The following is a 72089-nucleotide window of genomic DNA, read 5'->3' as shown; positions in this document are numbered from 1 at the left end:
TAAAACCCAGAATGAGGTAGTAAATAAATGTAAATAGGGTTCTTCGAGAGTCGGCCTCCAAAACCCTAAACCTGCACGCTCTCTCCTCTCCCAAGGAGATTTGAGGGCGCGACTCTCTCATTTGCTTTAACCGTACCCTCATATTTGGGGACAAAACACCACAACAACAACTCCACAACACTACTGACTCAACATATAAACCAACATATGTCGCACAACTGCAAACAAATTCATCTACCAAGCCTATATCAAAAACTGATTTGAAACCAATTAAATTCATTCAGGGCGAGCCAACCATCGAATTCACCATGGAGGAACTTAACGAATTCACCAAAGAGGAAGGACTACACCAGTACATTATTCTCAAGTTTTCTTATGGAAAACCAGATTTACAGGAGCTGCGCAAGGTTATTCCGAAACAACTCGATATTAAAGGTCATTGTAGCATTGGACAGCTTGAGTTTCGTCATCTTTTGATCAGGTTTGATTTATATGAAGACTTTGTTCAAGTTTTATCTAGAACTTTTGGTTATATCAAAGTCAATGGTGAAGAGTATTTGTTTAGAACTTTTCTATGGACTATATGGTTTAATCCTAAGGAAGAAACATCAACAACGGTGGCATGGATATCTTTTCCAAATCTCCCGCCAATTTTTTTTTTGCCAAAAAATCAATTTTATCAATTGCTTTAGCTGCTGGAAAGCCAATTGCAGTGGACAAAGCCACTCAAGATCGGGCCAGGCCAAGTACGGCTAGAGTAAAGGTAATTCTAGACTTACTGGATAAGCACGCAAAATGAATAAAGTCATTCTTTGTGGACAAAAATTCAGGTAAAGTTATTGAACATTATCAAGAATTTGTTTACGATAATCTCCTGAAGTATTGTACACATTGTAAACGTCAAGGGCATAATGAAAATAGTTGTCGTTTGATGTTTGACAAGACTGGTGATAAAACCCAGAATGAGGCAGTAAATAAATGTATGGATGTGAAGCAATATCAGGGTGATGCAAGGGAGATTATAAATGCTAAATTGTAGAAAAAAAATGTTAATTTAGCTATTGATGTAGCTGAAAAATTTGCAACTTTGATCGATGCATTTCAAGAGAATTCTGGGCAACAACTAATGGTTGAAAACAGTGGTGCTAGAGCTGGTTCGATTGGGACGAATAAGTAACGTGAGAAAGACTTAGTTGTAGCTAGCCCTCCTACTGATGCTCTTATTTCTACTAGTGATACACAAAAAAATGTAGGCATGAGTGGAAAAGTGTCAACTACTGCTGGTGAAAATGCGACGGACGGGCAGGTGCGAACTCCAGTTTCGAATGAAACTGTTGAGACTTTAGGTGGGACTAGAAATACCCAAATTGCTGAAAAAAATAACCAGCAAGTTGACAATGATTGGGCTGTAGTTACACATCGAAAATCACCTGGAATTAGGATTAATTAACATACAGCTTCTTAACAAAGTTTGTCACATAATCCTTTTCAAGCTATTGCTCAAAGTGATAATTTGGTACCAGCTGGGATTTTAGCTACTACAGATGGGGTGCAAGAAAGATAATCAGGGCAGAAATTAATGCCCAAAGCAATTGATAATGCAGGGGTAAGATCAAGAGTTAAAGTCAATGAATTGCAAGTTGATTCGGGGCTGAAAATAAATGCTACATGTGAGATTCGGTACGCTAATTAGGCGTGTTGTTGAAAACGAACACTCTTTTGGTGAGACTAATGCAACTGTTTTTGACGATGCATGGGATCTTGACTACGAGGCGTCGAATATGGGAAATAATCAACACAAAGATAATTCAACTTCGACGGAGATAAGCAAGGAGGAACCTGGACAACTAAATAATAATTTAATTCAGGTAATTGATGAGGTTTCGTCCAAGTCTAAGACATGGGCAGAACAGGTTGAAGATGAAGAATATCAAATTAGTGGTAGTGAAAGAGAAAGCTTACAGGAGAATAGCTCACCAATTTCGGGCAGTAATCTCAACCATAATGCACCAAGTTTTGTGCCTAAGAGTAGTAGAAAAATTGCAACTCAGGTGACTACTCCAGTTGGTAGGAATCAGCAACATAAAGGATATGGTGTTACACCTCTAGCTAAGCAAATTTGCACAACCAGTACCATATCTCCTGGGCATATGGGGCAGCAAGCAACATCACCTACAACTTATGATATTGACTTAGGCGATGACTATGACATGTCCGATGGGGATGATGAGGATGCTATGCTGGACATATGCTTTGATAAGGTGGCTAAGGATGGAGATCTCTCACCTAGGCAACAAAGAAGTTGAAGCAGCAAAAGGAAGGCAACACAATTGGGATGGTAAGGTGACTGAGGAATTTGTTCCAAGGCACCTACCGATGCGACTAGCAAAGCATCATCGACAACATCAACAACTTTAAAAAGATCCAATAAATCCAAGAAGTGATGAACTATCAAGTATTGTTGGACAAATTTGAAGAAAAAGACAAGAGGAAAATCCTTCAGGTTGACGGGCAAGCTATCTTTTTTAGTTCATACATATATAACATGAAGTTTGAGATTGATAACTCAACTTTATTCATGTCTTTTATATTTTTACATTACTTAAGCATCCTCATTTGTAATATCATCATAGAGTGTATTATAAACTCTGTGATGATCATAGAATACCTAGTTTTCTCTAGCTCTTATTTTCTTCATGCTTGTTAATTAGTAGAGGTTCATTACCTCATTAGGATTAGTAAGGTAAGGCCTAGCCCCCTTTGCTTGTACTCTTCTCTTTGAGGTTCACTTTTATTTATTAAAAAAAAAAAAAACTATTAAAAAAAAAGCCTTAGCTGGTTGAAAGTGTTACTTATAAGCTAAGGTGTAGTTTGGTTACATCAATCCATTATATTCCGGTACAAGATTTGATTTATATTTGGTTATTGGTATCAATAAAAACAAGGCAGGGCCAGCTCAAAATTTGGTGAACTAAAGCCAAACTGCAATACGAGGTCTTAATTTATTTTGTGTCCTTTATTTCAATGGTAAATGTAGATGACCCAAAAAGATCTTATATTCAGAGTTAATGTAAAAATCTAAATAATTTTTTTTTTCAACACCAATAACAATCATAATTTCAAAAATTTACTTTTTTATACTCGTTCCATCCCAACATACTTGTTATATTTCGTTTCTAAAGAGTCAAATCGTATACATTTTGATCAACATTTTTAAGATGTATTTTTTAATCATATTAATATAAGAAAATTGCAACTTACAGTACTTTTTGTATAGTTTTTTTAATATCTAACTTTTAATATACTGAATTAATCAAATCCAATTTATCTTCGAATATTAATGAAATTGACTCTTGAGAAGTGAAAGATACCAATTATTTTGGAATGGAGTGAATAAATATTTCATAGTTTCTACACTATACTTTTTTTATTATAATTTTAAAAATAACATATATATATATATATGTACTATAATTAAAAATGGGGCCCTCAAAATTTGGGGGCCTAAATCAATAGCCTTATAAAATTTATACTTTCGTGAAACTTTTAAAAACGAACATTTTAAAAAGATCTTTTTTTTTAAAAGTCTTTTCAAAAAAAGTATTTTTGGCTAAAAGCGTTTGTGTTTGGCCAATTAATTTGAAAAGTACTTTTTGAGCGAAGAATTAGTGTTTGGCCAAACTTTTAAAAAGTGCTTCTATGTATATTTTTCTCAAAAGTACTTTTCAAAAAGTCTTTTGGGCAAAAAAATTTTTTTTAGCTTCAAAAAAGCTGTTACATACTCCCCAAAAGTACTTATTTTCTCCTAAAAAAACTTAGCTTTAAACACCTCACTTATTTTAAAATAAGTACTTATTGATAAAATAAGTACTTTTGGGGGAAAAATAAGCTTGGCCAAACAGGCTATTAGAGGCCATACCCTCCAGCAGACCCTGAAACGAGGATAAAATTTATACAAAAATTGTTAGATTATCTGTCCCATATAGAAGGCGAAAAAATCTATCTTATAATCTCATATAGAAAACGGGAAAATATAAGATGTCCACTTCGCGTTTTAACATTTTCAAAATATTGTTGTTTGAAGTCAAACCGTCACCTAATAAGTAACCAAATAATAATATTAATTACTAAATTTTAAGCAGTGTATTACTATGGAAATTTATAAGGCTGTTTCATTATTGTACATTAGTCAAACATACATAGGAACCTTTACTTAATTTTTTTTTTTTTCATACATAGGAACATACATAGAAAGTTTTTGATAGGTTACTAATTAGATGGCCTTGACGATAGGCCCTTCAAGATCCATCGCACGGAAAAATATTTTAAAATTTCTAAAAGCAGTAATATTTAAAATCAACTATGAGTTGAATTACTAATAAAAAATTTCAACAATATAAAAAAAAAAAAAAAAAAGACGAATTTTGACAACATCATGAGAAAAGATACAGGATAGAAGTAGGTAAAAGATGTCATGGAAAGAAATGGGTGCACATTCATGTGAGATTTCTACGTTACAAGAAACCGACTAGAAATTATGAGAGTGAAATAAGAGATAATTATGTCATTATTTTGCTAGACCAAGAGTTCATGAGTCAATTAAGTTAAATGATGTTAGCCTCTAGTCCCCTCCACCCCACCCCCACGCCCACGCAACCTTTCATGTCATTTTGCTCATTGGTTGTAAAATTGTCATGCATTTTAATAAGCACTACATCTGGAAAGCTATATCATCTAACACGTACCCCATGAAATATAATAAACTAATCAATTTAGTCGTTGGCATGTCAATTATGTATAAGTCGAAGTATAGACTGGACACTTGTTGTTTGATAGATAAAATAATATTAAAATATTGCAATTCAACTTATGATTAGAAAACATGGCCAAGTTGGAAGATTATGCATTAAGCTAGCACATGAGTTGCATTTGTCTTATTAGTAGTGGTCCTTATAAAGTATCCTCTCTGTTCCAAAAAATTGATACTTTTCGCTATTTAAGAGTCAAATTTCTTAATTTTGACCGAGTATTTGAATATAAAATCTTTAATTTTTTGAAATAAAATTTACATATTTGAAAATTACGTAAAAAGTCTTATATAAGTCACTATATAAAATGTTTAAAAGACATATGAAAAAATTACAGTCAAGAACAACTCGATTCACTCTCGAAAAGTGAAAAGTGCCAATTTTTTTGGGATGGAGGGAGTACTATCAACCTCAAACAGTCTTGATTTTTCTGCATAATAATTATCAGGCTACCAGTTAATGGTTACTATAAAAATTTATATGTAATTATTTTTTTAATGACTTAATTGTATTTCGTTTACTCCATCAGTATATATGTAGGACATAAACTTGTTTTTAATTTACCCCTTCAATTTAACCAGGTATATAAGCATTAGAAAGGAAGTCATTTAACATGAAACTAGATGTGATAAATGGGCGGGTTGGATTGAATTTAGATGTATTGAAAATGGGTTTAAAGAATGGGTCACAATTCAACCGATCCATATCTTATGTACGGATTGAATGCGATTTTACTATGAGGGGGTTGAATAGGTTAAAAAAACTTGAGTTAAAATTGCCCCCACTACATGAAACTATGACATTTCAAGAGGCATATCGTCTAAATTTAACATTAGAGTGTAACAATCGCAGGAAACAACGCATGTAACAGAGATTTGTATGGTCTGTATTCAATCCCAAAAATATGATTAATTATTTTGTATCAACCCTCTTCTTTGTCCTATCCATTTTTTTTATATATAGTAATAATGTTGCAATCATTGTTTCACTTTAACTGTCTCTTTCATTGACAAAACCAACATGTAATATGAGCCCGTTTGGATTGGCTTATAAGTTGGCTTTAATTTTTTTTTTTTGTTTGAGGTGTTTGGTACAAATTTTTAAAAATCATTTTGTCTTAAAATAAGTTAAAAAAATAATTAGACCCATTTAACTTAGTTTATCTAAAGCGAACATAAAAAAGTTCGAAAACGAAACTTTATAAGCCAAAAAAAATAAGTTAGGCTACCCCAACTTATTTTTTTGGCGAGGAACATATTTCGCAAAACGCTCTTTTTAAAGCTATAAGCCAATCCAAACGGGCTCTATGTCCTTAATTTTTCCATACACCATCAAGACTTAATTAGTTGAGATAGTTCCATATCTTAACCAAACACACCTAGGACAAGTGTCCAATGTAAAAAATTTGAAAATATAACCAATGATAATTAATACTAAGAAATTTAAGAAAGAATAACGAATAATTAATCAATGATTTGACCGATTACTGATCATTAGCGTGTCTGCGCAGTCTAGATTGAGTTCACAGTGTGTGTACTGTGAAAAAGCAAGAACGACGAAATGTCCATGGATCACTACTTAACACGTAAAGACTCATATATGGAGAAAGACGTTACTATAGTGCAACATTTTTTTATTTTTTTTTGGAAATTCTAATTAATTAAGTGTGGATCTTGAATCCGATGTTGATTGAATAATTCCACTTTGCAACGACAAAAATGGAGTCTCGCACAGGTCGAAGAGTAAAGCAATGAGGATTCCACTTTGAAAAGGGAAAGGACAATTCCCAACGAATGATCTAATCTCAAGATGCAAGCTTCTCGGTGTCTAAGTGTCATGTCGCGAGGGCTTGTGCTCGTTGAAAACATTCTTTTTTTAAAGTCTTTCCTTGCAATAAATCAAAGATAAGAGGCGAGGCTCAGTCTCAAGATTTATTTGCAAAATTGCAATTGGATGCCCAGTATGCGCGGGTAAGTCATGTATATATAAAATATTTTTTCTTGGGTGACCTCGTTAAAATAAGTAGTAGTACGAAGTAAAGAAGAACCACACCAAATTAAGTCCTAGAAGATTTGATGTTACTCATCACCTTCTTTGAGCAACAAATTGATAATATATGATGATAGCCTAAGAACGAAGAGTAAGCTAATCATATATTCTAAAAAAAAGGGTTTGAATTATATTTCTTGTCCAGGATATTGTTTGGTGATAACAGCGTTTATATTTTCTAGCAATATTGTCACCTACATCACCAACTAGAAGGTTTCGTTTATTCCTTAAACATTTAAGATCATGATAACATGAATAATGATAATAGTTCCGGTCATGATAAGTAAATAAATTAATTAAGCAGTAACTTTTTTCTTATAAGATTTATCAAGAAAACTCCATGTTGGTTCTTGTCAAAGGCAGTCGACAAAGACAAAAGTTGACGACCACAGTAGCATGTCACTGCATAATTAAGAAAAATGAAATCCTGTTTGACTTTTCTAATTAATGCACGGTGCATTTTCAACCAAAAGCTAATTTATCAGTTCAAATCAAGAGTAAAGAAGTCAATGAATGTGCAAAGATTAGCTGTCAAACACTTTTAAGTGAAACAATTACTCCTCCGGTCATGTTTTCTTTTTTCACGCCTTAAGAAAATATTAATTAAATTGATAACATGATTAAATTAGCCTTTTTTTATTTGATCTCCATTTAATATTATTCTGTATTTTATCATATTAATCTCTCTACATTTATTGAGTAAGGATATAGGTTGAAACTAATAATTAATTATATCTTGATTTTATAAAATAACAACTATTTTGAATCATTTATTATATTTATATTTTTACTAAGGACAACAAGCAAAATGAACAGAAGGGAATAGGTGATAACACCACATCTATATATCATGAGGCTGCCAAGATCTAATAATGACCAGTTGTTAAACACTAATTAAGTGAAACAGTTTGAACAAAAGCTGTTGAATCTGACTGAGCTCGTATTTCGGCTTTTACCTCAGCTCCTGTATATGTATCGTGCAATGTAAAGTAAAGAAAGAATTCTAGTAAATATGTCAAGATCTCGAAGGATAAGTTTTAATTGGGAAAATGGAAAATCTATCTTAGACCATTTTCCAACTAAAACTTACTTGGATATTAGCTTCAGTACTCTATTTTCCTAAACTTATAATTATGTGCAGTGGCGGAGCCAGAATCTCCATTAAAGGGGTTTAAATTATAAAAAGGTAAAGACACGAAAAAGTCAAAGGGGGTTCAACATCTACGATATATATATAAAAATAATTTTAACTATGTATAAATAGTATAATTTTTCGCCGAAGGGGTTCGTCAGTCCTTCTTGGCTCTGCCCCTGATTATGTACTTGAAAGAACGTAAGAAAAAAACCAATAAAATAAATTATAAAATGAAAGGGAAAAAACAGCTAAAGACCCTCTTTGGAGCTTAAAGAATAACAGCTTGAAAGTTAAATAAACAATTAATGGTCCAACACGAAATAAATAAAAGCATGCATATCTGTCTTTTCTCATGCAACATGGAATCTTTTACTTTAAAAAACATATCATAGGAGGAAGCCGTCATATAATATGTGACACTAAAAACATATTCAATTGTTAATAATTATGGATCCGTCATATAATATGTGACACTAAAAACATATTCAATTGTTAATAATTATGGACCCGTCATATAATATGTGACACTGAAAACATATTCAATTGTTAATAATTATGGATGATCATATATACATATGTATAAGAAAAATCCTAAAATAAGAAGGTGGAAAAATATAGAAGTCTCCATTGACTCTGAGACAACCAAGATGTGGACTTTCAATTCTCTGTATGTGCAACTTCTCAATGGTTGGCAAACTAAGGTGGAAAATCATGCAGGCTCTTTTCTTGCTCAATTTTTTAATCCTCCTTAATTTAAAAAAGAAGACAAAAGGCACCTATCCAACAAAATATGGCAATACAATTTTGACAATTTTTGTTTTGTTTCGTATTCGCATCCCTTCTCTTTTCAGATACTTCAAAGTGTGTTATTTTTGGCTTGAAGAGGAAGTTAACATAAGTAATTAAACTTCATTTATATTTTATGCTTGACTGATCTCTTATTTATAATTTATTTTCTTATCTAAATGAGGCCTTAATTTTTAACGTGAGAATTTTTTGTCTCTTGAAAATAAATTCTTATTAATTCTTATATTTTGTCTGGATCCTTTTTTATTATGTATATATATATATTAAATGTTGCGCTGCATAATTGTATCAATTGCGGTAGAAATGTCCGCTTCCTTGAAGAAAGTCATACACTCCCATCAGTTTTCAAGTAGATAGAAATTAAGACTAGTGACATGAGTTATCACTTATTGGCCTTTGTAAGTCAATGATTATAGGTTATTCTCGACTTTCTAGTAAGAGTCCACTCAGTTATTGCTAATTTGCTATATATACTCTGCCTAGACAAATGATTTGACTGATGAAGCAACTCCAAGGTAGTATTTTCATGTAGATATGTATTTAATTTTACAATGTTGAATAAAATCTCAACATTAGCAAATTACAACTTGCAATTTCCTATTGCAAGAACAAATGTTTTAATGTCAGTCATTTGCGCGATTGTCCTTCAAAGGCACTGGTTTTAAGTTTTGTCCCTCAAATTGGTGGTCTTTAATTTTTGCCCTTCGTCTACTATCCCAAAGTCCTAGGTTCAAACTCCGGCTTAATAAAATTATATAAAAATAAAAAAAATTCTCAAGGCAGAGTTTCGTAGCAAAATCAGGCCTATTCGGGCAAAAATTAAGCCTTAAGGCAGAGTTTTGCAAAATTTTAACTGAATAAAAAAAATACCTTCAGGTATAAGGCAAAACTCTACCCTAAACTGTCCCTTAAGGCAGAGTTTCAAACTGTGCCTTAAGGCAAAACTCTGCCTGATCAGGTAGAGATTGAGGCAAAACTCTGCCTTGCGAATTTAAACTCTACCTTGTGACTTTTTTTTTATTTTTTAAGTAAGCAAAACTTCGACTCCGAAACCAAAAGATTTTTAGCGAATGACAAAAATTAAAGACCATCAATTTGAGGGATAATAAAAATTAAAGACAAGTGCCTTTGAGGGCATTCCGCACAAAAAAAGGTTTTAATATTGCAGTTGTCAAAAGTAAGTAATATGATGTACGGATGAACCTGTCATTTAAAACGATACTCCCAAGGGCGAATATAATATATAAAAGTAACCAGTGAAATTAAAATTAATGGATAGTAACTAATAGTCATCATTCTAGTGGGACATAACTACAGAATATCCTCTTCACATTGCACTTATTTGCACATTTTTACTTATATTTCCACTAAGTTGGAGAACTAGACTTGTTTACCATTTTTTATTTTTTTTATATAATAAAAACAAAGGAAATAAATATCTTTCTTTATATAAAAGATCAACAACAATAACAATATCATACCCAGTTGAATTTCACAATGTGAGATCTGAGGAGGGTAAAGTGTACGCGACCAGCTTACCCACCGGAAGGTAGGGAGGTTTGTTTGCGAAAGACCTCGCCTAAAAGAAAACAAGGAAAAAAAAAGGGAAAAGAGTCGGGGGATACGGACAAGCAAATCAAAACAATGCGAAAATGAGAAATAAGCAAGAACAAGGAAGTCATGATAAAACAACAAAGATAGACAAGACCTAACACATAGAAGCAGGGTAAAAATACTCCTAATACTAGAAAAGAAACCTCGCGGCCCCCCACTAGCCCTCCACCCTGATACTCGACCTCCACCTCTCCTATCACCGGTCATGTCCTCGATGTACGAAGTAGCCGCCGCTGCCCCGCCGAATCACCTCTCTGCGCCTTCTTCACACCTCCTCTCTTCGTGCCCACCACCGCCATCCTCTCACACCTCCTCACCGGCGCATATCAGACACAGATTCCGCTACGTACGGCCGAACCATTCTAACCTCCTTCCCGCATCTTATCCATCACAGGGCCACACCCACCTTATCCCGAATCACTCATTCCGAATCCTATCTCTCTCCCGTATGCCCGCACATCATCTCGCATCCGCATCTCGCCTACCTTCATCTTCTCGGGATACGAGCTTTCTTAACTGGGTCGCATTCCGTCCTATACAATATAGTCGGTCTAACCACCGCTTTCTAGAACCTTCCTTTTAGAAAGCAGCACCTTTATCGCACAACACCCCCGACGCGAGCTTTCATTTCATTCATCCCGTCCAATACGACGCGTGGACATCGTCGTCAATTTCGCCGGTCCCCGGATGATCGACCCTAGGTACTTGAAACTTTCTTTCTTCGGGATGACACGAGTATCCGGTTGCGCGTCCTCGTCCCCTACCCGTCTCCCATCACCGAACTCGCACTCTGCGCAGATCTTTGTCTTTGTCTGCCGACTTGAAACCCTTCGACTCCAGAGTCTGTCGCCAAATCTCTAGTCTGGCGTTAACACCGCTCTGCGACTTGTTAATAAACATAATGTCATCTGCAAACAACATGCACAACGGTACCTCTCCTTGAATGTGGCTTGTCAGAGCGTCCATTGCCACAGCAAACAGAAACGGGCTAAGCGCGGACCCGTGGTGTAGGCCCATCGTGACTAGATCCATCTCCTAATTTCTTTTTCTTTTTCTTTTTCCCTTTTTCCCCTTTTCATCCTCCTATTTTCTTGTGTTCCCAACAAACAGGACAAGTAATTATCTGTGGAGGCAAAGTTAAATACCGAAAGTAGATGGGTTGTGTGTACAAATAAAGGAAGACCTAGGAAAAAAGGTCAATTGCGTCTTAACTAGGATTCGCTGTTGGGAAGACGACATAAGTTGCGTGTGTTTTTTTATTTCTATATAAAATGAAGACTTTGGGGTCCATAACCCACATGTGTGTTTTATATGCCCTGATGAGACAGTGAGCCTGACCAAAAAATGGCTGGAAAATTCAATATAGATTCGTGTGGCCTTTACAATAGTCGAAACGTGGCCTTTCTGTTGCTTATAAATATGGATCTCTGAAATGTGGACCCAAAAGCCCAGGCGGCTATCTTTATTTTTTAAAAAATGGGGGTAGTGAAGAGTAAATTACACCCTCATTAACAATGTAAAAGTTCATATAATTAACAAACTAAGCTACTAAAATTCTCATACGGCTATCTTGTTGTGGACTTTTGCTTTATTGTTTTCTTTTTTGTGTAAAAATTTCATTGGGTTGTTTGTTTTAACCGCTATTTAATATATGCTCATCTGTTTATATTTTATTTTCACATGTAACACTTTGGACATGCGGTGTCTAAAGTTAAGTCTGATAAAGTCAAACTTCAGCCTTTTTTTTTTTTTTGTAATAAAGTCAAACTTCAGCCATCTTTTCTTTTCAAGTTATAGTGAAGTTCATACATTTACGCCCTGAACTTCAGGACAATTTTTGCCCGATATGATTGAAGTCCAGTCATTATTGCATGAACTTTGGACAGAGTATTTATTTTTTGTTGGTGCTCTAATGGTGGTTCTTCTTCCTCCTCAAATGAGTTGTGAGTAAATAACTTTTAACTTGGGTATTGGATCTGCGTTGGTGCTCTAATGGTGATTGGACAGTGGTAACAGAACATTCCTCAAAACAGAACTACATAATCTTCTCATTGCTAAATGCAGGTCTGCACAACACAAAGTAGTCAACGCAATATATCTTTGTGCGTAAGCATAAACATGGATATATACGCCAATGTCTTCTACCATAGACCCAAAAAAAAAAAAAAACCCTAGAAGTGTAGCCAAACTATTCCAATACCTTCAAAAACTGCTTGAGCAACTTCATTTCCCCGTTGTTGAATACTTTATCCTTGTTATCAAGAAAAAGAAAGATAAACATCATTAATATATGCATGTGCGGAAAAAATGCAGAACCTAAGTCAAGTACTAAATGGAAGGTTGGATCCTCACTTGGTAGAACATAATTCAAGGTTCATACAGAGGGACAAACAACTAATTTACAGTAGTTTCTCATTTCCAATGAACAATGGGAAACTAAACTACTAACTGTTCTCATTACTAATAACATCAATATTAAGAGAAGAAATAAGTTATAGACACTGAAATCCCCTTAGACTCGGGGAGGAACTAACAGGTTCGTAGCACATCATCTACAAACTTATAGTAAAAACAACAATAACATACCCAGTATAAATAATCCCAATAGGTGGGGTCTGGGGAGGGTAGAGTGTACGCAGACTTTACCCCTACAAACTTATAGTAAGGAAGAAGCAAAAAGATAACGACATAAATCTGTTGTGGCACCTCATGGAAAAAATACTCAGAATGTGTCACGACCCAACCCCGTAGGCCGTGACTAGTGCCCGAGTTGGGCACTCAAACACGCTCATCGAACCCGAATCACACACAGCTGGCTTATGCCGATACAAATATCAAACGATACTTCAAACACATCTCAAACTCAAACACATATATATACATATATCGAAAGCGATAAGGCTATCAGGTAGCTCGGCCGGCCCAAAACATATAATATACAAACACACACACGGGGGTAAGCACACAACCCACATATACATCTACGGGCCTCTAAACAAACCAACGAGAATCATATGACGGGACGGGGCCCCGCCGTGCCCGAACACACACACACGTATATATGCAACGAACGAGTATATACCAAGATATAAGGCTCGGGATAAAGGAGCACTCCACACGACGGGATAGGTCTCCTAAAAGCGGCGGGTCGCCAAGCGGTCGTACGTACTGCCTGCGGCATGAAACGCGGCTCCCCGAAGAAAGGGGGTCGATACGGAATATGTGCGGGTATGCAAAGCGAGAAAATACGGTAAATAAATCGGTCACACTCGAAACGAGAGTACCGAAAGTAAGTACATTTCCAAAATGCCAAATGTTTATTTTCAAAATAGAAAGCATGCAAAAGGGCACGAAAATATGGTCGCCCGCACATCGATGGCGCCATAACACGGCATAACACCGAAGGTTTCAAATCTCCCGTACAACCCCGAACGCAACACATCATCACAACACGTCATAAGCCATATCACGGCGTAACTTCGCCACGGAACCGGGCCACATGGCGAGGTCTCGGGAGGCCGTAACACGGCATAACACCGAATGTATCATAGTGCGCACGACAACATAACCGGCCGGGAACCGGCAGAACGAGGTACCAACAAGCGCACGAGCAGAGTCGTGAGTAACCATATGCGTAAAATCGTTATCATAGGTTCAAAAAGTAAGTAAAATAACCATACTTGGGGATCGGGAAAATCGTCATACCAAACTCTCTCAAACGTCATCAGAAAAGTGCAAAAGAAGGTCGCGGGACCCACGGACGAGCGTCAACCGAGCCGGGCCCGCCTATGGAAATCATACTCGTCACACGTCATACAACCTCCCACGACGATATCGAGGCAATCCGAGCCCTTAGTCGAAAGTTATGAGCGTTCGTAGTTTCAACATCGTTTAAGAATAAAACTCTTTTGAAAACCAAATTTTTATGCAACTTTAAAATCAATTTTTTTCCAACAACATCAAAACCAATATTTTCCCACATCAACATACGAGTACCAAAAGACAAACGCGAATCATAGACATGCTCGGATTGTGAGAATGGAATTTCCTCGAGGCTAGTATCGTAGCCTATATTCAACTAAGACATGCCAAAAGAAAGAAGAGTTAAGCTCTACATACCTCGCTTGCACACAACGGTAATCCAAATCAAACTTATATCTCGAATTCTCCAAGATCTACATAACATCAATAAATACCAACGTCAACCAAGCATTTAGAAGTTCATTTCCAACTAACACATAATCCTACGGAAATTTGGGCAGCACTTCCTTTATAAATAGACCAACCCAGAATTCAACTCGGCCAAATTCAACAACACAACAACACCAACAATCATTCCAATAATATCCATAATCAATTCAAACATATTTGAACACTAAAGATTCTTCTCCACACATTCCAACAACATTCCAATTATGCTTACCACAACTACATACTACAAACTAATATGTAATCAAACTAACGCATATTCAATTATCAATCCAAAACCATTCAAACAACATTCGAGAACTCTTTAAATAATTCATACAATATTTCCAACAACCCAACAAATACTCCAATCCACCCGAAATGGTCCCCAAACCCGAGAACCTCAACTCTAACACATTTCTCGGTTTCAAATCATAATTTACTCCAACAATCCATGCTTTAATCATGTCATTTCCATAAACATAAAAATTACACTAAATACACAAAATCTTCCAAAACAGACCACAACACTTACAATACCAATTCGAATCATTAAACTCTTATTTCCAACATAGAATCTACATAACAACAACAACCAAAACTCTAAGAAAGATTGATTCATTTCTTGCACACATGAAGGGCCTTATTCGGCCAACATAACAACATACACACTTCATGATTTTTATTCATTTCAACACACCACAATAACCAAACACACTACATAGAAGTCACGCACCACTTTTAACAACACACACACACATGCACGGCCAATTTCCATACTCATGGCCTCAACTTCAATCACCAAATTTCCATGAATTTCATCCATATGAACACACAACAACACCCATAAACCTTCCATAACTCATAAAACATAATTAGGATTTACCTTTCTTCACAAATCCTCAACTTGTCCAAAGTTGGCCAAGGATGAAAACGAACAATCCAACGCTTGAAACAACAACTCCACGTTATCAAGCACCCTCCAATTAGTAGATTTGCTTAGAAGAAATAATTTTGGAAGGCTTAATCTTGGTCTTGATTTTTTTGGAACTATGGCCGAATGGGAGGTTTTTTTGCTCTCAAAGGTTCTTGATTTTTCTAGGTGATGAAAATGATGAAGAAATGGTCCCTTTGAGTCATCCTTTTATTACAACTAATGGCCAACCATGTGGCCATGGCCCATCCACCAAGAGTGGCCGGCCACATATTCTTTGTTCCCAATAATTTCCAACTTTCAAGACTTCCCTTTTGGTCCCAAATTTTTCAAAATGTTCCCATGCCAATAATATCATACACACTTAGGTCTCACGACAAAATCGGAGGTCAAACGTCTCGACTTCGTATCCCGGAATGGTCTTAACCCTAACTTTTCGTAGTTAACCCGAGTCGTCCCGTCGTTCAAAATACGGGATGTAACAGAATGCCAGGAACTTATAGTACTTTTGATGAAATCCTGTAAAGGAAATTAAAATCTCTGTAACATATATATTGACAAGTTCATTCCTCATCTTGTGTTCCACAACCAACTTGAGAATCTGACTTCTATGAACGTTGAAAACATTATTGGCCACACATATCCATGTATGGAATTGAACTACCACCATATTCTGCTTGCAATTTAATACTCTAACGGTCTTTATGCAAACAAGTGGATAGTAATAGGACCTAATGACACCACGCTTCGTGAAACCCAAACAACAATAAACCCAAACAAGGAGAGGATCAAATGACCGACAGTTTTAGATTACCAAAACTATAAGGGCGAAATGCATCGGATGCTTAACATTTAAAGGAAACTGGGGGAATAAAGGTCCAAATTTCAAACGACTTGTTAACTGTATATTCAAATACCCAAACCATACAGGTTTACCTGTTGCATTTTGATCATAAGTGCATCGATCTTTACTTGGATCCTTTAGCCAACTTGTATATCCATGTGTGCACGCTCCTCTTCTAGTTTCCTTTGCAACTTAGAAGCCACTTGTTCTTCTAATTTTCTATGCAACTCAGCAGCCATTTATTCACGTTTTTCTTGCAATTTTCTTTCCATTTCCGCTTGCATCTCTTGGTGCATACTTTCTACCGCAACAACTCTTTTCTGCAGGCTTCTTTCCGTACCCTTTCCACAAACATAGCCAATTCGATCACCAAGTACAGTGTTTAAAACCTCATCTGCACTCATTAGATGCTCATTTTCTTCAGATTGTTGTTGAGCCACAATTTCCTGGAGCTGGCCCTGCAATTATGCATAACAGTTTATACTATAAAATAGGAAGCATATAACAAAATAATATTTTTCATATAGCATAATTCATCCTAAGTAGTGATCCTCCAAGAATCACAAGAGCTTGCAACACAACACACATGTTCTAGCATACCACTAGCTTTAAATTTATCCTAAAATAAATATGTAAAGCTATTGAAAGTAAATAAAACGTGTGACACAGAAGTCTATATAACATAGAAAGTAAGTTGTTACCTTAACCTTCAACCACATCGCTTCTCCATGTTTTGTAATTATTGCCAGCCAATTACCATCTCTGAACGAGATGTTGCTCCACATAATCAAGCCACAATAATTAACAATATCATATATCCCACAATGTCATCTGGAATGACAATGGGAATATTACTTCTGTGCTTAGTTTTCATGTCCTCATGTAAAGATTTGTATCTTCCTCTGCCTTTCTTAGATTTGTTGTGCGAAACTGTGAAGCAAAAGAATCCACATGAACCCTTGTTAATTAACTGTTGTCACTACTATTACCACTAAATAGGATCACTTTAAGCATTTCAAATACCCTTCCTTTATACCACTTCAATCAACTATCTTGATGCCAAAAAAGCAGACGATAAGATATATCTTAAATGTTAGCCAAAAAATGAAGGATTTTTATCTTTGTTTCCCAGGAAGTATTGCTCAGTTGTAAACCGGCCACAAAAGTTTTCTCACGTCTTCGTATTGCTCCAAGAAATGCCAACTGAAATCATAATTCAATTTCAATAGAGAACTGAAATGCCAACTGATTAAAATCATAATTCAATTTCAAGTTTAACCAGTAGTAAGCCAAACAGTAATAGCTCTTAGGTTCCTTCAATCAATTGGCCTCAGGAACCACTGATTCTATTCTAACCTTCCAAGGACCCGTTTGGCCTTATAAACTTTTCTCTCTTTTACGAAATAGTGAATAATTTTTCACTTTATTTGAAAATTAGTATTTGGCCATGAAAATTCCAAATCTAACTTGAAGCTATTATTTCAAATTTGAAAAACAACTTATAACATGTTTCCTAACTCGCTTTTCAGTTTTGATGTTGTATTTCAAATTTAAAAAGTACATCCAAAATAACATTATTCCAAATATACTTAGCAAAAAAATATAACCAAACACAACTCCATCTTTAACTCCAACTCCATAAATTCCAAATAAAGTGAAAAACATTTGGAATCTATGGCCAAACGCCTACTAAGAAATTAAACAGTAAGAACAAGTTACAAGTCTTCTATGGGTTTATAGTGGTGGCTTCAATTTCTGATTTTTCAAGCTCTAATGTAGCATTGAATCCGAATTCATTTCCCGGAACAAACGATGATTTTAGTTCATCTGCACTTTGAGTAGTACTAATCTTGTTATCCTTCACTGTTAAATTCTCCTTCTTCACATAATCAGCAAGTGTTGAAGTAACAATTTCTCGTATTACAAATTTCGTAACTCGTTCTTCACCAAGTATCTGCAACATAAAATCCCTAGGAACCTTTGATGTTTTCCCTCCTTTTGCCCTACGGAATCCTGGTACAGGTGGCGCTGATTTTGCTAAATTCGCCAAAACTTTTTCGAAAACTATTTTCGTGTCTTCCTCTGTTACATCTACTCTTACTCGTATCTTGTCAGCATCTTGGGATTCAACTGATATTTTTGCATTTTTAACGGTTATTAAAGACTCATCATCAGCAATATCTGCCTCGAAACTTGAACCAGCTGCACATATTGGTTTGACCAAATATCTTAGGCTTCTTTGCGAGAATATACAGTGGTTTGATAATCCCTGATTAGTAATTGTTGTTGCAGGGTAAATGGCCACGTGGCTGGACAACACGTTCTTGGGAACAGTGCTGATGATACTATGTTGAGATTTGATAAACAGCTGGCGGGAGGGTGATGCCGCCATTGCAGTGGTCATCGTCATTGCCATGGTGAGAGCCTTTAACTTCTACAGTATTTTTCTTGCAAATGTGAGAAGGAAACCAAAAATTCAAAGATAAGATGATGTAGGGCGTTTGATTTTGGACCGGCCGAAAATCGCGTGACCCCTTTGATAAAATTGCACAAACTGTCCTTCAAATGGGCTGATGTTTAATTTTTAACGGGTCATTCGCATAAATACAAACTGTCCTTCAAATGGGCTGATCTTTAATTTTTAACCGGTCATTCGCACAAATGGCCTATTTCGGGGGCGGTCTTTAATTTTTGTGCCTTAAATTGCTGGTCTTTAATTTTTTTTCCTTAAACACTTTAAGTGGCTGAAAATATCGTGAGATTCAGGGTTCAAACCCCAGTAGAGTATTAAAACAAAAAAAAAGGCAAGGCATGATTTCATAGCAAATGATGTCTATACGGGCAAAAATTATGTCTTAAAAAAGCATAACTTCTGCAGTCTCATAGGAGAGTAAAAAAAAAAAAAACGTAAGACAAGATTTCTTTACAAACTATGCCTCTTTGGGTTAAAATTATGCCTTAAGCCATATTTCTGTAGAAATTAAGTTATTCTACAGAACTATACCTTAAGGCATAGTTTCTATATATAAGGCATAACTTTACCCTTTGTAGAAGTTATCCCATAAGGCATAGTTTCTATTACCCCTTGTTTGGCATAATTCTGTAGGATACTACAGAAGTTATCATAAATATTGCCTTGCGACATTGTTTTTTTTTTGTTTCTTTGTTTTTTTTTGCTTTTAACTCTGCTGGGGTTTGAAGACGAATCTCTAGTTTCATAAACGCGCGAATAATGGTACTTTGGGCCACAAATTTTCATTAAATGAGAAGTAAGGACAAAAATCAAAGCCCACCGCTTTGAGGGAGATTAAAGACCAGTCCATATGAAGGGCAATCCGTGCAAATTTTGATTTTTAACCTTTGCCAATTGAACCTATGCTTAGTTGGGGACGAAACGACATAAATTGTTCTTTAACTATGATGGTAGGTTAAAAATAGTCCCTTAACTATACACATAAGAGTTTTGGTCCTTTAAGTTTGCCACGAGTTAATAAAAATGGTCCCTAATAAAAATGGTCCCTTAAGTATGCACTTAATAGTTTTGGTCTTTTAAGTTTGCCAAAAGTTAACACTCTAAGTTTCTGGCAAAATATCCATCAAAACACTGTTTGTTAGATTTGATGGAAGCTATGAAAAAAAAGGGACATAAGCGAGACATTTAGAGGTACACATTACTAAAAAAAAAGCCAAATGCCTCGAGATAAAATGGATAGACGACTGTCAGTTATACGAAAAAAATCTAGGAAAAACCAACACACTTGATAATGTCAGAAAATAGTTCCCCGGAACGCAAAAACCGACGGTTTCTCTCAGTTAAAATTGAGGGAGTCCACTAGACTTGATTTTTATTGAAAATTCATGTATAAAACTAAATACTTCCATTGTAGTGGTTTTTTTTAACAAAAATAGTTTTCGCGCATTTTTGCCCAAAAATAACCGACGGACGTCTGCTCATTTTTGAGAAAAATAAAATTTAAAATTTAAAAAAGTATTGACTTTCTAATAGTGTCCCTCTATTTTATCCGACAATTGTTAACTTGTAGCAAACTTAAAGGATCAAAACTGTTAATTACATAATTAAGGGACTATTTGGAACCCACCTTCATAAGGAACCATTTATGTCGTTTTCTCCTTAGTTGGGCATAAGTTTCATGGTTTTAAGGTCAACGTCATGCGGGTCGTAATTCTATTACTCTCTTTGTTTTACTTTGTTTGTCTGGTTTTAACTTGACACAGATCTTAAAAAAGCATAGAAGACTTTTGAACATGTACCAAAAATATCCTTTAGTCTTGTATTCCCTTCGTTCATTTTGACTTATGTTGTATTGACTTGGCACACCCCTTAAGGAGCCATAAATAGAATGACAAATTCATTATGTCACCCCTAATTATGACCAAGTCATGTAATGAATGTAATCGATCAAAAATATTTTAAATGTTGTGTAGCCACTAATATTTCTTGAAGTTTTTCAAGCTGGACAAATAAAAATGGACAAGTAATTTTAGTATACAGGATAACTAAAAATAGACAGAGAGAGTAGAATTAAACATGTCATGTGGAAAGTTGGAATTAAGGTGTTGCCAAAAAAGAAAATATACGTTCTTTTTGAAACTGACAAAAAAGGCAGTAAGACAAATAAATTGAAACGGAAGAAATATGATGCAAAAATATAAATTTATGCCTGCAAAAAAAACAAAAGTTAAAGACCAAAGACAAGATAGGGACAGAGGTTCAAATGACCCGAGCCAAGGAAAGCCCATATTTCTTGTTATGACAAATATACCCTTAGGAAACTAATTAAATACCGTCCAGAGTCCAGACCATTTAAACCTTCAATTCCAACTCCATTTTCGCAAACCTTCCCCTTCCTCCAGATTCTTCCTTTTCCGATCATATCTCTCCACTACTCTCAGCATTGTTCTAGAAGCTTCGTCGTGCTCTCTAGTTACACTTGTTGCTTTTTCGTGGACTCTGTTTTACGTGCGTTTCACAAGTATGATGGATCTTGAGTCGGATAAACAACAAGTATTGTGTAGGTGGACAACTAGGTAAAAGATAATTAAACTATGATAAAAATTGAGTGTAATGGAGAGAGATGCGATTAATACACATGTGGAGTAATTGAGTTGTGTTTGTATTGTGTTGAGCCCTAGCTTTGGCTTTTAAAGGAACAAGTTAATGTAGCAAATTTAGTCATTGTTCGTTACTAATTCAGGATTGTCGTAGGTGGACAACTAGGTATAAGATTAATAAAATTATGATAAAAAATGGAAAGAGATGATGTTTAATGATAATTGAGTTGTGTTTGTATTGTGTTGAGCCCTAGCCTTGGCTTTCAAAAAAGAAAGTGAGTTCAAATGTAGCAGATTTAGTCATTTTTCGTTAGCAATTCTGTAATTTCTTGAGATAATGGAGTATGGACGTGATTCTGTTGGACCTAATATTCAAAGAAAATACTTACATAAGCTTTTTCAGTACAATAATGCATGAAATCTGTCTCTTAAATAAACTATTATCACCTAATCAGGGTTGATTACTATGCTCTCACCGGAGGAAAGTTAGGGTTCAAATATAACAGATTTAGTTGTTGTTCGTTACCGATTCTATTATTCTGAGATAATGGAGTATGGATGTGATGCTGTCGAACCTGATATTTAAGGAAAATACTTAGCTGTGCTTTTTCAGTAATAATGCATGGAATATGTCTCTTAAATAAACTTTTATCACCTAATCAGGGTCGATTACTATGCTCTCACCGGAGGAAAGTTAGGGTTCAAATATAACAGATTTAGTTGTTGTTCGTTACCGATTCTATTATTCTGAGATAATGGAGTATGGATGTGATGCTGTCGAACTTGATATTTAAGGAAAATACTTAGCTGTGCTTTTTCAATAATAATGCATGGAATATGTCTCTTAAATAAACTTTTATCACCTAATCAGGGTCGATTACTATGCTTTCACCGGAGGAAATTGGGGTTCAAATATAAAACATTTAGTTGTAGTTCGTTACAAATTCTGTAATTTCTGACATAATGGAGTGTGGATCAGTGTTGGTGATTCTGTCGGATCTGATGTTTAAGGAAAATACTTACATTTGTTTGTGTCGAAACATGATGCTTCAAATATGTCTTCTACATTAATTTTTATCACCTAATCATGGTTGATTAGTATGCTTTCTCTTTATAATTTGCGTTGTAAGTATTTTCTGATATTGAATCTGTGAACAAACTAGTTCTGTCGTGCTTTCCACTAAAAATTATACTCCCCTGTTATGACCATTCTTCCTTATGCTAAAGCAAATGTTATTTCATGTTCATGTATGCTAAAATTTCTTTTGATTCACTTCGTTCATGTTTTGTCATTATAAATGGTGCTTTTAAGGTTTACATTTCCAGGGTTTATAGTTGTCATCATCGTCCGTAATGTCTTGCCATTTTTCTAATAACAGTGTGCTGCTTATTGCTTTAGTTAATCTTCAGCCTTTGGTTTTAACTCAACATCTCTACTTCTTTCTAATGGCGGTATGTCAGCGGGGTTATTTTTTCTTCTGTTCCTTTTCCCTGTAATTTGTAGATACTATAGCTTACATTGTAGTTTTCCAGATTGACAGGATTCTTAAAGATGAAGCTACTGAAGAAAAGGGTGAGGGAGCTAAAATGGTAAGTCTCATGTAGGAAATAAATATAGCTAGTTGTTTAGAAAAGGCTATCTTGTATGTACTTTCTATCCCAATTTATATGACACATTTCCCCACAAAATGTTTGTTGCAATTTAACAAATAGTATTATTTTATGGAAACTTTCTCAACTTTCAAGAACTTAATATTATTCACGTTTAAAGTTTGATGTGCTATTAACTCTGTCAAACTGAATTTTCAACCATCTTTTTTATAAATTAATAATTCATTTTAATGGTTGACCAAAAAACATGTCCGTATTATTCAAGAAGAATACCAACGAGTAGAAAACCTACAGAAAGAGATGGTTTTCTACGAACGACCCCCAATCTTCTATACATAAACGAACCTTATGGGTGCACAAAAGAAAGGGATAAAGTACTACTCAACAGAACATAACTCATCTCGATTACCCTAAAAAGCTCTTCTATTTCTTTCGCTCCAAAGAACCCCCATAAGAACTAGCGGCGCAGACTTTCTTATCCTGCATTTTCTCCTACTATCATAACTTCAGCTGGCCATTACCTCTTTCACCGTTCCTGCCATCACCTAAAATACCAAACCATGTACAAGTCTCTTACCGTAATCTCGATGCCACCGGAGAATGAATGAGGAGGTGGTCGACATCTTCACCCGGATCCTTGCACATAAAGCACCAGTTGACTTAAGTAAAGTTCTTCTTTCTCAGATTCTCAGCCATCAAGATTGGCTGTCTAGCTACTAACCAAATGAAAAAACACATCTTTATCATACCTATGTGATCCAAGTCGACCTATGTGGAAAGACAACCTCCTACCTATTCAGAAGCTTTTTATAATAGGACTTGACAGAGTATTTGTCCAGTAAAATACGCCATGTAATATGAAAATGTGGGAGATAGTAATGAAAAAATTATTATAACTTTCTACCTTCTCTGCGAAAGAAAACATGAATTATGTAGCTAAACACTATTTTTTGTCCTCTTTACTGGAAGAATTGACTGTCTTTAATATTAGGCATCCTTCATGGGGCTAATGGCAATTGCTGACTTGGTTAAGACCACCTTAGTACCTAAGGGAATGGTAAGCTCATTCTTAGAGTATGTAGCATTCAGCTTTGCTTGAAATGATGTCGCATTGTTGTTTGATACTGTAACGACCCGCTAGGTCGTTTTGAGCAATGATACTCTTTTTCTCTAAAAGAATCTTTCCGTCAAGGTGTGCCCACTAGGTGCTTGGATAACTCTTACTCCCTCTGTCCCAATTTATGTGTCAATATTTGATTGCAGGAGTTTAAGAAAGAAAGACTATTGAAACTTGTGGTCTAAAACAAGTCACAGACATTTGTATGGCTATAAATTATCTCATTAAGGGTAAAATTATATGTCTAAAGTTAAATAGTTTCCATATAAGAAAGTATGGCATTCTATTTGGGACCGACTAAAAAGGAAGTATGACACATAAATAGGGACAGAGAGAGTATTTGTTTAAAGAAATGAGAATGAAGCTTGTTTACCTATTACACTGTGTATGTACTTTGGAGTTGGTGAATAGTATGTTTTCCTTAGGAGGTTCTTTCTTGGCATCGAGCAAATCTTTGAAGAGTTTGTCAAAACCTTTTATGTATAGTTGGCGAGAGTAGTTGTTGTCTAAGTTTATCATCTTGACAAATGTAAGGAATATGTTTGGGTTAGCTTTAGAACTTGGCATTCAGAAGGAGACGTAGAGCTTAGAATGTAGCTCCCTTGCCAGTTAGAACTTATGTGGTTACTTTGGAGGGAAAGGACTAAGAGAGCTTTTGAAGGGGTGGAGTACGGCTATGTACAGCTTGGGACATGTCTTTTATTTGTAAATAGCTTTCGGTGCACCCATGAGCTTCCTATTAGTGTAGAGGTTTATGACCGGAGGTCATTGGTCGAGAACCATATTATTGGTTAGGTCCTCTATTTTTTGGTATACTGCTAGGTTACAGGGTTTCTCCCATAACTTCAACAAACTATTGCTCCATAAAAAAAAATGCAAAAAGGGTTAGCTGGACCTTCTGTTACAATGGTCAGTTGACCTTTGTCTCAAAATCAGCCATACGACTCTTTTGTAGGATTCTAGATGGGGATATTTTCTGTCGTCCTTTTTACCTACCTCCTTGTAATAGTTCAACTGCTGGTCCTAATACTACCAAGCCAGGCTCTTCTTGATTTTTTAGTTTTTTCCTTTTCCTCATCAAATTCCTTGGAATATAAATCATTTCTTTTCTGCATGTTTATTTTGGATAAAAAAATTGGGGTTGGCCAACCAAAACGTATTGAAAATGCTAAGATCTTGGTGGCAAACATAACAATGGATACCGATAAAGTTAAAATCTATGGTGCACGTGTCTGAGTTGATTCAATGGCCATGGTTGCTGAGCCAGAAGCAGCTGAAAAAGATAAAATGAGAGAGAAGGTGCAAAAGATCATCTCTCATGGAACAAACTGCTTTGTTAACCAATAGCTGATTTACAATTTCCCAGAGGAACTATTTGCCGATGCAGGGATACTTGCTATTGAGCATGCCGCTTTTGATGGTATTGAGCGCCTGGCTTTGGTAACTGGTGCAGAGATTGCATCTACCTTTGATAATCCAGAGTCTGTCAAGCTGGGCCATTGCAAACTCATAGAAGAAATAATGATTAGTAAGGAGAAGTTGATCCACTTTTCTGGGGTCAAACTGGGTCAGGCGTGTACAATTGTCTTGAGAGGTGCAAGGTATGTTTTAGCGTCTTAACTCTTTCTTTGTCTTCAACTGCCATTTGTTTGGAGGAAAGGGGTAAGTGAGGGGTCTCGAGAATGGCATCATTTTTTTCTTCTACTTAGTATTTGTTTGATTTTCGTGAAGGTTGTAAGCTACTTGAAATCCATTTGGGGTTTAACTATAATGCCTCAAGTGATTTTTGTTCCTTGGGGAGTGAAGATTTAGTAAAGGTGTTTGTTAAAATGAAATTCTCTTTGGTCACCGAGATGGCCCATGCATGTGCTGATGAAAATATCATCTTTAGTGGTTTGAAAGTGAAGTCTATTTAATTCTGTGCTATGTTTTCATATGAACGCCTTCACTTATTCTTTTGGCAGCCCTCATGTCCTTGGGAAGTGAATATTTAGTAAAGTTGTGTGTTAAAATCATATTCTCTTTGGTCACTGCGATGGCCCCATGCATGTGCTGATGAAAATCTCATCTTTAGTGGTTTGAAAGTGAAATCTGTTTGATTCTGTGCTATGTTTTCATATGAACGCCTTCTCTTATTTTTGTGGAAGCCCTTATGTACTGGATGAAGTCGAAAGATCTCTACATGATGCCTTGTGTGTACTGTCTCAAACAATAAATGACAGCAGGGTTCTACTTGGAGGCGGATGGCCCGAGATGGTGATGGCAAAGGCAATGGATGAACTGGCTAAAAAGACTCCTGGTAAAATATCTCATGCAATTGAGGCTTTCTCTCGGGCACTTTTGGCAATTCCGACCATCATTGGCGACAATCTTTGGTTGGCACGTACGTGTCAGCCGGTTGGCACGTTGTTGAGTCGATTGCCCGCCTTCGTGCAGAACATCAAAATGAGAAAGGCAATGCTGGGATAGATGTCATCACTGGACAGGTGAGTAAACCCACTCAAAATGTCGGGATAATTAATTATGCTATCTTGCGATGAGGTCAGAACACACTGTGTTCATAAAATCAGCTTTCTGAATTGTTTAGCTTGCTTGAATATGCCTTGCTTTTCTGCATCAAAGTCAATGCAACACTGGTAATAGACTCTAGCAGGAACGCTGGTGACATTGCCTGAACTGAATATGTGACCGTTTCATGCTTTTAATGGACATGGTCCTCATAATTAGGCATCGCTGTTTAAATGTTTTCTGATTAACATCGTGCAATTTGATGAGGAAAATATAAGGTGTGCCCTACGAATGCATTTTGCGCTGAGAAAAACAATAGCTTATGTTCTTTAGTTTTTCTGTTTTTTCAGGGAAAACCTGAAGTAACCAAAAAAGAAACATGATTTATCTTGGTATTAAATATGATTTAAACAAAAAAAAAATGCTCCCCTCTTTCAGCAGATTTCAGCTAAGGGATACTCATTTCATCTATTGTCCTTGACAGCTTGAGTGTTGGTCTTTGCATTTACATGTTCTTTTGTTGGTTAATCCACTTGGGGTTTAACTGAATCTTTCTTTAAGAATAGAAACAAAAAGAACTCTTTTGGGTTTTGATTGAGACATCTAATACTGAAACAACTAATGTCTCTGGTGCCAAATTCTGACATCATTTTAAAGATCCTTGTTTAGAAGTAGGGAATGGAAAGATAGTAAAATTTAGTGGAAAGATAGTCAAATTTAGTATAAAGACCATAATGGAGAAGAAAGTGGAGAAAAACAGAACTTCTCTTTCTTTTGCTCAGTGTTGCAATTAAGAACTGGATTCGAATTGCTAGATAGGAAAAATAATGAAAGCAAGGAAAGAATTTGCAGAAAAAGAAAATTTTACTTCTCACTTCATAATCCTCCACTACCATTAAGGTGGGAATATAGAGATGTTGCCGAGCTGTGCAAAATGAGCTGGTATAACTAACTTAGTCCCTTCTTGTAAATAAAAGAACTACTATTGCCAAAAGTGCAAATAGTGGAAATGCGATCATAAAAGAGCTGGGGTCAAAACATAATAAAACGAATAGGTTAACAGTTGTATTGTAACAAGTCTCCCTGGAAAAAATCTTCCTTGTCCTCAAGGAAGGAAGGTGGGGAATCTAATCCTGAGAGTGTGAGCATCCTCCCAAGTAGCTTGAGCCTCAGGCATCTGTTCCCATTGTATAAGGAGCTGAGCAATGGCCTTGTTGCCCTTCTGAATCAGCCTCCTATCTAAAACTTTCTAAGGGTTGGGACAAAATGGACTAGCAATATCCAGAACTGGAGGATGAGCAATGACATCAGGAACAGCATGACATGGTTTCAATATGGACACATGAAAGGTGGGTTGCATCAACAAACCAGCAAGCAAGGTAAGTCTATAAGCAACTAATCCCACCTTATGTTCAACCAAATAAGGGCCATAGTACCTTGTAGACAACTTGCTGAAGTGTTATTGAGACATAGTGATCTACCTATATGGCTGAATTTTGACATAAACCCAATCACTCACTTTGAATTCCCTGTCAGTTCTGTGTTTATTAGTTTGATCAGTCATCCTTTGTTGTGCCTTTGCCAAATGAAACTTCAACAGTTGCAATTTGAATTCCCTAGTTAAGAGACTCCTATCAACCTCTTCCACCACAGACTCACCAGCCAAATAAGGCAAGTGCAAAGGAGGTGGTTGGCCATACAAGGCCTCATAGGGTGTTGTATGAATAGAGGAGTGGAAAGTGGTATTATACCACCACTCAGCAGAAGCAAGAAATAGAGACCAATCAGCAGGAGAATCAGAACAGTAACACCATAAATATGTTTCCAAATATCTATTAACCACCTCAGTCTGACCATCAGACTGAGGATGGTAAGTAATGGATAAATTCAGAGCAACCCCTTGAATGGCAAACATCTCTTGCCACAACTTACTAGTAAATATGGGGTCCCTATCACTAATGATTTCCTCAGGCATACCATGCAACTTAAATATGTTATCCATGAACAGCTTGGCAATATCTTTGGCAGAATATGGGTGAGCAATAACAAAGAAATGAGCATACTTTGTTAGTCTATCAAGGAGGAGTACGCCATGCTAATGTGCCTTGGATGATCCACATCTCAGGGTCGGGCGCCGATGAGCACATTGAACTATCTATGTGGCTGAGATCCCTCCCTACTACCACCCAAATAGTAGATTTTCCTTTGGACTTAGGAAGCCCTTCTACAAAATCCATACTAACACTACTCCAAGCTCCAGTGGGAATGGGAAGGGTTTGTAACAATCCAGGTGATGCAATTGTTTCATACTTACTTTTTTGACAAACTGCACACTCCTTAACATATTTTGTGATATCATCTTTCATATTTTTCCAGTAAAACAAAGCAGCTAGCCTTTTATAAGTGTTCTCAATACCTGAGTGTCCTCCGTGGGTGGAATTGTGCCATAGTTGGAAAAGCTCCTGTCTTATGTAGGATCGGACCCTACTACCAACTTTCCATGTCTCCTTAATCGTTGATAGATGTATGTGTACCTCTTAACCTCTCCACCAGGTTGTTCTATCTCATGGATCAGCAACTTAGTTGCTGGATCCTCTTGCCAAGTCTGCATTATATCTTGTAACAAACCAGTTCTGATTGTAGACATAGGCATAGTTGAAAGTTCTGCAGCAGGCAATCTAGATAATGCATCAGCAACTAGATTTTCCTTACCCTTCTTATACTCTATCACAAAATCAAACTGCATAAGCTTGGTCACCCATTTCAATTGAGAACCAGTGTGGAGTTTCTGCTCCAATAAGAACTTCAAGGCTTTTTGGTCAGTCTTGACTATAAAGGGCATACATACCAGGTACTGACTCTATTTGGTGACTGCTAGAACTAAAGCCAATAATTCCTTATCATATACTGACAAGGTCTGGTGCCTTAGAGATAATCCTTTGCTTAAATAGCTAAGGGCCTTCTGTTTTGTATGAGAACTGCTCCAATGCCTATATCACAGACATCTGTTTCCACAAAGAAAGGAATAGAGAAGTCTGGCATAGCCAAGACAGGTGCTGAAGTTAAAGCCTCTTTCAACTTCTCAAATGCTTGAGCAGCCTGATCAGTTCATTTGAAATTGTCTTTCTTAAGTAATTCAGTCATAGCTTTGTTGATCACCCCATACCCTTTTATGAACCTCCGGTAATATCCAACTAAGCCCAAGAATCCTCTCAACTGTTTGAGAGTTTTAGGAACTGGCCAATCCCTTACCGCTTGTATCTTTTGAGGATCTGTGGCTACCCCTTCAGCTGATATGAAATGACCCAAATACTCCACTCTAGGAGTAGCAAAGACACATTTAGTTCTCCTTGCAAATAAATGATGTTGGTTTAAGATATCAAATACAATTTTTAGGTGCTGCACATGTTCTGTCAAAGTCTAGCTATAAATAACGATGTCATCAAAGAAAACCAAGATGAACTTCCTTAAATGCTTCTGAAAGATGTGGTTCATTAGCCCTTGCAAACTAGAAGGGGCATTAGTCAAGCCAAAAGGCATGGCAAAATACTCAAAATGCCCAGAATGAGTTCTGAAGGCAGTTTTAGGAACATCAGAAGGTGACATTCTTATCTGGTGATAACCAGATCTTAAATCTACCCTGGAATAAATTTGAGACCCCCTAGCTCATCCAACAACTCTTCAATAATAGGTATAGGAAATTTATCTTTAATTGTGATGTGGTTAAGAGCCCTATAATCTCTACACATCCTCCAACTACCATCCTTTTTTCCCACCAAAACCACTGGTGAAGCAAAAGGACTATAACTATGCTGCATTAATCCTTGTGCTAACAGTTCTTGGACTATTTTCTCTATAACATCCTTTTGTACCGGGGAATACCTGTAAGGCCTGCTATTGACAGCCTTGGCAGCTTCTATCAAAGGTATATGATGATCAAATAATTCCCTGGACGGTGGTAGTTCTTGAGGCTCACCAAAGATATCACTGTGGTCTTGTAATACTTGTTGAATTTCTGGTGGAAGTTGGGCTGAATCAGCAACATCCACATCCAAACTACACACTTCACTAGCTTTAATCATAAACAGTTGAGCTTGTTCTGCTTCCAGGTTATGAAGTGAACTAGAGCTGAGCATCTTCAAGCTAGGTGCCATACCTTGTAACGAAAGCAGCTTGCCTTGGTGCTCAAATTCCATAGTTAACTTCCTGAAATTAAACTTAATGTCTCCCAGCTCATATAACCACTGTACCCCTAGCACCATGTCACAAGTACCCAAAGGCAGTAGTAGGAAGTCTGCACTAAATATAGTTTCTTGTAGCAACCACTCTAGTCCCTTGCACCTCATATTGACCTGTACAGCATTACCATCAGCTAAACTCACACAAACAGGCTTACACTGCTCTTTTATCCATCCCATTCTAAATGCTAAGTCACTATCTAAGAAGTTGTGGGTTGATCCACTGTCAACTAGGATGTTCAATTGTCTCCTTTGAGAGTAACCAGTAACCCTTAAAGTTCTATAGCCTACTGTACCATTAATAGCATGAAGGGATAATTCACAAGCTTCAATCACTTCTTCTTCCAACAAAGGTTCCTCCTCAAGCATCCCTTCAATATCCTCCTTCTTATATTCCAGGAGAAACAGTTGGCCTTTGTTTTTGCACAAATGACCAGGTAAGTACTTGTCATCACACAAATAGCATAGGCCCTTATCCCTTTTATCACTTAATTCAGCAAGAGTTAATCTCCTCCTTCTGCCTCTATCTTCTGCAGGTTTGGGTAAGTGTGTTTTTGGATTAGTGGTAAGTTTGTTATTTGGATAAGTGGAGCTAGAAGGCTGGAATTTAGGTGATGTGTTGGGGTTGTAGTAGGTAGGAGTTGTTTTCATGGCCTTGGATTGTTTATTTTAAATGGATTCTTGTAGCCTGGCTATGTGGTATGCTTGGGGTAAGGAATAAGGATTGTGGATTCTTACTGCATCTCCCAATTTTGGTTTCAGTCCATTCAAAAAAATACTTATAGCATGACCAGTATCTAGATTTAATCTAGTCATGGACCTGTCAAAAACTTCCTGGAAAGCAGCAACACTTCCTACTTGTCTGAGCTTAAGTAACTCAGTCATGGGGTCATCATACTCAGCCCCAAATCTATCAGCTAAAGCCCATATATATTCCTCCCATGTAGGAAAAGTCAAATAAGATCTACTTCGCATATAGGCTTGATGCCATTGTAATGCCAAATCATCAAAATGTATAGCAGCCACAGTTACTTTTTGATGAGGTAATACTTCATCTAATGAAAAAAACTATTCTAACTTATACCACTAATCCTGAAAACCATGTCCACTGAACCTAGAAAATTCCACTTTAGATAACCTAGTAAGTGCTTGGGTAGCACCAATGGGTGGTAAAGAATGGTGTTGAGGGTAATACTGACCAGACCCAGTGAGATAATTTTGATGAGCATGGGTCGAGCTTAAGGGAGTAGAATTTGGTAGAAATGTAGGATAGTTGGTTTGAAAAGTGGGTGGATTTGGAGGAATCTAGTGAGTAAAATAAGGATTCTGCATGGGTGTTGAAATAGGGTGATAGAATGGTTGGGTTTGTGGCATGGAGGTTCGAACTAGTTTTGTTAATCTGGGTAGTGCACTATTGGGGGATTGAAGGGAGCTCATGGAAGGATTATATGGAACTTGATTGTAGTGGTTAGGCCCCGAATTTATAGCAATTATAGAGGGTTGGGGATCAGCTAATACCCTCAAATTCGTAGGAACATTAGCTGTAATAGGTCGTAAATAAGAATCTCTACTACTACGATCGAAAATTCGGACCAACTGTCGGTGAATACAGACCTTGTGAAGATGGAATTGGGGAATTTTGTTGCTTACCCCTCTCCGCTTCTAGGTTCGACCCCATTGCCTCCTTCAACTCTTTGAAAGTGAGCTCGTGCATCGATTCCAACCGATCTTGGCGTTCAGCTATTTTATCCAACCGCTTCAAAACTTCCTGCAGCTCGATTGTCATGGTGTTCTCCACAGAGCAGGAAATCGCTCTGATACCACTGTTGCAATTAAGAACTGGATTCAAATTGCTAGACAGGAAAAACAACGAAAGCAAGGAAAGAATTTGCAGAAAAAGGAAATTTTACTTCTCACTTCATAATCCTCCACTACCAGTAAGGTGGGAATATAGAGATGTTGCCAGGCTCAACAAGCTGAGCTGGCATAACTAACTTAGTCCCTTCTTGTAATTAAAAGAACTACTATTGCCAAAAGTGCAAATAGTGAAAATGCGATCATAAAAGAGCTGGGGTCAAAACATAATAAAAGAAAATAGGTTACCAGCTGTATTGTAACACTCGGCCGAAGAGGACTCTCCGCAAGGAAGTAAACATCTTTTCTCTTCTATTTCAAGAAAAGAAAAATGACCACTCCATTTATTTTGTCACTCTTTTTTTTTAGCAAGTCTAAGTGAAGGAAGAATGCTGAAACTTTTCCTTTCTCTCCATTTCCCTTTCTCCAAGGACTATCCAAATCCCGTGCAAATAATCAATTCTTGCTGCTTATTGGGAGTTAGTACTTTGCTAGATTTAGTCATCCTTATCTGGCTTTTATGACAGGTTGGAGATATGGCAGAGCTAGGAATATCGGAGGCATTCAAAGTCAAACAGGCTATGTTGCGCTCTGCAACCGAGGCTGTTGAGATGATCCTAAGGGTTGATGAAAATCATCACATGCGCCCCAAGGAGGAGGGAAGATAGAATGTAAACCTAGATCGGATGTGTCTAATCTGTTGAGATGTTTATATCCAATCTTGTGGTTAAGATTTCAGGTTACTGTAGATGAGCCAAACTGTTGAATATTGTTCTTAGTCATGCCAGTGTACACACTGCGGGGGAGTTTTGAAGAAACGTGCGTGTTATGTTTCTGTTTTTGTTGGGAGTTAGTAAAAAAGTGTTTGATCTAGATTTGCCTATAACTGGACATGTTGTGAACTAGATAGCTCTTACTGCATTACATGTTTTATTCAAATGAATAGATTATGAGACGTCACTTCTAAACCAACAATGTATTGTATGAGTTAATCCATAGTATTATTGCAGCATGACGACATTTTTTTACAGAAGCAAAAGAAAAGAAAGTTGATAACATTGCAGAAATGTTGTCAATTGACTTCGTGAAATCTTTTGATATCTCGTCTCACTGGAAGTTCAGTGGACTTCTATGTCTCTCTGTTGGAATGCTTTAATTAAGTGTTTTTTTTTTTTTTTTTTTTTTTAATTTTAGCTTCAACATTGACTTCATACATTTTTTTGAAAAAAGTTCCAACTAGCTCGTTACGACCATGTCATTTTTTTAATGGTGAACTCTCTGTTGATACTTGGACTATAACCTTGTTGCGACAAAGAGATATGAATAGACTTTACTCATTTTTACAGTTGTTTGATACCTGTCACCAAATACTAATACAAAAAACTAGCAATTACCGATTCCAAATGAGCCAAATCATATACGGTCTATATTCTCTTGGAGATAACTACAAGGATAGCATTAAACACTAGATAGCTTAGCAAGAAAAAAATTGTCCTAATACTTTGAGCTGTGTAAACCTGCGCTTGAACTCTCTAATACCTTAATCAAACGAAAATTTTGCATCAGCAATAACAATAGATGAACCTATAAGACTTGTGAGGGCTTAGCATCTACTTGATTTATCAGTGGTCACATCTTTGCACCTCTGGAAATGAGAATGTCTCCATATGGCACTTCCTGTTCAACTTTTACAAAGTCTCTAGTGGCCAGAACTGTAAACATAGAATGGAGCAAACTTTAGTTTCTGTAATGAGAAAAGCTGAAAACTATGATGTTTCTCGGTGCTGCAATGCAGAGTAAAAGAATCGAATATGCATACCACAAGTTTGATAGAAGAGGCATGCTGCTTGTTTCTTTGTCATCCCAAGTGTTAGTTCATTCAAACATTCTGCTTCGGCCGATCCAGGAGTGTCAAAATGACTCTTCAGCTGCCTGTAGGTATCAATGTATTATAATATAATATAAAGAATCAATAACTCAGATGATACATGCTGAAACTGGAGGAAGTTGTAGGAATTAATGAAAAAGGCTTTACATCCTGATAGAGTCAGTCATCACGTCAAGAGGTTGAGTAACGAATGGATGTTGGGTTTGTGTTGGTCCGGTTTCCATCAACATCTCTGCAAAAAGTATTAAGGGAGGTTGACAAACCAAACCACATTAAAGAAAATAACCAGAACTAAAATGGGAAAGTTATTGACTATTCACAAACCGTTGTCTTGTGTAAAGCCTTTTTCAGATAGCTCAGATAGCCTAGTCAACTTGAAATTTGGAGTGGGATCGTGCCATGGGTTCTCTTCTGCTACTGGGTGCAGGCCATTGCCACTGTGTGAAGAATGGGGTCTTTTCTTGTTGGACCTGAAGATTTAACAATCTCGATCAATGTAACCAGATGTTGCATATATGGGGAAAGCTTCGTAATTTAAAATAAGAGGAAGAAGAAGAAGAGCAAAGATTTAAAGATTTTTATGGTACGGAGACCCATGATATCCCTTATTTCCTTCTGTTTATGTATGTGTGATTCAAATGGTTCGTCTTTAGACAAATATCCGCTCGATATACATCTACTAGTAGTACTAACCGGCTTGAATTGGTTACAGAGTTCTGTGATAGGTAACCATGATCAGATCCTGAGCTTGGAATGGATCTAGGCTCATCACCTATAGATTCACAAAAGTATTAGTTATACCACCTTAACAAATCACTCAATAACCAATCAGGATTGGGATTCATATATAAATTTGATATACCAGAGCCAGGTGTAGCCATGCGATCAGTCTTTTTCACTCCATTAGCCTCTGTTGGATGCAGTCCCATGTTTATAAGATTGGTTCTGAGGTCCTCCATGAGAATTTCAGGTGGAATCACATTATTGTTGAGATTTGCCCTTTGTTTTTCTATGGATATCCCTACTGATGGGGAACCTCCACCGCCTTGGAAATCTTCGAAAGGCTTCACATTCAAATGCTCAATCAGACAAATAAAGGTGATTTTTGTTTAAAACTAACTGAGAATCATAAGTTCCTTACATATCTGACAGGTTCCACGTTATTCATCCTTTCACCTGGAGATGTATAGGATGGTTCAGGAGGATTAGGTGAAGAGGTTTTTCCTGCATGTCAAATGGAATTACCATCTGTTTATAGTTTTTGCAACTAATAACAATCTAACATCATGGATGAAAAACCAGACCAGAAGGTGAATCATGCGGAGGTTGGGTATTTCTCATCCACAATTTTAGGAGTGGTGCTGGATAGTGAACTTCCTTATTTCCATTTGTGAGCAACCCTTCTAGTAATACAATAGGAGGCAACTCCATGAGTCTGGCTATCTTCATAGAAGATATGACACTCAAAGTCTGCACACAGCAGGAACTTAAGGTTACTAATAAATGATGCTGCATCTTAGTTTAGTTAAGGGTACCTTCCAAGGAGATACACTTACTATTATTCTTAAGATTTACAAACACTAGCCATTGATGGAAGATTTTGTCCGTAGGATAAGACCCATAGTCAAATTTTAATTGCTCAAGGTGTGTAGAACGGCAAAAATTGAGATGGGAAAGACTGGACTTGGGAGTTGGGAGGTATGGGAGTACCTTTCTCTTTTTCCTTGTTCTGGATGCAATATCTGAAGCACTCTGAAGCCAAGATTGATAGACGTCACCAGCAATAATAGTTTGTTCATGATCAATTGTAAGACCTGCGGCCTTTCTTGCTCTTTGTCGAGCTGGTTTTGGCCTTTTTTGGTCCTGCTGCTGCTACAAAATCATGTTAAGACATTAGATTAAGGTAGATTAATACTGAAGGTTTTTTGTTACATTATTTTCTAACTTGATTGCTTGTGGATTTTCTACCTCAAAAACTTCTTCAGCTTCATCAGATTTCTGCTTCACTTGGTCCTCTGGATGTCTGTCAGGGATCTCATCAGCTGCAACAAAATTTGTCTCTATTCAATCAATTAGCAAATTAAGTAATTACTAAGGTAATCTAAAAACTTTTACGATCTCAATCCAATAGTGCTTTGTTCTTGAAGGAACTACACATGTAAACTGAAAGTTCAAAGATAAGCAACCAGGCAGTGCAGGTATATTAGCTGATCTGATAGTAGGTAAGCATGATTCGCAGCCATGGTCTAAATGTCTATCAGAAAAGTTTCTTAAAGCACTGAGTGAATCATCTTTAGTCCGTCTACTATTTACATCTCAAAAAACTTCATTTATCTAAAGCAGAAGATAGTACTTTTCTGTGAAGGAAAATCTAGTAACACATTCTTACGTTGATGGGCTTGTTCTTTAGGTGGAGATGGCACAGGAGTACTTGGGATTTGGGCGTCCTCTGGCTGGGTAAAATTCATTTGTGTTTCTTCATCCCCTTCAATATCAAACCTGTGGAGTAATTCATGCTTAAAAAATTAATAGGAGGATAGTAGAAGAAAAACTTTGCAGCTAAAAATGAGGAAAATTAGTCTTTAACTGACCATATAAACTTAGGTGAAAGTTTTAAACACAGATCCTTTTAACTGTTCATCATGATACCTCTCAAAATGATTAAATATATCTGTATGATGGGATTCCATATGTTCAGCCAGGGTGATATTATCTGCATCAACTGCAACAAGGGTTTCAGGGTTGTTTAAAGATAGGCACAACAAGAGAAAGCTGAAAATAAAAGTAGCATTTGCAAGGATATAGTTATATATTCTACTGTTGTGATGAAATTAGCATAATCTATGCTGATAGTTGGGATCTGGGTATACCTTGATGCAGGTCCTTGGCTGGTTCCTCCTGTGCATTGGGTTTATCATAGAGGTTTTCATTATCTAGTCTCTGCACATTGAACATCCGCAAGTTTAGCTGCACTCTTATGTAGAAATTACTATTGATGATCTTATTTTCACTATGTACTCGGCATCAGGTAAGATTGCTTGCTCAACAAGGTCATGAACATTGTTAAAACACAAATAACTCATAGATAGTCTCTCCAAAAGACTAAACAACTCAAGAGTTGAGATAACAAAGTGCAAAACATATAGAGCAACCAAAAGAATGCGAAGGGAAATCAAACCACTTTATCGTTGTTAACTTTCAATTGATTCATTGCTGAACAATGAAATACAACTTATTCAATAATCTAATGCAAGCTCAATAGTCTAATTAGACCAGTTCCACCTTCCAACAAAAAGATGTATTCTGCATTTCTGCGTAGGTTTTTTTATCTGCACATAATCCTTAACAATATTTGTTTCAACTGTGCTTTTCATAATTTACCATCGCGAAATAGGAGGTTTGTTCGAAATCCATCATTGTGACAGTGTCCGTATTTCGGAGTGTCTGTTCAATCTCGGGGAGTTCATCCTCCCGGTAATCCGGCAGAGTAACAGCTGCATGCCTGCAGGGATTGAGATGAAGAATTAAAAGTCAAGTATCAACCTTAGGAAAAACAACAAAAGAAATCATAATGTAACTTTTACTACCAATTCATCACTAAACTACGTTATTTTTAAGTACCAAAGTCCTGTGGTATGAAGGACTCATAGCATAAGCTGGCCTTAAATAATCCACTGATGAAACTGACGCAGACTTCAGGGGTTTAGTAGGGGTATTAGATAAAATAATATTGGTATTAGCTTTGGTATTCTTTAATCCCTTGTTTGGTAGTGTTTTCAACCAATGTATTAATACATGTATTAGTTATACACTCTATTCAGTACAATTCTTATACAAGTAAACCATGGGAATAACAATACCAGTACTATTCTTATTCTAATACACCATATTCGATTAATACAAGAAACCAAACAATCGAGAAAAAATAATGAAAGCATAACTAATCCCAGCATTATTATTGTCAGCATTACTAATACACCTATTCCATACTATTCTTAACCATGCTAAATCGAGTTAATAATTCACTTAATTGGTGCTAGTTCATACTTTAGTTGTTAAATCTACTGAAGCACTATCGACGTAACTGAGACTATTAGATAGGTGCTAAAATTCGGCATTACAATCTGTGTGTCGGCAAAATACTGTGACGTGGAAGTGGAGATGAGTTACTCACTTGGCTTGCGATTTACCCTTGGGAAGCAACGTAGGATCACTAGCTGCTTTCACCTTCCAAGCTTCATTGATTTGCACCTGAAAAATACCAAATTCATATATTACTTAATCATCAAAGCCATCACCAGTTAAACAACAAAGAAATCCCGAATATAATTTAAAACAGAGTAAAGAAAGAGATTAAGCTGATTGGGGATCGAAGACCAATGTTACTACCATGAGACGAGTCACATCCTCTGCATTAAACAAAACAACAAAAAATGTAAAAGTTGAAGCAATAAGGAAGGGAAATTAGACATAAAATTCGAAGAAATTGACGTGAAATTCAAATAAAAATGTCGTGGTAATTCATACCATAAAGGAGTTTCACTTTGCGTTCGTAAACAATGACTACTCCACCTGAGATAGAACTGACGATTAATCAAGAAATTCAGTAACAAAAATTACGAATAGTCATTATTGGTTTAAGCATAAGTACCCATGAGAATTCCAGAGAGTCTAAGAGCCATTGGAACTGATGGATTTAAGATTTGTTCGCTGTGACAGAAGAAACAACATACATTATTACTCAAAATCAACGGGAAACAAAGTGAAGTTCAACGTAGTAATGGAAGAAAACGCCTCACCAGATGTTAATAATATTCAGTTTACTCAGCTTTTTCCTATTGAATTTTGAGTGCAGAGTGGCAGCCATCCTTCACAGCAAACAGAAAGATCATAAACAATTTGAATTTAACAACTTAACATATAACTGAAGTGGAACTTCAGATTACAAAAAATCATGTAGTATGAAATAGCTTCAGAGAATACAGAATAAACAGAGGAAAAGAAGATCCACTACGACAATTACAATATATGCAAGTAAAACCCGCAGAAACTCAAAAATACAGCTTATCTCTATGTGTTAAATGAAAAACTGAAATAGAAGTTGTAGTTAAAAAACTTCACCATATTAGGCAAAGCGAAGCTTCGCAAGCAAGAAGCTAGATCATTAAATTCATTAAGCAAATTGATTTTAAGCATTTTTTGAACACTAACGGATCCAATTTGAACCGTAACAACTTAACATATAACAAAGTATTCAACTGCAACTTCAGATTACCTGAAATCTTATGAATGAGCTTCAGAGAATACTGAATATCAGTAGATACAGAAAGCCGGGAAGAAAAACGAAAATATAGCATAGAACGCAATATATAGAAGTAACAACACAGAAATTCAGAGCACGTAGCTTATCTATATGAACTTAACGAATTTAGAAAGGAAAAAAAAAATCGAAATCACAAGTTGCAATAGACAATTTTCACCATATTTGGCCGAGCGGAGCTTAATGGAAGCAAAACAACAGAAATTCAAAATATGTAGCTTATGCATATGAATTTAACGATTTTAGAATGGCAAAAAAAAAAAAATATATCGAAATGACAAGTAGCAATTTTCACCATATTTGACCAAGGGGAGCTTTGCGAGCAAGTAGTTGGTGAGAGTAAAACATGTTATCGTCGTTGTGAAGAATGAAAATTCAGCACTGAAATTGCGAGAATTTGAAGTGAAGAAGATATTGCATATATAGGTGGAGAGAGAGATCACATGCAAAGTGCTGAGAAAACTAAAAAGCGTGTGTGTGTGTGTGCATTGTGCGTCTGCGTAACAGCATAGTGTATTCACCCGCCATAATAACAGAAACGATTGCATTTGCATTTTGCAGAGCCTAGTGTGGGCCCCGCCCCTATAGAAGAATGATCATGAACTCAAGTCACAGCTCGAGTGATGAAATCTCTGTGCTATTATTCGTCCACGCGTCCCTCTGCTCTTGTTCAACTTAATTGTTAACAGACCAAGTGATTACATTTACACCAAATCATCCACTTAACATGACCATGAAAATGTTAAGTACTTAATAAAATTGAAGCATGCGTAAGCCATCGTTCATACAAATAAGGGAAAATGTCCAAAGAAATAGTATTTGAAATTTATCCTCCTTTATACTTTGCAGTCATTCCTACCCTTGTTATTAGTAGTAAATCATTTTGTATCTCTTATTAATAGTAATAAATCATCTCGTGTTTATCTTTAATGTTAATGATGTTTCACATGAATTAGGTGAATTTTGCATGTCAAGATATTTAGGAAAAGTGTCCAAATTTATCAATTTACGCTTGACTACGATTTAAATTACCTTTCATTATAATTTAAATTGGAGCTTAATTAGCGTCAACGGTTAATATGAGACGATTTCTTAATAGCAAAGTATGAATAGCCCTAAATATAATGGAGAATAAAATTAAAACTTTTGATATAATAGAGGATATTTTACCCTTTCCCTAAAAACGACATTGGATTACCAAGTTGGGACAATAAGCAAGCCGTTTTTTAATTTGATTTTTTTTATGGATCCCTTACGAGCTTAGTCCAATACTCTAATTTGACTCATCCGTAATTTCAACTCGTCAAACTTCATGCATCTTGAGCAGATCAAGGGAAAAAAGGAAAGAAACTTAGAATAGCCAGTGAGGTTATGGACCAATAGATTAGTCCAAGAATATCAACTTCAAATCACTCTTAATTTATACGCTCTAAATGTGGCATATGTCGCTTGACATTTTCAGTACTAAGATGTATGGTAAGCCATCTCTTGACGTTGCTAGTAATGTGTGTTTTATGCAATATCTGCACTGAAATTACTAAACTATCGCTAAACCATATTTATATATACATCACTTTCTTTTCCCCGAAACATTGTTAGAAAATGACCCTACAAATGATCGTAACTTGTCCAAATGTAGACAAATTTCACATCTAAAATGTTAGACATGATTTTACTCACGTGGATATTGATAACTTAGTAAGGTTCTGTCCCTACGTACAATGCCTGGTAGAGAGAACGCATTTCAAGGGTTAATTTGGTGTGGTTATAGAACCATTTAATGCTGAGCACCAAAGCTCGATCACTGGGTTACAAATCTGTGATACTACCATTGATTGGACAAGAGCGGAATCATTAGAAAGTTAATTAGAAAGCAGGACAATTGAATTCCATTTAGGTGGATGAGGGTTTGGTTTGACCCTGTGTTCTCACCGGTTGGAGGGAAAAACATGACAATAAATTATTTAATGGTGGGGTGTTAATAGAACACAAGCCTTTTTCAGAAAATAGACGACAAGTTTTAAATCTTAATGCAGGTAAGGCATATCTCATTTGAATCGGTCTTTTTCATCGCATCAGTATAATGGTAATCGAACCCCCCTCTGTTGCTCGCAGATATATGTATAACACACTACTTCGATTCAAAAACTTGTTTGGTATATAGGTTTTAGAAAAATCATGTCATTGATAAATTGTAGAGGTACCACGAAACTGTGATTTACATGGTTACTATAATTATCTTGAAACATATACGATATTGGAATTTCTTTTTATAATTCTGTCTCAGTAATATTTGTTGCTCATGTTTGAAGCTGTTCACCTAGGAGCAAGATGGCCTTCTTTAGACAATTTATTTTGCATCCACCTTTGAAGCATTTCCAATGCTGCTTTGGGCTGATCCATTGGAACCATGTGACCTGCCTCATGGACCTTGAGGAAAGTTAAAGGCCCATGATTCTTTTGAACTCCTTTCTCTACACCATCTACTGCAAAAGAAACTGATGTGGCTTTTCCAAAGTCTTTTTGCCCTGACCATTTCATTGCATGCACCCATCTTGAATTCCCTGACAATAGAAAGAGAGTTTAATTGTCAATTGGTAGCTTTAAATTCACTACAATAAAGAACCTGAGAATATTCCTGGTCAAAATTGTAGTACTAGTTTTGTTGGGTCACGGGTCGTTTTCGTGTCACGTGCATATTATTATGTAAGGTGAGTTGCGGGCTGGTTCATAGCTAAGGCGGGTAAAGCAATGACTTTAAGACCCTTTATGTATATATATTTTAAAAAATAAAAAATTGTAGTCCTACATTAGTAGTTTTGAAGTCTCAGGATATATATTTGAGGCGAAGTACAATAGTATCTTATTCTTTTTATGGGAGAGTGCGGCCCACATTAATTGAGATTATTTTTTGGAGAAGTATAATAGTAACTTTTTCCCTTTTATGGATCAGTGGGTACCGTTGGCATAATTGGGGAATGAAAAAGCTTTTCTAAGTAATTGTAGATTTGTAGTATCGTTATTTATTTGGTAACTATTCTATTGCCCATATTTACTTAGTTTCTTCTTCTTTTTATTATTCTTGTACTCTTATTATTATTATTGAAAATTCTCAAGTCTCCTACACACCTAAACATTCTGCTGCAAAACATAGTGCTTACAAAAGATCAAGATTTACTTTTTGGCGTCTTCTTCAAATTATCAAGCATTGCAACACGCAATCATTATATTGAAGCAGCGCAACACTATTTCGATATCATTATATCAACCTATCAAATTCTTGAACCAAGTTTTATTGTTCAACTTTATCTTATATTTCATTGAAAATTTGTCATTGTTGATATTCTTATTCCATAAGTATTTATTTTTGTTTCAGTTATTATTAGAATTTATTCAATTTAAATATGTCAACTAGAAAATATGAATCGGTTATGCAAAAAAAGAGAAAAAGAGAAAGAGGTTTTTCAAAACTAAAATCGATAAAATCTTAGCTAAGATCAACAATGTTTCAAGAGAGATTGAATGGATTAGCTATATTATCAATTGAAAAAGAATTGTTAGAATGAATAGATTATAAAACAATAATTAATGAGTTCAGCTAAAAAAACTAGAAAAGTAGACTTTAAATAAAACTATCCCATAAAAATATATATGAAGATCTTTCCTACTTTGGAAAAAAAAAAAAAAAAAAATTAGAAGTTTACTTGAAGCCACCAATCTTATTGGGCCCGCAGTGAGTTGTTGACGTAACTATACTTATACTTACATGACAATTTTATACATTTGGCAGTACTACTGAGCTTTCTCGATATTATGTCGAGGTCTTGTTGAGTGATAAATAGGCAGAATTGTGTTTATTTTCCATTACAAAAGTTAGTTTCATGACTTCCATACAATAAATTAAAGTTGAATGACCATATGTGAAATTACCCTATAGGTGAGAGATGAATGAAGCTTACCAAGCCAATTGCAGATAAGGTCGTATTCCCCTGCATATACAAGTAGCTTGATACCATCTTCAAGAAGTGAAGGAATGCCCACTTCAAGATTCTTCATCCAGTCCAATTGCATTGCCTGGTAAACTGCTGAACTGCATGAAACAAATTCAATATCCCCAACACCAAGGGCCTGTCTAACTTTTTGATCATTGAGGAAAGTTTCCATTTTGGAGAAGTCATAGCACAAATCACCCTCACATGTCTTCCGCACGTCATAGTACTGCAGCTCGGAAATTACAAAATCCATATAAGTTTAACTTTTGTACACTGACAGTGTAAACTATTAGATCACCTAAAAGATAACTACAGGTAACCGCCCATAATAAGTGAATTAGTAATCTAGAAAATAATAAGTGAAACATGTTAAAATTCACCGAGAAAAAGAAACAGCTCTTACATTCTTATTACCAGCGAGGTCCATTATCTTGTTGAAGATGCTTGTACAAACAAGATATGCAGCCATGCAAGCAGTTCCGCCATCTTTTCCTAATATTATTTGCATAGAAGAAAGCTAATGTCAAGACTAGCTGCTGCCATATAAAAAGAAGAACATTGAGGATAAACAAAATGAATTACCACAAAGCTTAATTGCCTGTTGACATCTTGGATATGACTTCTCTATGGCATTGTAATCAGATTTTTTGATCAATTTCATATCCAGAGCATAGTCAGTGTAGGCTTTGTACTGGATTTCTGGATCAGTGAGTCCATTACCAATGGCAAATCCCTAAACAAATGTAATTAAGTTAGCAGATAAGAAATTCAGACAAAAACTACACTGGTAAAAGCAAAAGGGATGGCATAATTAATGAGACAATTGGGTAAAAATACCTTGAGATTTATGTAGATTCCTTCTTTGTTTTTGTTTCCTTGGTGAACCCGAGAAGCAAATGCAGGAATGTAATGCCCAGCATATGATTCTCCAGTAATATAGAAATCATTTTTTGCATACTGAGGATGTGCCTTGAAGAAGGCCTATATATCATCAAAACAATGACCATTTAGAATTTTGAAAAAGATTAAAATATTTCAACATTAATATAACTTGATTAAAATTCAATGATTTAAGAGCGGGTAAAAAAAAGAACAGGAAGGAACCTGCAAGAAGTCATAGAGATCATTGCTTACGCCCCTTTCATCGTGACGAATGTCATCATCATTTGAACTATAACTAAAACCAGTTCCAGTTGGTTGATCGACATATAAAAGGTTTGAGACCTGTCAAATTACAATTTAACTACTGTTATCATTCTTTAACTAATTAACAAAGAACAGTTTACTATACACCAATAATGCATTTTAACATTTATAACAGGTGTAATCTATTTCATGTTACCATTACTAGTCCCACGGAAACAAAGAGAAGCTAGTCATTAATGTCAATAAGCATCAAACGACTTTTGAATTTCTAAAATTCCAAAAGTCACAACTAATGAACAGCAAGTGTCAAAAAGAAAAGCTAGTAGGTGAAAAGGTACTTGGCTTGATGGAGAAAGGTTGAATAAAAAATAACTTGGAGGGAATTCTTTTACCATCTTCAAAAGATCTAACCAACGTTTTTGGAATTTAATTGTGTAAATTTTAAAGAGATATTTACCTAAATAGCTGTATACTCAACCGTTTATTTAAAAAATATCCAGGAATATATATATATAGGAAAAGTAAACTGTGAATCCAACCGGCTATTTATGTAAAGATTCCAAATTAAGAAAAAGAAATTACAGAAAAACAAAAAAAAAAAAAAAAAAGAGAAAGAAGAAAACAAGAACCAACCTTGTCCCAACCAAAATCATTCCAGACAAGAGACATGTTGTCTGCAATTTTGAAAGGCCCATTTTCATAAAACACAGCCAATTCACTGCTACATCCTGGTCCTCCTGTTAGCCATATAACTACTGGATCATTCTTCCTGCTCCTCGATTCAAAGAAAAAATAAAACATCCTGTACCAACATTTCAAAAAAAAAAAAAAAGACAATTTAGCATTAATTAACAATACCCATGAATGTTTTTCTGATCAAAATAAACACTTAATGCAATTCAAACAGATAATTCAGCATTAATTAACAACACCCATGATTCTTTTTTTTGATCAAAATGAACATGTAATCCAATTCAATCAGATTATTTAGCATTAATTAACAATATCCATGACTCATGTTATTGAGTAAAATGAACAATTTAATTCAAACCTTGCATCTTTAGTGTGTGGAAGACGATAATAACCAGCATGATGACCCAAGTCTTGAACAGTTGCCCCAGAATCACCAATATATGATAAATTCAATCTCTTTTCAAAAAGACTCTGTTCAATAGGTGCTGCAGAGTCCCCAATTGCCTTGTTGATTTCATGTTTAGGAAATAAATTAAGTTGTCTGATTAGCTTTTCCGCCATTGTTATCGGGAATTTCGGTTTAGAAGAAGTGAAAAACTTATCATCATTAGACTTTACACTTGATGAGATAGATAGAAAAAGCAGAGAAAGAAAGAGAAGAGATAAATAAGAAGGCATTTTGGAGATTTGGATTATGTTTTTTGGAGTGAAGAAATGGATTAGTATGCAGTTGAGATTTATAAGGGAGAAGATGAGTGTGAAATGGGCATTAATAGGTGTGTGTAACGAGTGAGAGAGAAAAGTGGTGGGGAGATTAACAGGCGGTTTTTTTGTTTCCAAATTACAGTGCCGCTAATGTGGACGAACTAAAGGTGAAGGAGGCAAGGATGCTTCTTTTTCTTTTTATTTTGTTTATTTTAAATAGTAGTGCAAAAGACAATTTATGATACTTTTCCTAATTTTGACTGAATATAAAATTGATTATATAATATGTTACTTTTTCTGGTTCTTTTAATTTGAGGTGTGAAGTGTTGGATATTCATTAAGAAAAAGTATTCAATACTACATCATTATTCATAAAGGCATTGGACTAGATTATCCTAATCTCGTCTTTTAAATGAATAATTGATGAAGATATGCCTTCTTGGAATAGGAATGATGGAATTGGGAAAAAATAATTAATGTAGGCCTTACTTTTTAAAGTGATAAATATATTTTTTTTTTTTTTAAAATTAGGAAACTCGTGGCCGCTATCTTTTGGGTGCATTTTGGGTGAGGGGTAAACCTACTCCTAATGCAATAGCCCGCAAATCACATAGGAAATATAACAAATATTATGGACCTTTATTTTATTAAAATGACAAATGAAACGTTAAAAAAAAGTGTTGTAATAAATTGAAATACATGAAGTATGAGGTTAATTACTTAGAAGTTAGAAGCCAATTATAAGTAAATGCTTATAGTTTATAATAAAAATGAAGATTAATAATTAACTTATTGCAATGGGTTGCGCTTCACTAATTTGTGTATTCTTTACACTGTACATCAATCTTAATCACGCATTTGCTTTAATGATTAAACGAAACTTTAATGACACATTCCCTACTCCGGTCCTCTCCATTTTGGCCCACTCTTTAGATCAGTGTTCCTTTACTAAGAATTAAATCATATGAATTGATTACGAATCAGTCAATCACGGTCCGTGAATCCGTATTCTTGTTTTTTCTGCTATGTAAGAAGTAAGAAAATTTAGGTACAGTTTTCCGATACCAAAATTTCAACTCTTTCAAGCTGATGGATATTTGTATTTTCATATTAAAATATCATCTCAACTGATCATTTCGTTAATTAATTCCTAGAACTAGAATGGTGCCAAATTGGGCGTGACGATGACAATTGACAAACAAGGGGATGGTCCTTTCACCTGTGAAGGCATATTTAAATACAACATAAAATTATTGGAGAATTAACTTAACAAAGTTTATTCGTTCGTTTTGAATGACGAAAGTAACTTTATGAAAACTTTAGTTGCCAAATGGATTTTCCAAAACAACAACAACATACCCAGTGTAATCCTACAAGTGGGTTCAGGATTTTCCAAAACTATATTTAAAATCCGAAATGAAAGTGGCAATTACTATATTTAAAATTGAAATGAAAGTGGCAATTACATATCGTTAAGGACTTAAATCATATTTGATAGAGTAGCATATTGTCAGGCAGAAATAATGAAAATATTTTAAGAAACTTTGAATGAAGTAGAAGTAGTCTAATGGCTCCATAATAAGAATCCCTTAATTTAAAAGAAAAAAAGTCAAGAAAAAGAATACCAACGCCTAAAAGCAGAAAGACATATCCAGGCCACAAAGGCTAAAAAGTGAAATAATCAAAACCTTTGTTTTATTACTGCACCTTCAAGTCCATATATAGTCGTTTTAGCAAGCTAAACTTATTTCAACATTTGACGTGTTCAAGAATTAGCCCTTGCCACATTTTCATATATCTCTATAATAATTATGTCAACCTAAAAAGAAAAGAAAATCATAATTAAGGGTATCTTAGTCAAAAACCCTCTTAAGTTTTAAGACTCAGTGAATTCCTTAATTCATGTGTCAAAGCTTAAAACCTCAAATATTTTGGACCGGAGGGAGTAATTATTTTTCTTTTCTTCGAGAAAATTAAGTTTTATGAATTTAATGTTTATCCCATTTCTTTGGGCTGAAGGAATCATTTGACACTAAAGTATTGTGCATTACAGTTTTAGAGATCCGGGCTTTGAAACATGCATGTTGCTTGAAAGGCAAATATTAGGGGCCCATAGGAAACGTAGACGCAAGTGGTGTTTGTTGTGTCCCCATAAAGCCTAAAGCAATGGAATTTTGAGGATTTAAAATGTGTTTCATCTTCTTTTGTGGTATAGTTAATGGTTTGAACCCTACATACTACTCTCTATATATGAACTAGAGATTGATATGTAACTAGGAACTTGTGTATGATTCACCCACACAATGTGTGGAGTGAAACGACATCCATTCATGTATAATAATATACACTATTCTTTCCGGAAACACCATATAATAATATGTGAAAATGGGGTAAAATAATTTTATCTGTCGTTTAAAGTTTTTGACAAGAGGAGGTAAACAAGGAATTTTTCTTAAAAGATCAAGCTTCAATAAGTTAATTACTAGATGGTGATCTTGGTTACTTGTGTTATTAAACAAATTATAACTTGAGAAGATCTTTGAACTCTTCATAATTGGAAACAGAGCAATTAGAAAGGCATAGGCATGCATCTTTCAGAGCTTCAATTATATGGATATACATTAGTGAAAATACTTCACAGTATGTGTGTGTGTCACGCGTATGTTCTACAAATGAGCAATTTATCAATGAAGTTGCGAAAAATTCTAACTCATTCTCTTTTGTGTATGAGCCAAAGCAAGTAGAAAGCCGCATGTATCTTCCAAAGCTTCAATTATATATTTAATCTGATATAACATTTTACACCAGGGAAAATACTTCACAATTACAAGTTGGTATGACATCATTGATCAAGTAGTAAGAGTTAAGATTGGTTCATGATTATTTTACGTCACTGAGCAGCTCCCGTGTTCGCCATGTTCTTTGTGTAATGCACTAAGGGGAAAAAAATAGCAGACGTTGAAGGAGATTAATTAAATAAAAATAATAGCATGAAAAAACGTGCGAATGTGAAGGAGAATATGTATATGAGCATCAGAACATGTATGTATAACGAAGGTGAGATACCATGTGTACATATAGTGAAACCCTCAAAGCATGTCGTGAAAATATGTATATGAACATCAGAACATGTATGTTTAACCAAAAGTCTCGGGTTCGAATTATGAGAACGGAAAAATCCTGGTAGGAAAGCACTTTCACATTAAACGGCCCCAGACGGTGCAAATCTGAATTTTTCAAGCTAATGAATTAAGGATACTAGATGGTTAAGAAAAAAAAAATCTTTATGGAAGTGGAAACGGGAAACGGGAAGAAAATGGCATCCTATTTTGCAAGATTCACTTTATATAAAATTACTACTATATTTATTTGGTTTAGTTTGACATTTGTTTCAGGTTTTTCTTTATTGGTGTAATATCAGATAAATTTCACATATACTCACTTAACTATCACTTTTTTTTTTTTTACAGAAGTCACTTAACTATTGTTTCTAACACAAAAGTCACTTAACTTTGAGTATACTAACACAAAAGTCACTAAACCACTTTACGGTGATAACTCATTTTTTTAAAGTAAAAAAAAAATCTAATAGATAAACAATTAATTAAAAAGGTTCAACCTGACCTGACCCAAAATCCATATGAAGAAAGTAAATAACCTTTCATATTCTTCCATTTTCCCTACCATTTTAACACGTTTGGTTTGAAATAATACTGGATATATAATTCTTCTAGCTACCCAAATCAATTAAAATTACTGTTCTTATTTTTATACTATGAGTCCATGACCAAATTAAACAGGGTATGACATCATCTTGTACAACAATAATGAAACAGTTAGGGATGAATTTATTTAGCATAGTGAATTTATTTCCTCCTATTTCTGCAGTTACAATACTGATATTTGTTAAAAAGTGCGAATAAATTGCTAAAGAGTAAAATCCTGATATATGAAGAAAATCTTTTTATACAACATCTTGCAAAATAAATTCACCCTAGTCGGGTTGAGCCTTATTTATTAATTTTTTATTTATTACTCTCTTCGTCCTAATTTATATGAAACTCTTTCTTTTTTATTTAGTCCATTAAAAATGAAACCTTTCTATATTTGTGTAACAATTCAACTTTAAAATTACTTTTTTACCCTTAATGAAATAATTTTTAACCACACAAATTTCTATGGTTTGTTTTAGACCACAAATTTCAAAACTTCCTTTACATACACTTACGTCATTTATAAGCAAACTTACACATGCGTTCTTCGTTTATCAAAAAATAGATTAAAGTCTTTTGTATCCTATACCTCATTAACAAATTCAACTTATTACCCAATTTCGGGGTAAACAGTATGTATAACGAAGGTAAGATACCATGTGTACATATAGTGAAACCCTAAAAGCATGTCGTGAGAATATGTATATGAACATCAGAACATGTATGTTTAACCAAAAGTCTCGGGTTCGAAATATGAGAACGGAAAAATCCCGATAGGAAAGCACTTTCACATTAAACGGCCCCAGACGGTGCAAATCTGAATTTTTCAAGCTAATGAATTAGGGATACTAGATGGTTAAGAAAAAAAAATCTTTCTGGAAGTGGAAACGGGAAGAAAATGGCATCCTATTTTGCAGGCTTCACTTTATATAAAATTACTACTATATTTATTTGGTTTAGTTTGACATTTGTTTCAGGTTTCTCTTTATTGGTGTAATATCGGATAAATTTCACATATACTCACTTAACTATCACTTGTTTTTTTTTTTTTTTTTTTTTTTTTATAAAAGTCACTTGACTTTGAGTATATTAACACAAAAGTCACTAAATCACTTTACGGTGATAACTCATTTTTTTCTCCTTTTTTTAAAAAAAAATCTAATAGATAAACAATTAATTAAAAAGGTTCAACCTGACCTGACTCAAAATCCATATAAAGAAAGTAAATAACCTTTCATATTCTTCCATTTTCCCTACCATTTTAACATGTTTGGTTTGAAATAATACTGGATAATTCTTCTAGCTACCCAAATCAATTAAAATTACTGTTCTTATTTTTATACCATGAGTCCATGACCAAATTAAACAGGGTATGACATCATCTTGTATAACAAGATTTTCTATAATGAAACAGTTAGGGGTGAATTTATTTCCTCATATTTCTGCAGTTACAATACTGATAATTGTTAAAAAGTGCGAATAAATTGCTAAAGAGTAAAATCCTGATATATGAAGAAAATTCTTTTTTACAACATCTTGCAAAATAAATTCACCCTAGTCGGGTTGAGCCTTATTTATTAATTTTTTATTTATTACTCTCTTCATCCTAATTTATATGAAACTCTTCTATCCAATAAAAATGAAACCTTTCTATATTTGTGTAACAATTCAACTTTGAAATTACCTTTTTGCCCTTAAGAAATAATTGTTAACCATACAAATTTCTATGGTTTGTTTTAGACCACAAATTTGAAAAGTTCCTTTATTTCTAAACTTCGTGCCCAGTCAAAAACTTCATATAAAATCGGACGGAGGGAGTAGATATTTAAAAAAAAAAAAAATAGTTATCACCGTAAAGTGGTTTCCTGACTTTTGTGTTAGAAACGATAGATAAGTGACTAGAAACGATGGTTAAGTGACTTTTACGGGAAAAAAATGATAGTTAAGTGACCATCTGTGAAATATACCCGTGTAATACCATTGATCAATGTAGAAAATTTTACTGAATTTTTTCTTAAAAAAAGTAAATAAATAAAATGTCCAGTCTACGACAAAGGCTTTTAGACGATCCTCGTTTACATAAGTTATCGGACCAGCGAAGTTCCTGGATTTGAGTCTTCCTCATCCATCAACAAAATAATTCAAATTATTTGCCTAAAAATGATCCCATATATTCTATGGTGTTTTGATTACCTAGAAATCCTGAGGACCAATTGCACACAATTGGAAACTCGAAGGCTAATGGTTATCTCTCTACCATTTTGCATTTAAATGTCAGATTTTTATCCATGACAGATTAAAACATGTGATACGCGTCTAACCCACACATCACCCAGTGGGTTGAACTCCCATCAGTGTAGTTTTCGGAAAAGGAAAACTCTGCTAACCAAGGTTTAGATAAATGACATGAAATCACCAAACCTTTTTTATCTCTGCCGGGATTTAAACCACCATTAGACCCCAGTGCAAAAGATAAAAGCGTTACAAATGGAAATTGATGATTTCAAGTATGAGTGGTTTAACCCTCATTCTGCTTATAGATTTGTAGCACCAAAAAAAAAACTTTTCTTTTTTATTACATCGCGGGTAGGGTACGGTGAAATGGGAAGGGGATTACAATTGGTGGAATCGAAAGGTTAACACTGGCGTTACATGGTAGCTATTTAACCAACTAAACCGTTCTTAAGATTCCCGCAGACCAAAAATTTGGTTTTGACAAAAGCAGAAATTATGTTCACGCGGTATCTATTTGAGCAAAACAAATAGGAGAATTCTTTAATTTTTCTTTTTTAACTTAAATTGAGAAGAGAGAATTCTCCCCAGAATTAAAATGGTTAATCCAATCCCTTAATTGAAGCTCTCAGTTCGCAAAAGTTTCCAGTGAGCAGTATATAAACAAATAGAACAGGCTCCCAAAAGAAGACCCTTTTCAAGCCAGAAACAGACGAGTTCCTTTAACATCCTTTGAATGCTCAAACACTGACGTTAAATCTCTAATCCATCATAATACCTGCAGTACTTATTCAAGAAACTTGAAATTAAGCAACCGCATATCTTTCCACTACGCATTTCATATCAAGAAAGGACAAAAATCCATAACACGTGAAAAAACGAAAGAATGCAACTATAATTTCTTCATATCTGAAATTCTAGTCGGATTCAGTTAAAATTATAGGTGCATATCTACTGCAAAATAGTTATCTTGCTAATCTCAAGCCAGAGTAAAAATTATAACACTGGCAGATAGGAACAGTACATGAATTGGCCAAAAAATCATGCTCCACAGGTGCCCAAATGAACCGAAAAAAACATTTTTCTTTTAATCAAGCATCACCATGGGATCTGGCACGGACTCGAAAAACAATGACCACTAAAAGTAGGCTGAACATTAACAAAATATTCCACTAAATCCTGAGTTAGAAGGGTACAAGGTGATGGAGAAGAAGGAAATTGAACATTTCAAGATCTTTAAGATGGCCAACCGACACAGAAAGTATGGGAAGCATGTAAGGGGGGGTGGGGGTGAGTATGGGAAGCATGTAAGGGGGGGTGGGGGTGGGGGAGGTGCCAATTCTGCTAGACAGCAAGAAAAGTCATTAACATAGTGTTTCATCTCCATAAATTGAAAAGCAAAAAGTCAGTAACATAGTGTTTCATCGCCTTACATTGAAAAGCACTACATTTCCGATAACACATAGCGTGAGAGAATAATATCTCGGATTTGGACAATGACTACATGGTATCAAAAGCTGGATATGACTTCACAAGACAGTTGATTCTTAGATACAGAAAGTACTCAACTATTTCCTCAACCAGAAAGAAGATGCAGCCACAGCAGTCCATACAAGGAGTCTGCCACTTCACATACTGCCCTTTTATAATTGAACCCTCAGGAACTGGAGGTTGATTGAAGTATCAGTTACGATCTTACTTTAGCAAGACGAGCCCTTAGTTCTTCTAACTCTTCCTCGTCATCAGCATCCTGAAGAATTACATATCACCTTATTTCATCATTGAAAAGATCAATTAGACTTCTATGCAATGTATTATAGATGTGACATACCTCTTCATCTCCAACTGCCTGAGCAGGTTGCTTTAACTTCTCCTTTCGGACTGCTTCAGGAAGTTGAGCAGTAGTCTCACCAGCAAGTTCCGTTAAGACCTTGTCAACTTCGTCTTCAATCTCATCTTCTATGTCTTCTGAATCCAATGCACTGTCCACTGCATCATTCACAATTTCTTCAATGACACCAGCCTGCAGCAAAGTAGAGAGTGATTTACATTTCAAGTCGAAAGACACGCACTAAAGTCTCAAATACTAAAATTGAGATCATCCTAAATGGCTATATGGACACACTGTTGTAGGCGGTTTGGCCGAGCCAATTTCAGGGTGTTAGGTATGAAAGAAAATGTCTTCCAGGAAAATAAGTGGGTTTCTTACTTACTTTCTTGTGTTCGGTGCGTAAGCAAAAATATTATCCTAAAGGCATTTGTATATAATCTAGACAAATACTACGGGAGCTGGGGCGGGGTGGGTGTGTGGGGTGGTGGGTATGGGGGCTAGGAGGTTGGGGTGAAGATGACACAATCAATAGGGAATGCCAATTGTGGAACTTGTTTTCTCCCTACTTCCACTACGGAAGTCATTTTCCCCGTTGTTAAGGAACTTGCTTTCTTAGAGAAAATGTTTTTCAAAAATTTTGACCAACCGAACATGGGAAATTGAAATACATTTTCAGAAAATGTTTTCCTCCATACCGAACAAACCCTAAAAGAAAGAGTGGAATAGATATTCCTGTTTCTTTACTCCTCATTTTCCCTTGTGGTAGAGACTGGCTAGTTGATTCAAAAGTTAAGTCAAAGTGCAGAAGTTACCCATATTTTCTCATAGGGAGGCAGGCTAATCGATTCGCAAGGAAAGTGAAAGGGCAGAAGGAGCAAGATTATAGAAAGAACAAACTATGATCATGCCGTGTCATAGAGCTTAACAATTAAAACTCAGACTCATACAGATGCAAAGGTGATTCACCAACCAAGAGAGAACTCAGAAGTCTCTTCAGAGCTTTAAAAGCTAAAGCCAAATAGATACCTTGGTCATCTCTTTATTGAATTCCTGCATTGTAATAGCCACTTCTGGAGCCTTCATAAGATTATTAACAAGCTTCATGACTTCAGCACTCTTGGACAAATGCCCCACAGTGCGAGCGACAGCTGCAAAAATGAATTAGAAGATTATGAGATACTTGAAAAAATTCAACATACAAATGCATACGGCTTAAAAGTTAGCAGGTCTTCTTTAACAATTTATCCAGTTTAAGCAACCAAAATATGGTTTCTAGCGGCAGCTTAAGACAAACTTACGGTGCTGCTAGTTATCTCAACGAAAGTATCATGGAAACATGTAATGAAGCAGAAGGATTTCAATCAGAACTGTCTTGAAGACAAGATCCAACCTTTAAAATGTGCACGTACAAACTCCATGGTTCACTCAGTTTTGCAAGATATATTAGCAAAATATGAGCATCCAAAATCAAAACTTATAAGCAAAGAGGAAACAATCTCGAAAAGTGTTAGCCAAAGCTAGGAGTAAGATATGACAGATTTCTACTTTCATACTGGGATATAAGGTCATGATCAGGGCCGTCTCAACAAGATTAGGGGCCTAAGGCCAAACTTCAAAGAGAGACCCTATTTTTATTAAAAGAAAAAATTGTGATATATATGTTTATTTAAAGTCTATTTTTAAAGTTTTTTTAGATGCGAAGTCATTAATTAATATTTTATAATCGTCAAGAACAATATAAAGTTGTTAACAATTTTTTCAAATCAATTTATTCTAAAAAAATATTCAAGTGACAACAATATAGCTAATCAATTACGTCACTAAAAAAAATTCTTCTTTTTTTTTAATATAAAAATTGTTTACTCCCTCTATCTCAAGTTTTGTGACCCAATTTGAATTTTAAGAGTCAAATTTTATTATTTGTATCCGGAATTCGGACATACCATCTTTAAGTTTTTTTAAATACAATTTACATATTTAGAAACTATATATAAAATATTATAAGTCATATAATTTTTTAAACAAATTAGCAATAAAACATGATAAAATAAGGGCCCCAAAAATTTGGGGGCCCAAGGCCATTGCCTTAGAGGCCTTGGCCTTGAGCCGGCCCTGGTCATGATGAAAATCTACTTTCATACTGGGATATAAGGTCATGATGAAAATACAGTTTACTTTTTTTGATGAAGGAAAAAAAAGTCAATTGTATTTTCATCATGACCTTCTAGCATTACAAATTCCAATTTGTATCAGAATAACAAATGAACCGCTATGAACCTTTACTTGCCAAATGTCCTACCGACACTAATAAAACTATCAGAAACCAACCTTCGTAGAAAAGTTTCTTGGTAATCATTAACATAAGGCTTAACTTATTATCTTAAACTACACAAAAATCTCAATAAAAAAATAGCTTTATATATAAAGCACGTGACATGCTCCCAATAATTATAACAAATTACCAAAAGTTAATTCTAGTAACTAGCAGGCAAAAGAAAAGTTCATAACTAGGAACCGGGAAAGAACTTTTTTTTTTTTTCCCCTTCAGAACAAACAAAAATGAATTAAGCTAGTTCTTACAAGAAATTTCAGAGAAAAGTATGAAGTTGGTTGCTAAGAACTTTATTAATTATTAGGTTAAGAACTGATCAAATACTAGTGGTTTGAAAGTTAAAAGGTATATTTTCTGGGGATACAGATCGGATAATTACTTCTATCTCCTGTTAGATGTTCCAGAGTTGCTGACTGCATTTACTGATCAAGTGGGGTATGCATAAGGGAATACATATTAGTGATGCAGCTAGACTATACTAATGCTGTAACTCTATCCAATCTCCTCCACCATATGGGAAGAAAGTAAAGTATGATTTCATGTTTTGCTGACATTATCTGGACCATTAAGACTTCCTGACCCTTTTTTAAGAGATCAACAACTAGGACTAAACACAGGATGGGTAGGAAAGGGTGGTTGTGACACAGGGACACATGGGAGTATTTCCTCCCGTTTTACTTACATCAAGCTCTGTCATCATTGCCATAACCAACTATCATGGCAGCCAAAGGGTAGCTGAGGACCAAAGAGGAAAAAAAGCGAACTTACTCTGATTGAATAGACAGATATGATTAGATAGAGAGATTAGTTAGAAGCTTCCTTTTGAATATTTTTGAAAAGTTCAGATAAAACATGGAGGGCGACGGAACACTAAAGAAGGAGCCAGAACTAGCAACTCGAAGATGGGTCATTGGGTCAATCATTACTGTGTTCACCACCATTGATGGCCACTCCTTCTATTGGAAACTTGAGATGATATCACGGTGGAAGGTGTCCAGTTTCTTCTTTCAGCGGTGACGAGCACGAGGCAAGGTTTAAAGGATAACGGCAATAGGAGGGAAGAGAGCAATGCAGTCAAACAAAAAAAATACTCCCTTTATATCAACTCAAATGTCAAAGTTCTAGTTTTGTTTGCCAAAATATTTCCAATCATCTGTCCCCCGAAAAGAATATTTCACATCTTATCATATAACACCAGAAGTATAAGAAATTATGGGAGTCCTAATTCCTAACTTCCCGAGATCTGCAAAACAAAAAGTAATCTATTACCTCACAATTAACCTTCAAGTCAATAGGCTATGCATCTTGAAACTCCAACTCAATGAATTATATGAGGTATATTTTCCTTAGGATGGTGCAAAAGTACATCAGGACATTTAGTTTGAATTCAGGGTGTATATATGTGACACAATAGAAAGTTTCCTGAAACAAGAATACTTGCACCCAGGAAACTGAGAAGCCCTTAAGGAGTGAATTTAACCACATCCTAAAATGTTAAAGAGTCAGATAAGGGAGATCACATTACTCTTTCCGCATCAAGAATTATTTTTACTTCATTTTCAGAAGATACATACAATGCTTCCAACAATTTTCTCATCAAAGATTTTAGAGAAACGATTGAATACTTGTCAATAAATAACGAAAAAATACAAGATGGGGAATATGATCATACCGACACTTTCTCCAAGGTGCATGGATATCGAATTCAACTGCGCCTTGTTCTCATACAATCGGTTCACAGTTCTTTTAGATCTCACAAGCTCTTGGGCTAGGGACTATGACAAAACATAACACTGAAATGTGAATAAGCAATAGAACATAAAATCATGAAATCAGAAGGCAGAATAACTGATGATGATAATGCTGGAATGTCCTAATATATTTTTTTGATGACAGAATGTCCTAATATATTAAACATAGACAAAACAACTCTTTAATCCCAGAAATCAGAAAATAGAGTTTTCTATATGATAGGAGGGTGTGAAGGTCGAGAATTAGGGAATAAGGGTAGTGGCCGCATTTCTTTTCCATTCCCTGAGTTTTAGCATTATTCTTGTATTCTCTTATTCTTATATTTCTATTATTATCTGTTGTTTCTTTAGCCTCGGTTACCTTATTATCTTGCTATTATTTTATGTTGTTTCCTTAGCCTCAGTTACCTTATTATCTTGCTATTGTTTTTGCTTGTTGCTACTGCCTCTTTTTCTTCTTTCTTTGAACTGAGGGTCTCTCGGAAACAGCCTCTCTGCCTTCTCAAGGTAGAGGTAAGGTCTGCATACACTCTACCCTCCCAAGACCCCACTTTGTGGATTACACTGGTATGTTGTTGTTGTTGTTGTTGTTAGAGTTCTCTATGACATAAACTACCAAATAAAGCCCCAGATAATGTGTGTGGATCTTGGAGAGAAAACCAAACATCAATAAATAAAGATGAAGCATTTTTCGAACACCTGGAACTCTTTGAAAAGACCCAAATAGAAAGGAAGTTTAGAAATGCATCACATAGGGTCAAAGGTCAATCACAAAATCACATATCAAGACTAAAACTCAGAACTCATGCTCATCAAAATCCATGTGAAATACTTTCTGTTTTAGCAATGTTCCAAAATGCTCTACTTATACTGTAATTCTATACAATATTAACATATACAGATTTTAAGATTGCAAAGTCGTTTAACCATTAATTTGAAATTTTCTAACTTCGCCAAATCAAAATTTCAGCTACTATTTTAATACTTTCTTCACTTGTCACTAACTAAATATGCAATTCAAATAACATCTTAAGTTTTGTGTCAATCAAACTATATTGCATAACGTAGGATGGATCATGAAGGACGGGGAATTTGGCCCATGCTCTCTTTCTCATTTCACCAACTCTATTCCTAGGTCCAAAAAAACAAAGGTTTAAAAAACTAGCTATAATAATTTTGTTTGTCCAGCTTCAGTTCAAGATGAACATTATATACATCACATTGATGCAGCGGCAAACATTACCACAATAACAACAACAACAGCAACAAAAAGTATTTCAAAGTGAAAAGTTCAATTCTAGCAGTTCTAAATTACCTTAGCAGAACCCATATCATTTCTCTTAGCAGCTTCTTTAATTGATTTCTGTACAATCTTCTCCTCTCTCTGTATATCTGATCAAACCCCCAAATTACATTAAATCAAACAAAACAAATCAAGACCCGCCAACAATAATCATCAAAACATTCGAATCACCCAAAAAAAAACAGATAACAAGGAAAGCCTTTTCTTCCTTAACTTGAAAATTAGGACAGAATTTGTTTTTACCTCGAATTTGGCGTTCGATATTTCGACACTCTTGTCGGAGGCGACGTTGCCAATCCCTTAAAAGCTGTTGAGGGTTCGGTTTGGGTTTCAATATATTCTTCACTTTCTCCATATTTTCCTTTTCTCAAAACTCTTCAAAATCAAAGTATTCAATAGAAGATCGAAGAACAACAAACCCGATCGCGTGCTTCTATCTAATTAACAGAAAATTCTGATAATTTATTGTACACGCTAAATTGGCAGAAGATTTTTCAGCAAATTGACTTGGATAAGGAGTGGAAAAGAAAAAAGAATGAGAAAGGCGCGTAAGAGACAAGCAACAGCACTTAGATATGAAGTTTCCGTTCGTTATACTAGTTGAAGTCTGACATGGCGGTTCCATTTGTTGTTTGGTCTATGTCTCTTTTATGGTTTTAAATAAATAAATACTACAAAAAGAAATATTTTCTTAGCTAATTTCATTTATCCTCTATTATCATTCGAGATTCATTTGAACCACTCCATTAAAAGTGTTTGGTATGACAGGAAATATATTTTAAAAAAATATGTTTGTTGAATAAGTTAACTTTTAGTTCGACGATCATAAGATACTTTTCAAGAAAAAACATTTTTACCTAGAAGTACTGTTATCAATTTGCATTACTCAAAAATTTCATCAAAATAATAGTATTTAATTTGTTAATATTAGAATCAATATTTAATAACTGTTGTTTCCGTTCTCTAACTAAATATAGGAAAATATTTTTTAAGCAATGTTATGTTTCTGCCATCACCTTGATATGTATTGGAATGCAATTTGAAAGCGGTGAGAATGATCTCGATACGAAGAGAGTTGCTATGTACTCCATATTTTAAAATTAATTAAGGCCTTAATTAATTGAATTGAATTTAGTATTTTCGGCAATCAATATAAATTTATATGTAAAAAGTTATAGCAACTTCAACAAATTATAAATTTTGGACGCATAATTTTAAAAACGTAATAAATGAAATTGAAAGAATCTAAAGGTTGAATACCTTAAATTTAAATTACGTATTTGCAACTGTTCTTAGTTAGAAATTAGAGCTTAGACCTACTTCTTATAACTTTTTTCAAACCAATGAGAACAATACACACTGAAATTGAAATGGGGAGATTGGATAGCCTTCCAAATCTCACATTATGTTGATAGCCTTGCAAATCTCACAATATGTTACTTGGTTGCAAGATTTCATTATCACCAAATTTTCTTATATTTTCTACTTCCAATCTCTCTGTATTTTTGGGCCTATTCTTCCCTGGGGCGGAATGAGTGGTGGTAGGGTGTTCACCTGAACCCATTTCGGTAAAAAATTACCTTGTATACACAAGATTAAAATTATTTTTTATGTATAAATAGTAGATATTGAACCCTTTTTTTCTCTACCAGTTTAACTTCTTTTTTATATTTTTGAACCCTTAGTGAAAATTAAGAACATGGCCAATCGATTCTTCCACCTAATAGTCGAGATGAAAATCAATGAATTTGGGCTTTGGTAGATATATATAATGTTTGAGCCTAAGTTAGGCAAAACTACTTACCTATATTTTTGCTGTAAACCACTATGCAATTACTATACTTACTACATTCCAAGGTCAGAAGCAAAGACCAAGTTGTTTCTTTTTAAGCGACCAATGCAAGGGATGGAAAAATTTCTCCGCAGAGATTACAGGTAGACAAATATAAAGATTTTTTAAGTTGAAAAAAGCATATTGCTTTTGGGAAAACAAAAAATTGGTGAAGCAAAAGAAAAATTCCGACCTGCCGGATTCGAACCAGCGACCTAAAGATCATCTGTCAGGCTTTTCACCAACTACAGTCTTCCGCTCTACCAACTGAGCTAAGGTCGGTTGTTGTTTTGGAAGTCAAACAAGTAAGATTTATATGCTAATTATCATTTGTTTTATATATGAATCGGCAAATGGTGTTAACTATTAAATTCTAGTATTCTATTCTACGTAGTAGAAGCACAGCTAAATAAAAATTATCATTTCCTTTTTGTTCTCATTCAAAAAACCTGTTCATATGAAACACCTACTATTGTTTATTTTGGGCCTTCAAAATTCTAGCGTAAATTCTCCAAATATATATTCATGTAATATGATCTATAGCCTGTTTGGCTAAAATTTTGGAAAGTCAAAAATATTTTTTCCTTTTTAAGTGTTTATTTTAAAAAGTTGAAGTTTTGGTCAAGCTTTTAGGAAAAAAGATGGAGTTTTTGAATATAGTAGCAGAAGTGGTTTCCAAAAACAAAATGGCTTAATATTGTAAATCTTTTCAAATTGAGTAGTCAAATATAAACTCCTACTCTCCAACATACTTTTTTGGAGAACAATTCTGACAAAGACATTATTCAAGATAAGCAGGTTTTGGATACTTGGCAAATTAGGCATAACTGTGTTATTATTCTAATTTTTGAAACTATACCTCTTAGTAATAGAAAGAATGAGTCATTAACACTCTTGGCATATGATGAATGATATTATTAAAATAGAATTTCGTTGTGAATGAGGTTATAGACTTATATTTTTCCTTTCTTTTAAATTGTATTTACCTAAGTTGCGTTGGAACTTACTTATGTAATGTTAAAATTTGACATAGAAGTATCATGTTAAACTCTTTTTTTAATTTTGAATTTAGGTTATTTTCTTATTTTAATTTATTTATTTTAGTACTGTTGACTTGTTATTTCACATTGCATGCTATTTATTTTTCACTTATAGTTGATAGATTTTGTTTGTCAAACATTTGAATAATGTTATGGCATTATGTTTATAAATATTAATTTTTTTGTCCAACATCCAATCCACACGTTCTCACAAAAAAAAATCTGCTTTAATTTTTATAATTAATTAAATTAAAAAATTATCAATTTAAAAAATATATATCAATTATTTTTTACAATATTAGGTACAAGAAATAATGTGTTGTTAAATACATAATTTAATATCATTTATAAAGGCAAATATTTTTCAAATATTAATTTTTCATTTTTGACAATTAAATTTTATTTTTAAATTAAATTAACTGTGTAATTACACTTGTATAATCAAACAGTACACTTATAATTACACTGGAATTATGTGATGATAAACAAACAGATCTTTATAATTACAATATAGTGTGTGTAATTACTACCCTGATAATTACACCAATTCCAATTAATTGAAAGTGAAGCAAGTGACTTTTTGAGTCAACATCTGAGCAATCAACTCTAAAGAAGGTTCACGCTAATTAATCCCTTCAATTAGGATATTCCCAACAAGTCTAGCTTTACATCTTTTTTACATTTCAATATTTCATCAGCATTGTATTTGATTTTATATCGGCAATGAATCAATGAAGCAGTATTATCGATCTCCAACACCTTAAGCTCCTCGTCCATAGCTTTCTTTTAACACTGAGAATCAAATTAACATACACTGAGTACTCCCTCCGTCTCATATTACTTGATCACTTTTCCTTTTGCATGCCCCTTAAGAAATCATAAATAAAAGATGTATTTTATAACCTTACCCGTAGCTCTTTCCAATAAATACATTCTAATCAATATTGATTATTTTCAAGAACATTTAATACTAAGGGTGAGATGGAAAAGATTTAATCAATTTTATCTTGATTTTGTAAATTAACAAGTAATTTGAGACATATATTTTTAGTAATGTGGCCCAGTCATATGGGACGGAGGGAGTATCAAATTAACATAATGTCCTTTGAATCTTGTGGTTATACTATAAACTTATCCGGTAAGATATTTGAATTGTCAACTTACTAAATATAGAAAGAGTCAATCTTCTTAGGACAAACAAAAAAAGGAAAGTAAAGAGTTATTTGGACATGATTTGAAATCATGACGATTTGAAGGTGAAGTTTTATTTGGACGTACAATTTGGGTCTCTTTAGTTGTATTTCTTTTCATAGACATAAAAACCCTATAAGTTGTGAGAACCATCAAAACTTTTTTCAATTCTTATACAATCTTACCAAATGAATAAACCATAGTTCATAACAAAATTAAGACGCTATTAGATAGCCTTACTAAAAATACAACATCAAAAACTTATGTTTAATAAAAAAGGAAAATTGGACATGAATATTATATATATATATATATATATATATATTTAATATATATATATATATATATATATTATATGGAGAGTTGGTAAATGATTGATAATAGTAAATTTGTTATAAATATACTACCGATTTATATATTTAATCGGTAACCATGGTTGGTAAATATATGATCTCTCTCTCTCTCTCTCTCTCTCTCTAAATAATATATATATATATATATATATAATATTTGTTCGTAAAATCCATTTATATATATATATATATGCAACTGAGACTTCTATCATCACTTTCACCGTGCCACTTGGATACAAAATAAATAAGCAACAAGACACAAATAGTGCATGTAATTCACACACAAGAATAACAAATTAGACGGAGACACGTGGACTTCAGCTTTAAAAAAATTGCAAAAAAAAAATAAAAAAAAATCTATCTTCCACCTCTCTCCTCTCCTATTCCACCTCCTCAGTCGCTTCCCCCACCTCCGCCGCCCCTCTGCTCTTCTTCAGCATCGCCTCCATTTTCTCTTACCCTGCCACCCACCCACGCATCCAACGAACATCACTGTAGCTATTCCCAATTTTAACCCAATTGCCCAAATCCTTAGTAGTACAAATTTTAACTCAATTTTCCCTTACCAATCCATTATATGTCATCATTGGAAAAACCATCAATTAGCGAGGATTTCGTCGGAAAATATGAAGTTTCGCTATAAAAATAATTTTTCCGTCTAATTCAAGGACCCAACTTTGACTCTTCTCTAAAGACAAAGAATTTAGAGGAAGAAGCAATCTTACTGGTTCACAATACCATCCACGAACAAGAATGGGAAAAATCACTATTCAAAATCTAAGAAAACATAAAGAAATGATATATAAAAATCTAATCAAAATTTGGTCATGGTGAAAGATTCAAATGCTAGCACTGATTAAGATGGTGGAGTTGGTGAAGAAATTTTATTTTGGAGAAGAAGGAGAGAATTGAGCCACACCGCCAGCACGTTCTTCATGTCATCGTTGCTAGTCACCGGCGGAAGAGGCATCGGTGGGCTTAAGCTGCTCCCCCTATTTTCTTCATCTGAGGGCTTCATCGGTGGGCTTAGATCTCCCTGTTTTCATCTTTCTTATGGTTGTTAGCCATCGGTAGTAGGCATCGGAAAAACCATATTAGGTTTGTGCTCGTGGAAGAGAAGAGAAGAGAGGAAAATATTGGGTTTTAACAAAATGAAAAGAAAAAAAAAAGGAAAAATCTGATATTACGTACATTCACGCGCTTAAGAGCCGTGAAAGACAATTTTCTTATTTTGTGTTTAAATGACGCAGTAAAAGTGATTTTGAAGGGTTCAGATGGTAGGAGTCTCAGTTGAGGGGTTTAAATGAATTTCACAAACAAGTTTGAAGGTCTGTCGATGACTTATGCCTAAATATATCTACCAACTTATAAATTTTTTTTACAAAATAAAACTTATGGGTCAAGTTTTAAATTAAAAAAAATTAAAATCATGATTTGGAATCCCAAATCATGCATTTTTTTAAAAAAATTTAGGATTTGAAATAGAAGTTGAAGTTGAAATTTTGTGCAAACTACATAAACAAACATTGATTTGAAATCAAAATATGAAATTATGATTTCATATCGCATGGCCAAACGCCTTTTTTAAGACACTTAAAATGGGATGGAGGGAGTAATAGTTTGTTCAAGGACTCAGAGGTGGAGGGCAACATTCGCCTGTGGAAGACATCATGGTGGTGATGACAACGACCGTTGAAGAATTGGAGCGACTACAACAATGTCAGTGGAAGACAACGATGGTGGTGACAACGGCAATGTCTGTGGAAGTACCGGAACGATTGTGGAAGACGGCGATGGTGATGAGACCGGCAGTGTCTGTGGAAGTACTGGAACTTGCTGTCGAGCGAACATTTTAAAAATTCTGTAGTAATATGTCAAGGTCACTGAATTCAACATCCGGCGGCAAAAGTACAGCAAAAGGCAAGCAGCAAATACGAGCCAAGTATATATATCGAGTTTAAAGATATTCACTGCACAGTACAAGGAAGAAATTGAAGATTCCAGATCAGTCGAAGGTTGAACCATTGATAGATTCCCAAGTCACGCCACTGACAAGCACAGGAACCCTACTATTTGATGAGTCGAAGCATGTCTAAAATAGTACTGAAAAAGAATAGTCCCCACCATTCCGAGTGAATATTTCATAAAATTCAAAATCCACAATAAAGAAGGCAATGTCCCCCACTCGTTAAATCGTTGCTTAAGCCTTAAATAAGCAGTCAGTGGGACTAGACGAATGAATGAAAACAATAAACATAACAGGACACACAAGAAACACCCCAGAAAAACATCTATCATACAAGTACTCCATAAACAACAGGTATAATTAGGATACACCAAAATAAGGTATAACTGAAATATATTCCAATCAAATGACTTGTCAGTATGATCTTGATGAACGGAGAATTAGCTATTCTCGAGAAGAAAATATATATTCGCCGAGGACGGAGTTGTGCCAAAGTCGTAAAATAGTGGGCTAGCCCGTCGTCCACAGCTGGAGGTGGCCTGTTTTCTAAGGATGGACGGAAAAGAAAAGCATATGCGGATGAAATGAAAATAGACAGAGACATCATAAATACGAGTGCATCTATGACCGCATAATAAGATCACGTATGATCTGAATTTGAGTTCGATGAGAATAAAACATAAAATGCAATTACACAACATATGAAGCTGATATAGTATGAGACTATGAAAAAAACAAGTGAGGGGAATTCCATAAGGCTGAAGACAAGTTAATTGGCAATTGGAATTTTTTTAGGTATTACTCTTAATTCTTATCTGAGATACGTAATTGTGGAGTCTTTAACAATTCACAAGATATTTTGAAAGTCGAACAGGGTGTTGAAGCTTTCCTAGTAGCTACATTAATGAGAAGAAAGTTCTGAGAAACTCATGAGGAACTTCCTTTTCATTTGGATAATTTATCCGTAATACTTATTGGAAAATAATCAATGTTCACACAAAATCAAGCAATGTGACTTTTGTATACGGGAAAACCGGATATGGTCCCGACCGGTTGTAAGGTTCACCGGTGATGGAAGAGGGGACGAGACACCGGATGCTACCCGGTCCTTTTAAAACGCCATACTGTAGAGTTGAACGAGTCCGTCTTCCCCGTGATCGAAACGGCCGCATCCTCTCGATTCGAGCATTCGTGGCCGTCGACCCGAATGGCCGTTGGTCCGAATAACCGGTGAACGGGAACTACGCGCCGCCGACGGGCCGTCATGATCGCTTACATCGCCAAACGTGTGTCGACTACGCGCCGTCGTCCAATCCCACCAAATCTCGTCAGACTCGTCCTTGAAATTATTAGTTTATCGGTTCACAATTGTACGAGACTCGAGGAAGTTACACTATAAATAGGCATATCCTCACCCTCGAGGGGTTGCTTCCTGACTTCTCCAAGAACACTTGTAATAGAATAGATCATATATATACAATCTTTCCTTGCTTTCTAATTCGCCAAGGCTATTTTGTTCAAGTTTATGGTGTGATTTAATCCATCGAGTACTCCATATCGTCCATGCGCGATTATATTCGCAAACAAATCGCCACTATTAGCCATTTCACTCGAGAACTCTTGAATATCTACTCTCTCCATTTCATACATACCAAGATCCAAGCACATATCCTATACCCACTTACAAATTCAATTGATTATCCGACTTCGGTAACAGCTTAGCGCCCACCCTGCTAGGATAATAGTTCTTAGTCTTGATTTTTATCAAACTCATCTAAATCGTAACGCCTATGGGTCGACGTCGACAATCTGCCACGTTAATAACACCGAAATTGTGGCAAAATGGGGAGCGAACCACGGGACTACCAAACCCGCCGACCCGAACCCCATTAACTCCGAGGAGTGGGCTCAATCGACAAAACACCGTGGATCAAGAGAATGCCGCCTACCGGCCACCGATCCTCTAAGAACCCATAACTCCGTCACATTGTCTCGACCCAAAGCCGAGGGAACGAGAGGCACCAAACGTACTCGCATTGTTGCGTACGATTTTCGAGATGTTGCAGAGCAAAGAGCAAGAATTCCGAGCAAGGAATGGCGATTGCCGGTTGCAAAGTGGTCGAGGAAGCCGGGAAAAGGCTAAGGGTACGGTGGAAATTGGAAGGAACGAGCCACGGATGGTCGAGTAATAATTCTCGGCCGATTCCTCCACCGAGGTCCCGAAGATGCTTTCGAGACTTTGGCAAAACGGGTGGATTCGACCAGAAGAGAGTCGAGACATACAATTCTCGGGTGGACCGGATACGGGGGCTCCGCGCCCATTGAAGGGGCCGAATCGAAAAGGTACATCCAAAGGCCTTTTCCACCGAGCGCGGCCGAAACCGATCCGAAGGGTTCAAAATGCCCGACATCCGAAGTACAAACGGCACCACGGACCCGCACACACACACGTGACCTCGTATACTTGCGCCATAAAAGGCAATGATATGGAAGAAGATGAAATTGTGAGTCGGTATTGCAAAAAAAATTTGGGGAAACTACGTCAAAGGAGGGACATGGTATGACCATCTACCCGAGCACTCGATCACTTCGTTCGAAATCCGGCCGACGCCTTCGTAAAGGCACATGCCGGTGCCATCAAGGTGCAGGCCCGTAAGGCCGACATCTTCCGGATAACTCAAAGGGACGATGAGTTACTAAGGGAGTTCGTGACCCGGTTCCAGAGGGAACGGATGGAATTACCCCCGGTGCCAGAGGAATGGGCCGCACAAGCTTTCACAAAAGGGCTCAACATGCTAAGCTCGGTTGCCTCGGCCAAGTTGAAGGAGAATTTGCTGGAATACGAGGCCGTAACATGGGCCGATGTCCACAATCGGTATGAATCGAAGATTCGGGTAGAGGATGATCGCCCGAGCTCTCCCCGATAAAGTTGAAGGCGGACGAGAGGTTTCGAGAAGCGAGGAAGGTTATGAAGCAAAGTCCGAATCATCTAAAGAAAGGTTTCGGCCATACTCGCACCCGGAGCGATCAAATTTCAGGACGGAAAAGCCAAGGGAAGGCCCGAGCCACTTCTCAGGTCGAGGTAGCAAGCTGGACGCGCAATGTACCCGGGGGCTCGTTCGGAAGTCGATACACGAAGTTCACCAAGAATAAAGGCCCTCCGAATTTCGGAGTACAACTTCAACGTCAGGTACACCTCGATCTTGTCTCGGCCATCGGTCGTGTCCGACGCGCGGTGGCCGAAACCATCAAGGGCCGCATCCGGGACAACGGATCCGAGCATGGTTTGTGAATATCACGGACCCACGGTCACAAGACCGAGGATTGCCGCCAAGAGAGGAGGTAGCCGGTTGTTGAAAAACGGCCACCTCCGAGACCTATTTAACAGCGAGCTAAAACCATTATAAGGAAAGGGAAGTTCATCGGTGGTCGAACCAAATAACACCAAAGATATAATCAATATGATAGTCTGGGTATTGACATCCGCCTGTTTCGGTAATGAAGCGGACAAAGATTTCCATCGTTCGGGAAAAACGTACCCGAGATCATTTACCCGGAGGTTCCATCTCTTTCGACTACGGGGACGCAGAGGGCATCATTCAACCACACAATGATGCGTTGGTAATTTCTGTACTTATCTTTAAGACTAAGGTTAAACGTATCTTGATTGACACAGGTAGCTCGACCCAACATCATTCGATGGAGAGCGGTCGAACGATTAGATCTGCTGATCGGATCGCACCGGCGACCTTTTCACGGGTTCACATGGCAAGCGAAACCACGAAAAGGGGAGATCTCATCGCCGTGAACATTGAAGCCGCCATTCAACAAACTTTGTTCTACGTGATCGAAGGGGCCACAAGTCTGACGCGCTATTGGGCGGACGCTGATACATAGCACGAGGGCGGTACAGCTTCGAACGCCGCATCATCAGTTCTTTGAAATTCCCCGCCCTGGAGTGAGTGAAAACCATCCGCGGTGAGCGGCCCTTCCGCAGAAAGGAGATGTTCGGCCGAGGAATCGGCTTCCTACCTAAAACCGGCCACGAAGAAAGGGTATAACCGGAGGGGAAGCCCCCCAATAGAATCAAAGAATACCGGGGCGGATCCGGTGTACGGAGAGGATGACTTCGGATACCCAGTCTTTGTCATGCGACGACTCGGACGCAACCAAATCGACCATAGAGGAACTGGGAGCTGCATCATCCTGTTCGAGTTCTTGCCGACAGAAGGTATACTCGGGCACGGGGCTTACCCCGGAGCTCGGCGCAAATTAATTGAGTTTCTTCGAGCTAACGCCGATTGCTTTCGCACGGTCGCATATAGATACGACGGTATATCGCGAATAGCATCACACAAACTCGGCTGACGGGAAGTTTTCCCGGTGAAGCAAAAAGGAGGCCCGAAGTGAGACAAAAACACGCCTTCATCAAAGACGAGGTAACAAAGCTTTTAAATATAGGTTCCATCCGGGAGGTAAAATACCCGATTGGCTTGCTAACGTGGTGGTGGTGCCCAAAAAAGGTAATAAACTTCGGATGTGTGTCGATTATAAAGATTTAAATAAGGCGAGCCGAAGGATTCATTTCCGTTGCCACACATCGATAGAATGATCGATGCCACGGGACATGAAATGTTAAGTTTTCTCGACGCTTACTCCGGTATAACCAAATCGGATGCACCGGAGGATCAAGAGAAAAACATCCTTCATTACCCGTTATGGGACTTACCGTTATAACGTCATGCCTTTCGGATTAAAAATGCGGTGTAACTTACCAACGCCTAGTTAACGAAATGTTCAAGAACAAATAGGGAAAACGATGGAAGTTTATATTGACGATATGGTTGTTAAGTCCCCGGAAACAGAGGACCATTTAAAGCATTTGCGGGGAACCTTCGATGTGTTCGCAAATACAACATTTAAGCTTAACCCGGAAAAATGTGCCTTCAGGGTAAGGTCCGGCAAATTTTGGGCTTCAATGGTGTCAAATCGGGAATCGAAATCAATCCGGACAAAATCAAAGCCATCGAGGACATCAAGGTCGTGAACAACATAAAAGGGGCGCAAAGGCTCACCTAAGAATAGCGGCGCTTTCGAGTCGCTTCATATTGAGGTCCTCCGACAGTGTCACCGTTTCTTCTCCTGTCGTAAAGAAGAACGACTTCGTTTAGACACCCTGAGTGTCAAGAGCTCGACGGGAGTTGAAAAGGTATTTGACGACCCCCGTTCGCCGCACACACCGAGGCCGACGAGCCGCTTTTCCCTGACCTATTGCTTCCAAAGTAAGCGGTAAGTGGCGTTTTGGTCCGAGAAGAATCGTACGCAATTCCCCGTCTATTATGTGAGTAGAACTTTGGGGATACGGAAGCCCGGTATCCTCATTTGAAAAAATTGGCATTAGCATTGGTAAGCGCTTCTCCGCAAAACTCAAACCTTATTTTCAATGCCACCCTATACGCGTGATGACCACTTACCCTTTGAAAAATATCATGCACAAACCGGGCCGTCCGAGGTTAACAAAATGGGCCGTAGAAATTAGCGGTTACGACATCGAATATAAACCCCGAACGACCATCAAATCCCAAATCTTGGGGCCGACTTCGTGGCCGACTTTGCCCTTTATGGTCCCCGAGGTCGAAAGGAACTTTGCCGACCTCGAGAAACCACGGCATTTGGACTGCGTGGACGGAGCCTCGAACTGGCGTTCCGGGCCGGGAATCGTCCAAGAGTCCGGCCCGGGATATCATTCGACACACCAATTAGAACTAAATTGATAACAATGAAGCGAGTACGAGGCTATGATTGCGGGTTTTTGGAGCGGTCGGAGTATGGGAGCCGAATTCATCGACTCGACGCGGCTCGCTCTTGGTCGCAAACCAGGTGAACGGGGTTTTCGAGGTCGGGGACGCTAACGGATGCGAGGTACCTCGAGAAAACCCCAGTGGTTTGGCACAACGTTTCAGAATGGACCGTGCAAAGACATACCGAGGAAACAGTAATAAATGAGGCCGACGCCGGGGCA

General features: G+C 36.1%; 5 protein-coding genes, 1 non-coding gene and 1 pseudogene across 8 annotated transcripts; 1 reads left to right on the top strand and 6 right to left on the bottom strand.

The window, feature by feature from the left end:
* Positions 1–16023: 16023 nt before the first annotated feature.
* LOC132052758 (uncharacterized) lies at positions 16024–17216 on the bottom strand. Its single transcript, XM_059444436.1, has 2 exons — positions 17081–17216; positions 16024–16837 (listed from the first exon to the last, which is right to left on the bottom strand). Exons 1-2 carry the CDS (start codon positions 17162–17164, stop codon positions 16619–16621), a joined length of 303 nt encoding a protein of 100 aa, XP_059300419.1. The 5' UTR covers positions 17165–17216; the 3' UTR covers positions 16024–16618.
* Positions 17217–17833: 617 nt separating this feature from the next.
* On the bottom strand, positions 17834–18881 carry LOC132052757 (uncharacterized). The gene has a single exon (XM_059444435.1). The coding sequence runs from the start codon at positions 18793–18795 to the stop codon at positions 18106–18108; it is 690 nt and encodes a 229-aa protein (XP_059300418.1). The 5' UTR covers positions 18796–18881; the 3' UTR covers positions 17834–18105.
* A 3424-nt stretch (positions 18882–22305) lies between these two features.
* On the top strand, positions 22306–33455 carry LOC132052756 (T-complex protein 1 subunit beta-like; annotated as a pseudogene).
* A 638-nt stretch (positions 33456–34093) lies between these two features.
* Positions 34094–40336, bottom strand: LOC132054679 (sister chromatid cohesion 1 protein 1). Its single transcript, XM_059446652.1, has 20 exons — positions 40284–40336; positions 39468–39536; positions 39320–39378; positions 39196–39240; positions 39058–39077; positions 38843–38919; positions 38050–38170; positions 37539–37608; positions 37318–37390; positions 37058–37167; positions 36637–36710; positions 36379–36540; positions 35973–36138; positions 35819–35892; positions 35531–35732; positions 35362–35440; positions 34993–35138; positions 34816–34900; positions 34600–34712; positions 34094–34492 (listed from the first exon to the last, which is right to left on the bottom strand). The coding sequence occupies exons 1-20, from the start codon at positions 40334–40336 to the stop codon at positions 34410–34412; spliced, it is 1881 nt and encodes a 626-aa protein (XP_059302635.1). The 3' UTR covers positions 34094–34409.
* Positions 40337–42161: 1825 nt separating this feature from the next.
* LOC132052755 (serine carboxypeptidase-like) lies at positions 42162–46653 on the bottom strand. The gene is made up of 8 exons (XM_059444433.1): positions 46178–46653; positions 45760–45928; positions 45085–45204; positions 44818–44961; positions 44563–44713; positions 44384–44472; positions 43948–44206; positions 42162–42552 (listed from the first exon to the last, which is right to left on the bottom strand). The coding sequence occupies exons 1-8, from the start codon at positions 46495–46497 to the stop codon at positions 42305–42307; spliced, it is 1500 nt and encodes a 499-aa protein (XP_059300416.1). The 5' UTR covers positions 46498–46653; the 3' UTR covers positions 42162–42304.
* A 7175-nt stretch (positions 46654–53828) lies between these two features.
* Positions 53829–60127, bottom strand: LOC132052753 (vacuolar protein sorting-associated protein 24 homolog 1-like). Of its 3 annotated transcripts, XM_059444430.1 has the most exons (6): positions 59930–60127; positions 59699–59775; positions 58305–58407; positions 55327–55448; positions 54301–54492; positions 53829–54219 (listed from the first exon to the last, which is right to left on the bottom strand). In XM_059444430.1, the coding sequence occupies exons 1-6, from the start codon at positions 60039–60041 to the stop codon at positions 54157–54159; spliced, it is 669 nt and encodes a 222-aa protein (XP_059300413.1). In that variant the 5' UTR covers positions 60042–60127; the 3' UTR covers positions 53829–54156. The 3 variants fall into 3 exon arrangements, with proteins under 3 accessions (XP_059300413.1, XP_059300412.1, XP_059300415.1); XM_059444429.1 differs by lacking the exon at positions 53829–54219 and having other exon boundaries at positions 54235–54492; XM_059444432.1 differs by lacking the exons at positions 53829–54219; positions 59930–60127 and having other exon boundaries at positions 54235–54492; positions 58305–58425.
* Positions 60128–61704: 1577 nt separating this feature from the next.
* Positions 61705–61799, bottom strand: TRNAY-GUA (transfer RNA tyrosine (anticodon GUA)). The gene is made up of 2 exons: positions 61763–61799; positions 61705–61740 (listed from the first exon to the last, which is right to left on the bottom strand). It is a non-coding gene; the product is annotated as a tRNA-Tyr (tRNA).
* Positions 61800–72089: the final 10290 nt, after the last annotated feature.

This window comes from Lycium ferocissimum, chromosome 4 (genome assembly GCF_029784015.1).
Source record: "Lycium ferocissimum isolate CSIRO_LF1 chromosome 4, AGI_CSIRO_Lferr_CH_V1, whole genome shotgun sequence".
NCBI classification, from domain to species: Eukaryota; Viridiplantae; Streptophyta; class Magnoliopsida; order Solanales; family Solanaceae; genus Lycium; species Lycium ferocissimum.
Note: the sequence above shows the minus strand (reverse complement) of the source record. Positions and strands in the feature narration are given on the sequence as shown.

Bases quoted from the DNA above. Each gene is read 5' to 3' on its own strand.
- LOC132052758 (XM_059444436.1), bottom strand. From the start codon at position 17,164: ATGTGGAGCAACATCTCGTTCAGAGATGGTAATTGGCTGGCAATAATT. The intron at 16,838-17,080 runs GTAACAACTTAC...GCATAATTGCAG, and splicing joins CGATGTGGTTGAAGGTTAAG to GGCCAGCTCCAGGAAATTGT.
- LOC132052757 (XM_059444435.1), bottom strand. From the start codon at position 18,795: ATGGCAATGACGATGACCACTGCAATGGCGGCATCACCCTCCCGCCAG.
- LOC132054679 (XM_059446652.1), bottom strand. From the start codon at position 40,336: ATGTTTTACTCTCACCAACTACTTGCTCGCAAAGCTCCCCTTGGTCAA. The intron at 39,537-40,283 runs GTGAAAATTGCT...TTTGCTGTGAAG, and splicing joins GCTCCCCTTGGTCAAATATG to GATGGCTGCCACTCTGCACT. The intron at 37,609-38,049 runs GTAAATTATGAA...TTCAATGTGCAG, and splicing joins AAACCTCCTATTTCGCGATG to AGACTAGATAATGAAAACCT.
- LOC132052755 (XM_059444433.1), bottom strand. From the start codon at position 46,497: ATGCCTTCTTATTTATCTCTTCTCTTTCTTTCTCTGCTTTTTCTATCT. The intron at 45,205-45,759 runs GTTGGTTCTTGT...GTAATTTGACAG, and splicing joins ATGATTTTGGTTGGGACAAG to GTCTCAAACCTTTTATATGT. The intron at 44,962-45,084 runs GTTCCTTCCTGT...GATGATATATAG, and splicing joins ATCTCTATGACTTCTTGCAG to GCCTTCTTCAAGGCACATCC.
- LOC132052753 (XM_059444429.1), bottom strand. From the start codon at position 60,041: ATGGAGAAAGTGAAGAATATATTGAAACCCAAACCGAACCCTCAACAG. The intron at 58,408-59,698 runs GTAATTTAGAAC...GTTTTGTCATAG, and splicing joins ATGATATGGGTTCTGCTAAG to TCCCTAGCCCAAGAGCTTGT. The intron at 54,493-55,326 runs GTATCTATTTGG...ACTTTGCTGCAG, and splicing joins TCAATAAAGAGATGACCAAG to GCTGGTGTCATTGAAGAAAT.